Here is a 71,898-nt window from a genome sequence, read left to right as displayed (position 1 = left end):
AGTGTGTTTTAAATAAAATATCACCCGCAATCAGACATCTTCACCTGACTTTTTCTTACCTACTAGACCATCTAATGGCGGGGAATCCTGCGTGGGAGAAAGCAAGGAATGGAAAATTTGTAACTCGCAGGTTAGTTCGGAAAATCGCCCACAAATAAAAGAGGTTTAATTTGGAATAAGAGCGACTCTGCCTAAGTGATTGTAACGGTGACACCTTCGGATTGAGTACACGTAATTATTTATTGGAGAAGTATCCTCAACTTGAGTTTCATTTTTATGTTTGCTATTAAAAGGAATATATAAGATCATGACTCTGACGGCGTTTTGCAATTCCAAAGAGTTAACGTACCCTTTCGAAATTTGTATTCAAATGTTACTAAACTTTGAGCACGGATGCCGACATTTTGAATTTTGTGTATCACTATTGCCGGTTACCGTTGTCCCAGGGCAAGTCTCAAACCTCTTTTGATATCTGTGTAAACAGTTGGAAGTCACGCAAATAAGCATTCTTGACTCAAATTATAAGTAATGATTTTTATTTCTTCGATACCAGCGTGGCGCAGGAGGTCCTTTCGAACTGCGCGTTTTGGTTTTACGTTTGCGGCCGCGTAACTGAGTTGTTTTCAAAATGGTGCCATCCCTAGACGAAATTTTAGCACATTTAATGGTAAAGCGAATCTTGAGAATCTCAAACCTCGTAGGGAGTACATTTTCATACTTTAAATTAGCTGAGATAAAGTCTTGATTGGGTCAGAACCGTATTTCTTCTTTAATCAAGCAAGAGAGAAGACTGCTAGGCGAAGGAGTCTCCCAGACTGATACCGATACAATCCTTATACTGTTATTTTAAGACTCCACGTTAGTTAACAAAAAGAGAGGCCTTGAATGTGCTCTGTTCTGTTGTAAAGCACGCAGAAAGCGGCTAGAGTACGAAAGAAGTGTAGGGAGAAACAAGAGACGTAGTTTCTCACAACTTTGGTTTATAATTAAGAATCCGCTCAATTCCCCACGCACTAATCTATACTCCCTTTTAAAATGTTCCGAGAAATACACGCGCCGTGATTGGTCAGAACGAGTTCGAGGTACGAGCGCGCGCAATTCACGATACATTTTATAAAAGAAATAAAATATTTGTTCCTCGAGCATTCATCCATCCAAAAATCTCCGTGTGCTTATCTAAGTCAACAATGTACTCGGCGCGTTTTTTACTTCTTTAATAAAGCACGCAGCAATAAGCCAATCAGAATCCTTGTTAGAATGGTTCAAATAATCTGATTGGTTGAACAAGACTAAAGCTGTTAAACTACCTGCAGTAGTTTACAAACTGAAATAGTTCGGCAAGTCGAATTCAACACTTTGACTGAAGCCTTTTAGTCTCTAATACAGAATCTGAAAGTGAAATGTTCGGTGAAATCTGGCCGAATTGAAGCTCGGAAAAACACGCAGGTTTTTTAAAATAACAATCAGAAAATAAGATCTGTTTAAGGCGGATGTTTAATGAATGAACGATAACCGATTTGACAGGAAGATGAAGACTGCTCGGGATGACAGCGCCGTAAAACTCGGCCGCTGTGATGGATGTGACCCTCTTACTCAACGCATCGGAAAAGATGTCAGAGCAAGCGCCTATTTGTTCACTCTAGGAGTCCGATGTAAACTCTGAGGCTTGCTTCACTGCGATGAGCGGAGATTGCGATGATGAGCTAGATTAATATGGATTTTAACAGTTATGCCAGTTTGGCTATACTTTTCAACATTCCTGTTTTGGTCCGTTTTGTTTATGACCACGAAACTATATATACCAAACGAGTGTTAGCTGTGTTTGATTTTTCTTACCATACGAACTGTCCATTTCGTTTTCTCTTTGAGGATTTTCGTCTCTGCTCACGTTATAATAACGTCTGTACGGCGCTTGACAGGTTTATAAACCTTTGTTTGGTTCTTCTGTTGCTATTTGCGGACTCGTTTTTTCTGAAATTACGCTTTCAATTGACGAAAAAAACCTAGAGAGAAGTCTGAGAAATGGCCAGACATAGTACAATTTGGCAGTTGGCGTGACAGCTTTAGTTCTCTTGCCCTATGTTCTATTTAACTAGTAGATTCCAAGTTGCCATGCGTCTGTTCAGTAATAGGTCGCAAATGACGTCAAAATGTGGTAAGAACCAAAATGTGGCACATTGGTCACGTGTGAGGCGCAGCCGAGTGTGTCACTGATGTTCTTACCACGTTTTGACGTCCTCTGTGATCTATTACTGAATAGACACACGGCAACTTGGAATCTATTTGTTTTATATAATAGAGAATCAAAAAAGTTAAGTTAATGAAGCGGTTAGAGCACGAAAGAATTGTAGGGAGAAACACGAGACGTAGTCGAGTGTTTCCCCCCCCACTACTTGAGTGCTCTAGCCGCTTCCTAAGTACTTTACAACACATCAGAGCACAGTCAAGGCTCCTCTATTTGTTTTGTAATAAAGAATCCCTTAAATTCCCCGCGCATTACTTTCAATTTTCAAAAAAATTTTAATCCAAAGCGAACAACAGTGTCGTCAGCATGCTCTATACTCTCTTAAAGCACAATCGGAATCGTTGTTGTAATAGTTCAAATAATCTGATTGGCTGTACAAGACTAAAGCTGTCAAAAAAGTCAAATCATCAGAGTTCACATTCTGCGGCAATTGTTTACCAACTTAAATAGTTTGGCGGGTCTAATCTAACACTTCTGCCCAAAGTGTCTCATACAGAATGTGGAGGTGAAATGTTCAGTGAAATCCGGCCGAATTGTGGCTCACAAAAACACGCAAGTTTTTTCACAAATAGTACACAAACTGCTCAAGCCGAGTTTTACGAATGAACGACAGCCGAATTCACCGGAACATAAAGACTGCTCGGTTGCAGTGACTGATATGGCCCTCACCACTCAACGCATCGGGAAGGACATCAGAGCAAGCTCTTAGTTGTCCACTCGAAGGAAGGTCGATGTAATTCATGAGGCTTGCTTCACTGGTCATCTCCGAGCTAGCCACGTTGGACCTCAGCATGATCGCAGTCGCTCTGACACCGTCATCATTAGTATGAATTATAACAGTTACTTTTGCTATATTTTTTATCATTCCTGTTTTGTTCTGTTTTGTTTTTGAACTCGAACTTTATATACTATCCGAGTGTTAGCTGTGTTTGATTTTTATTACCATTGGTAAGCTTGCAATCTAACCAAGCGTGAAAACTTTCAAAACTCGGACTGTCCATTTCGTTTTCTCTTTGAGGATTTTCGTCTCTGCTCACGTTGTAATAACGTCAATTACGACGCCTAGAATGTTTATAAACCTTTGTTTGGTTGTTCTTGGCTACATGCCGGCTCGCTTGTTAGGAAATTTCACTTTATGTTAACGAAAAAAAGCTATAGAAAAGTCCCGGAAAAGGTCGGACATAGTCCAATTTGGCAGATGACGTGACAGCTTCAGCTCAGCTCTATGCCCTAGACTCTCAGAGAGCACGCTATTCCAACGAACGACAGCGCGCGTTACATCCGAACTTTATTATAATGGTCTTTCGGGAATAATGTTTCATGGACTGCTTTTGGTTGGCAACCGAGACTTGAATGTTTATAATGGATAATAGAAAGACGCTGCATGAGATGCCCAGATCAGGGAAAATTATAATAAAGGATCTTTTGCTTTTAGATTATCGGGTGGTTCTCGAAAAATTTAATGGGATTGACTACAGGATCATTATTTGATCCACTTTATCATTTTTCTTACAGGCCTGTCAAGAAGGAGCAAAAACGTTTAGAGAGGAGCAGTGTTTAAGAAAGCAATCTGGCTCAGTTCCCTACTTTGTTTCAAGTTGTATGTGTGTGACTTTGACTGTATTTCATTTATATATTATGTGCAATTCAAGGCCATATGTTTACGAAGCTTCACGTAAAGTTCGCTGACCAAAAATAATTACCTGTAATTTTCACCTAGAACTACAATTAGGAAGCTGGCAGCGTGTTTTCAATTATCGCATTTAAGGTTTTCCTTGCTAATTCGCAGAAAAACTTGCCTAATGAGTTAAAAATAACCAAACAAAATGTAATGGTAAGACAACTAAATACGATAATTTAACTAAGATACAACACTATTTTCGTTTTCAGGGAAGTTACATTTTTATTCATTTTTCATTTTCGTAATTCATTTATCTTATTTATTTTCTCAGCCCTTTGTGAATTATATTGTCGTGTCGGAAGCCTTGTGAGAGGCAAAGGTACCGTAGAAGACGGAACGCGTTGCAAAGCAGACAAAAACACTTATGATGTGTGTATCCAAGGAAAATGCCGAGTAAGTGACTTGAGATGATATTGCAAAAAATTACCTATATCTATTTCTTCTAGTTTGAAGATATCTGTTCACAAATTTATCTCAGCGATTTATGGATAGTTGGTGTGGCTACTATGGCTTTAAAAAAAGTGTTCTGATACCAACCTTACTTAGTCTTCAGAATTGTCAGAGAATGTTACAATTTTGCAACCCGCAAAACTGTTGTATCTTAAAGGATTACTAAGAATGGAGAATATTTTAAAAACCCTTTTAACTCCCATGGATGACCAAGACAGAATTTCTCTTTACAATATCAATACAATATCAAGCAGACGAGTGATGAGAATAAAAACAATTTTAACGAGAAGTAATTAGTTGATCCAGTACCAAATCTCCAAACCAAAATCACAAGAACTATATGGCAGACAGAATTACTATTAAGATCTTGGGAGCTAAAGGATTAAGTTGAATTGCGAATAAAGTTCTGAAATAAAACCTAACAAACAAACAAACAAACAAACAAACTTCAGCTCCAATAAATTATTTTCAAAGCAAACCATATTTCCCAGTCGATAGTTTTTCTCTCTTCTCGTTACCCTTTTTTTTATCGAAAACCTTTTGACATTTTGAAGAGAAAATCTTTGTGAGTCACTCCAGGAACTGAATAATCTAAGATATGTTGAAAATTTGAAATGTTTTTCACTCCGTCATGAAAATGCATTTAAGGATGTCGGGTAACTTTGGTTTTGAAATGTCACTTGAATAAATAGCCGGTTGGTTGTGATCACGTTCTGGACTCCAACGCAGTGGTGGATCGCTGTGGCAAATGTGGCGGCAATGGGGACCAATGCTTCGTTATTTCTGGAAGTTACACGGCCTCTCACACTGTAAAAGGTACAGTTCATAGCCCAGTAGGAGAGTTCTTGTTGATTACGTCAAAGTTATGCAAATAGAGGGACATTAAAGAGGACTTAGGCGCCTTACTTTGCTGTGAAAATAGAGATATAGCTAATATTAGGTATGTGGCTTTGACGCCCGATTCACTTTCACGGACTCCGCAGCAAACATCTTGTTAAAATTTTTAGGTGTGTTTTATTGGTGGAGTGGCTACCTGGTTTTATAGGTGGCCTTTTTTCAATTTTTTAGATAAAATATTATCGATAAGTCGGTTATTTGATTGTGTTAGTTTGATAAGTGCTAGATGTCTACTTCGGTAATATATGATTTCATTCGATTTCGTTTGATTCTCTGTTTCCTCGCTCTTTGTTTTATTATTCTCTTATGTCTCAGAGCTTTAACATTTAGAAGGCAAAGTTAAGATTTTTATCGCCTCTTTACTATTTGCCGAAAGTACACAAAAGTGCATAAGAAACCTCAGTAAAATTACGAATGACTAGCGAATAACACCTTTTTTCATTTTGTTTCTTTAATTCTAGGTCTTGAAAATGCAGATGTCGTTCAAAGACTTCTCATTGGTGCTTACGACGTTTCTTTCAAAATGAGGCAGTCATCACGTAATTACCTCGGTAAGAAATCGAGGGACTTTAAGTGAAACCAACGGTATAACTTAAAGAGGAAGTACGCTTCAGGAACCATATCGGTTGTTGCCGTCATTAACAAAAAAAATGTACTTGAAATTACGCAGTCAGTGTGAGAAATTCATGCCTGTATACTTTGTAATGGCCGATGGAGCCTACTTATCCTCTAAATTTGACCTGATGTGTGCTGCGCGTTAGAACCCATATCAATTGGATGATGTTAAAATAATTACGACCACTCAGGACAAAGGAAGGCATCATCAGGGGTCGGTGGAATCGAAAGGTGAAATCAATCGAACTGCCTGAAGCACGAGAAAATCAGTGTAGGAAAGTCACGAGTAACTTAAACTATAAAGTATCGAGTTTTCTGACCAATCACAGAGCAGAGCAAGCAAAACAGAAGAAAACACCATCTCCCTGAATTTTAACGATTTATCATATCAGCTGAGGTGCTGCGAAGTAACAATTTGTAACTAATCATCAGACTGTGAATATTGATGGCGAAAGCGCTTGATTACATTTCAGGGGTTCAAGCAGACAATGGAATATATTTAGTTGGCAACGTAAGTAAAAACGTGCAGGAAGTTTCTGTTGCTAACACAGTTATCCAGTATACCCGCAAGAAGTCAAAGTACAAAGTGATACTCACGATTCCAGGTCCTACAGATCAGATTCTTAAAGTAGTGGTAAGGAATTTTTCTATTAAGTATTGTTCGTAATAAACTTATATGTGACTTTATTTGTGTGTTTCCCTTAAAAGTTTATTAAATAGAGAATAATACATGGGCACGTGTGGATATGGAAATTCTCTTCGAGTGTTTACCTCAAAAGCTTCACGAGTAAGCGCTGCGAGCGAGTGAGATGTCGAGTTGAACACAAGAAGAGAAATTTCATATCCACGCGCGCCCATGTATTATTTTTTTTATCACATAAACACAAAAGTCCTTTGACGCAAGAAAAGTCAACTTCATTAGTGAATGAAAATATAAAGGATCGACAATCACCGAATAAAAGTCGTAAAGTCCGTCGGCGCTAATGCTCAGAAAGAAAAACTGCGTCGAAACACCACAAAAACAAACAATGGCCGTAATTTTCATCACACAAAACATCTCTGCTATTGACTCGGTCCTTACCGGTAGAAGAAGTCTTTCAGGTAAACGGCCAAAATCGGCCTGTGGCAAATCTTCCAGTTCTTGATTTTCGTTCTCAGCTGCGAGAAACCACTGAATACGTAACTTTCAGTTTTCTTCCCCCTCTAGGAACGATTGAACGTCATTGTCAGTAAACGATACGGATATTTAAGTGTTTTAGGAGCCATAATCCGAAAAAATTCCCACAAAAGACCTTGGATTGTAAATGGTGAAGGCTTTGCCGTTCATTTATCAACCTTTAAAGTGGCTAGCAATTTCAAACACACGTGAAAAATTACGATATTCTTCACATGTGCTGTTACGGCTTTTCTCAAGGCTGGAAATCCTTGTATAATACCGCAGTTTATATGATAAATCGAGAATAATAAATGACACGTAGATATGGAATTTCTCTTCGAGTGTTCAACTCGGTAGCTCACGAGTAAGCGCAGCCAAAATCGGCTTGTGGCAAATACGCTTGTTTTTACACATATCATTTCTACACCACCTTTTGGCACTTTATGTAAATTACGCCGCCTTTTTTAAATTATGCTCTACGTCCCTCAAAGCAATGCGTTTTATATTTGCGTGGATGTGCACCCTTTTCCTACGAGAGTTTCGTTTCTCGTATAATCCCTCACTATTTGGTAATTTTTTTGCCTCGTGGTATCATCACGTTTTATTTTTGCCTAATAATTTGTTGGTATTTTTTTATAAAATTCGTTTTTCCGTTCCTTACGAATTTTCTTCTTCTTCACGTGCGTATTAAAGATAAGTTAAGTTGAATACCGAGTAAATGTAATTGATTAAAGCGGGCCCATGCCTCTTCAATATTATATTTGTCTTGGGTAAATCAAAATAGCTGTGCATTTTTTAATACTTGGAACTGATAATATTGAGGGGGGGGGGGGGGGCAGAGGTTATTTGTGGGGCATTCCGGCAGGTTACTTTGTTACCTTATGATTTCAAACTGTCCTTCGTTCCTTTATTTTCAGTACGTTTATGTCCAAGGTGGAAATCCAGGAATAGACTTTGACTTTAAAAGGGTCGTGCAACCTTCCGACACACCGCCTGAGAATAAATTTGAATGGGTGACATACACGTGGTCCGCCTGTTCCACAACGTGTGGCCAAGGTACAAACTCTTGAACTAGACGCGAGAGATTAAGAACTGCACGCATGTGCGTTTCTGCTCTCTTGCGCACGTGTTTCTGTTGTTCTTACTAAGTCCAGGCAAACTAACTGTTTGACTTTTCATAATCAAGATATACATTGAAATAGCTGATAGTGCTCACTGCTTTTACGAGAAACTGAACGTTTAGCTGTAATTTTTTTAAGCTGTGAATTTAAGTGTGCTTACTTGAGCTCGCAACATAGCGATGATGGCGATACCCTCAACATAGAAGGTGTCACCGTGAATCCAGAAAATCTTACGACATACATTTGGAAGAACCTTTTTTCTAAATTCAGGAAGTGCCAGAGAATCTGGTCACCTCCCATCACAGGTGAAATTCGAGTTAAGTTTAAATTTTCTTTTTTTTTAACATTGGGCTGATGTGTTCTACGAAGTGAATTGAACAGGAACTATCAACATGTTGGAGAGGGTCAAGATACTTTACCCTCTCCAAGCAGATACTTGCCTTTTCGATCATCTACCCTCTCATATCCCACCCTTGCTGGTGGAGTAACTTGACGGTACTGGTTTGCGTTTTCGCTTGCAGGTGTTCGTACACGCTCAGCGAGATGTATTCGGTCAGATGACAAAACACCCGCCAGCGATGAAGCTTGTGGAGAGAAAATTACAAGTGAATCATGCCAGGTCAAGGACTGTCCCTCGGAGTAAGAGCAATGCATTTCTTTGACAATCGATTACTGAGTTAAATACAGAGCTTATGGTTTACTTCTCACTAACGTGAGTTTGGGTTGAGTCATTTTGGCTAACGCCTTCAGAAGCGTTCTTCAATGGATTAGAGAGGGTGCTGCTGCACTGAGTCTGCTCAGTGTTAAATCGATCAGAATCGATCAGAGATAGAAATTTTGAGTACGTAGAAGGTATTTTGGGAGTCTTCTCGGTATTAAATTGAACAGAATCGATTAGATATAGAAATTGTTAGTACGTAGATCTTACCGTTGCTGTGAATAGTCCATTGCGATAGATTAACCTGCAGTCGTTCGGCTTTTGACGTAGAAAAAGAGAAGCCTGAGCGCCACGGTCTTGTGTCTATATTAACTATATATGTAACACAAGAATTTTTGCTTTCAGATGGCACACCACTGATTGGTCAACATGCTCCAGATCATGTGGCAATGGGTTGCAGACACGCGATGTCATCTGCCGTAAGAAGATCAACCCTACAGAGTATGGACCAAGCACAAACTGTCCTGCTGATCAAAAACCCAGCATTTCTGAGAATGTTCGATATTGTAACAGCATCGATTGCTTGGCTGATTGGGACACTCAAGAGGGGCTACTGGTAAGTGCCTCCAATTTTTAGAGGATCTTTCAATCGATCATTTTCAATTTATGTATCAGGAAGTATGAGATATTATGACGTCAAGTTAAAAGTCATCCTGAAAATGAACGTTTATTTCTCTTAAGAATCACGAGAGTAGCTCTATGTGTTGAACTTCTTCTAACGTCGCCAGAACTCCCTTTCAGCATGATATGTCAATGGAGCGTTAAGTAGAAACGTGAACGATTTCCTATGGGGTTCCCAACCTCAGACTCGGAAAAATGTTTTGATTTTCTCTTCTTATTTTGCTTAAATTGTTTGAAAAATGTACAAAGTTTTAATGCAAGGACGTGCAGAGGTATTGCTTTTTAGATATTTGTATTCCGCTGCGTTCTCGTTTCACTGTTAGGGTTTTCTGAAAGTCTTGTAAAGACTCATTACGTTCTTCCTTCGGTATTGTCAGCTAGCAGGCAGTTGCTGCAAAATTGTGAATGAGGAGCAGTTTTTAACACTCGTTCATACATTTTGTGGGAAGTTTATTACCTGACAACGATTCTAGTCAATCCAGACTGATCGCATATGACTTAAGCGTACAACAGAGGGGGCTTTTCGTAATAGCCAGATGTCTTTGGTAGGTGTTAGTTTGAGGTCTCGGTGTCCGCCGGGCCGGGGTTGAGTTTGCCTCTCTTCTTTCTTCCCCTTTCATCGATTCACAGTTATTCTTATATTTTTCTCTGTTGGTCTGCCTTGTGCCCTCAGTGTAGGGTGAAGGCAATCCCAGAATCACTTGCTCCAGCCTCAGCCAGCCGGCTAAACCAGTTGTTTTGTTCTTCGTTTTGGTTAAATTTTCGTTAAGCTTCCATTTTCCACTTTAGCCGAATGGTTTCTCCCCTCGCTACAACACTCACTCTTACCAGAAGGCCTGTATCTTTCCTCTTCCTTTACAGAGAGACAAATGCGGGAAGCCAATTGATCCAGCGACGCTCTCTTGTTACCGATTAGATCAGTTTGGCCAAAAAGCCATGGTTCCGAATCTTTTATGTAGGTACAGAGCTAAGCCGACACGTCTCCCATGTACAACTACATCATATCGTTCACAATCATATCGACATCAATATGCAATATTTACCAGCGTATTGGTTCCTGTGCTTCAGATGTTGCTGGAGTATTATAATTTGGGATAGGTTGCATTTACTGACGTCTGTCCTTGAAGGAACTTTGATTTTAAATTGTTAGAGGTCCCTTTTGTTACATGTCAAATGGCTCTCTCTCCTTGGGAGTGGGAAAGGATGCTCTGTTACATATATAAATGATTTCAAGTGTGACAGTACAATCAAATCAGCTTCTTCTTAGAGTTCAATCATTGCGAATGTCCTTAATTATATTTTAACAAATTTGAATGGAAACTTTACCTTGGGTGTCTGCTAGCATCTCAGCTAAAATGAGATGCACAGAATAAAAAATAAAATAATCCGTCAGCAGAATTAAATAATCCGTCAGCAGTACCGTTTACTGGCATAAATCACGATATTTTGTAAAGAAATCTAACATGACACTCTTACCTTGCTTATTTATCACATTATTAGCTGTTTCGATGATCAAGTTATGCTCTACCACATTTTAGCCAGATTTAATTTGCAGTTTGTAAATCTTGCCCACATTATTATATTAGTCGCATGACAAGCGTGACACATAAATTCAAAGACGAATCAACCTCCGAATTACCAAGAGATGGGTTTTTTTCCCTCTTTTCATATCTGTAAAAACCTTCCAAGAACTACTGTATTCAGAAAAGTAAAACGTTCAGATCCATAAATGATTCCTTTGCCGGCAAAAGTCAAAGAATGTTTACAAAAGTCAATTCGATTGAAAAGGCACATACTGATTTAGCTAATTGATCTGTTGTATGAGCGTCTCATCTTACATGCTAACAAGGAGATTTGCTGTTCATTTAAATCGTTCGCTGGTGGGTCTTTTGGGTATAGTTATCAAGAAGACCGACGTTGCATATCTCAGGTCGTTCCCTTGCGTAGTTATAAAAAAGACATTTCAAGTTACTTGCGGAGATCCAAAAACTGAAGTTGATCTTATTTTGTCGCGAGCCGGCATCTTAGACACGCCAAAAGATATCGATGATTTTACAATTTGCCCCATTCATAGATCAAATCTAGGTAACAGTGTTGGGTGGATTCGTGGTTCCATTAGTAGATGTAGAGTGCATAAAGAAGTGTGCGGCCATAGTAAAGGTAGGGTTAAGTCGATTCCAAATGCCTATTGGGGAACTGGGAACTGGCAAGCGTGTACCACAGATAGCAAGCAAGACATCTGGAAAATTCATATAACCCGGCTACTTACCACCTTGTGCAAAATTACACGTCCCGTCAGACTTAGGCTTCGATTGGGAATTGGTCAATAGGCTACCAAAAATCCAGACAGAGGCGGAATTTTCTATACCAATGTCTGAGCACCTTGTAAGCTTCCCGCTGTCTGGCGGGACGCGTAATTAAGCACGCAGTGGTAAAGGGCCCTTCCGCAGTAGCTACAAGACGCTGACAAAACTTTTTTCTCTTCACTGAAAATCACATCAAAATTTGTCCTTGCTAAATTTCAAGTGTGCTGAACGTATCAGCACCCCCCGGGGAACCCCTATACATAAGAGGGCGAGGATGCGCGCCGGGAATTTTGTAAATGACCCCTATAAATTTATAAAAGGTACCTGAGTCTTATCCGTGTGGGAGTGGCAACAACTGATATCTACCCTTAAAAAGTACCAATTTAAACACAAAAAAATTGAAAAATCCCAAAAATAAGAACTTCTTTATCGATGTGCTCCAGAAGCTCAATTCAGGTCATTGAAATCGTCCTAGTAATGCTTATTTCAGGTATTTCATTGAGCGAAAAACGCCTTTGGTACTTCATCCGAGGTCCACGAGGTAAATCGCGATTTTATGGCATCCGAGCAACGATAATTGGATAGATTCTTTACTGCATCCTTGGTTCGACCCTCCAGGTGAGTGCGGAGATCTTCCATGGCTTCATTTTTTTTTTCTTCGATGCAACTCAAACGAGTGCGAAGAGTGGTAATCAATTTTAAGATTTCTTCCTGATCTCTCGTAGCATTTTTCACATGGGCCTTTGCGTGGTAAACTATTTGAGAAAGAAGTTCATATAGCCACCTAATGAAACAAACACAATACCAAGGATCAACAGAGTATTGTCGAGGCGATACAAATGTAGACAAAAACAGTTTTACTGACCCCTTGAAAGCTTTTATCTGTGGGGAAAAACCTTTGTTTAGACATTAGTTGAGACCATGTATTGCTATTTACCTATTTTTTAAATGTTTCATACAACTCCTTACCCTGTTCTCCAATTTTCCTCTACACTGCAAAAAGAAACACTTGTTGTGTTGTTCCCTTTCACCTTGCATTAACCGACGCATATGAGCATATGAGCATATGACCACATGAGCATACTAACAGTTAGGTGCTTACCTCCAATAAAATTCCAGCCTGGCTTTGACGCTTCTTAAAACCATAGATCTCATACAATTCATCAGAGAAAAAAATCTTTTGGTTATGATCCCGTAGTTTTGGGCGATCCTGGCATTCTTCGTTGACATTTGAACGATCTGTTTCTCCGGGACAATATGAGGATAAAACTTCTTTAACTTTTCGATGACATGATTCTCCGCTTTTTTTTCTTCTTTTGTTTCTTTCACTTGGTCCCACTTGTTACACACCAACAAGGCACAGGTGGATGTAAACTCTTCTTCCTTGCGTTTTTCTTTGACGCCCTCCAGCAACTTTCCCAACTGTAATTTACCATTTAAGGTTACGTTGTATTCTATTCAGGTAATCCTTTTATTTTGAATCACTATGATTTCGTATGTGTAGTCACTTTGATTTTTCATAAATCTATCATTCGTGATAATCAAATACAAATGCATCTTTCATGCGACTGCTGTCTAATGACTGATGAAATTTGGAAAAAAGTCAAATTTAACTTGTTTTGATCCTACATGAGAGATTTATTAATCAGAGTTGAGTACCTTTATCTCTTCTTTAAAGAGATCCTGCGAGCTTTGTTGCACGTTTTCTTAACTTACTTTGAGTCATGATCATGGCTTACTTCAGAATGTTCCACGCTGAGCACGGTGTGTTTTGGATACACCGATACAAGATGCTGATGAAAGAGTTTTTTAAAATTGTTAAAGAGTTATATCCTATTTAGACTTACTCTATCTTTCTGAACTCCTCCAGCGTTTGTGCAGTTGATGAAGTAAGTAAATGCAAAGGCCTCAGGCAGATACTCTGTAACTATTTCATCCATGATTTCAGAGTCGCCAACACCGGGACTGTCAATAATAACAACTCCATTCTGAAAGCGAACCAGTGATATTCTAAGGTTATTTTTTCCTACATAGCTGAAAGTGCCTAATTGTGATAACAATTACATACACTTGATTTCAAAAACGTTGACGCCTAAAAAGGCTTCGGAATGAACGACGAGACCCAACGGCTTAACGGGTATACATATGGATGATAACTGATGGTACCTTCAAAAGTTGGTGAGGCCAATAGAGTTCTACCTTCTTGTAAATCGAGCCTTTTTCCCGACCACTCTGGATAAATGGAGAGATCTGCTCAAGATAACTTTTTTGAGAAGTTTGAGGCTCGACCAGGTTGAAAGTTTTCGTGGGCAATGGCGTTGCCAGGTCTTTGTCTTTAAAGTGGGCAACAATTCTTCGTTCTTCTCCGTATTTCAACTCGCATATGGTGGACGTGTTGCTTAGAATAGAAAAGGGATTCTGGTATCTGACTGGGAATGATACCTAAAGGGTTCCAGGAGTAATGATTGTAATTCATAAAGGAACTGTACACGGCACGCATCATCGGATCAATCAATCCATTGTTCAAGTTTGTTTTATTACTCCAAAAACACCCGCAAAGATAATAAAAGCATTGGAAAGTAGAATTTATACAAGAAAATGTAGTCAAGCTATTAGCGAGCGCAAGAAAGAGGACTATTCATATACTAACGTCCCTCTGATAAAGTAATTTTTATTTTCTAAGCGAGACGATGGTTTGAATTGCAATCGAAAGGTTGCGCTATAGTCTGAATAATAATGAAGGAGCTAAAAGAAAGTCAAAATTTCTGTTTTTTTTTTTTTTGCTTCAGTTATGTAGTATTAATAACTTAAAAGAGTATTTCATTCGAAAGTTTCCTTAAGATCTTATCCACGTAGAGAAGAAAATCATTAGGTTAGAGTTCGAAACGATTCCGTTTGTTTACTGTCTGCGATATGAGTTTGCAATTTTAATTTTTACCAGCTTTTTATAGCTCTCACTTTTGACTGTATGGATGGGTCAGTAAAACCACTGATATAAATGGAAGAAATGGGAGAATTCAAATGAAAGGAAAGTACTGCATCGAGAGTAAAATTAATTGACGGCGATTGAGATTCTGCCCATAGCTCAGCATGTCGTTTTTTAATTTGCTCCTCTTCATCAGTCATAATACAGCGAAACCAGATTTTTTAAAGAATTTATTATGGACTTCATAAGAAGGGGAAATTTTAAATGAGTTGAATTTGCGCAAAGAACCGTTATACTGAAGAAGCTTTCAAAAAAACACTCACGAACCGGCAACTTTCGCGTTTTCGTCGTCCACTTTGAAGTAGTCAGTGTACCGTAACAGAATCAAGTTTTTGCTTCAATTTGCATTCGAAAAGCTTTCTTATGTTTTCGTTATGGTTTCGCTCTGGTTGTGGTGCTACCTTATTTACTAATTCAGTCGTTGTCGCTGTTGTTCCTTTTCTTGCCGTAACTATATGTTAATTTACTGATACTGGTTTCTAGTTTTCCATAACGGGTCTAATAAAAAATCAGCGACTAGATCACAGAATAGGTGATACGATTATTTTTCTCTTCATATGATAATTTCATATATGTAATAACACGTTTCCCTGAGAAAAAAGTAACTTGGGATGTTTAAAGAACACTCGAAAAGCATATCAACTGACTTGCCCGACGGCCAATGATTTACAGGCTTTTTTCGTGTTCTACCAATGTTCTTCTTGGATTACATCGTTATGAATTCCAATTTAAAATGTTCTGTCGCTTCGATAAGGCCTCCTTCCTAAGTCCCTTTTCACATGTTTCTTTTCGTGGCCCGACTAGCACTGCAAACCCTTGAAAAGCTATCCAAACTACTTTTGATTTTGCACTCCGTACCTCACAACCACGTGGACGGTTGTAGTAATTTCATATGATTAGTTAATGATGGTACAGTATTGTGCAAAAGTAATGCAAACACCTTTCGACGAAATTCCCGGCTTTTCGACGAATTCTTGACCGAAACGAAACTTCCACGACAATTTCCACGCGAATTTTCGAGGGATGTATTGTTTTGAACGGCTCGAACTTTCGGCGACATATTCCTTGATGGCGTTAATGCGACTCGAAATTTCGAGCGGAAATTCGTTCTATGCGGCGAATATTCGGGGCGGAAATTCGTTGCTATTGTCCATTCTTTCAAGAAGATTTGGTTGAATTTTTGGTTCGGTACTCTCTCTGTAAAACTCCCATGGAATTTCCCGCTACGATTGAGTCTCCGCGCGACCTATGTTGTTTGCAACCATGACAACACTCAGTGTATCAATTGTGTCGATGCGATTGGGATCATTTACGTACTCTACTTTTGTTAGTCATCGTGGCCAAAGTTTCAAATTATTCTACAAAAAAATTAAGATCCTCCACAAGCAAGGCCTCCACCCAGCTGAAATACTGAAAGTGTTGAAACGCGAAGGGTTACTAGTGAGCTTTTCCAGTACTACGCGCATTATTTGAAAGTTGCGTCTCATCGGTTCCGTGGCAAATTTACCTCGATCGGTAAGACCTCAAAAGCTGTCTATAGAAGCGAACACTGTGTGAGGGAACAGTGCAAAATAAGTATTGGCAAATCATGCCAAAATTTACGCAAAAATTTAGGACAATTTACATGTAGCCGATTTTCGTTGTCATCCACAGATCGAGCCTGGAATCGGACGTGATGACTTTTTGGTGTTTAGTGCTTTAGTCTTCTGTATTTAGTCTCAAATATTAAGTATCTCTGTCGTGGTGATTGAAAAAGGTTGGAAATATGTTTAGAAATATTTCGTGTTGCTTACATGAACAGTAAACAAACTTGATCACTCGCAGAAGGCTGTTGTCAGTTCGAAGTGAAATTTCGAACACAAATGATCGAGGAGACACTTTCCGCCACGAATTTTCGCTTCATAGCGAAAATTCAACTAAAAAGCGTCCTCTATTCAAACGAAATGTCGCTTCACAGGCCTCTTACTTTCGATCGAATTTTCGTTCGAACTTTCGACGAAAGATTGCCAGAACAATTAACGAAATTTGCCGAATTCCGTTTACATCACTTTTGCACGATACTGTAATACCAAGCGTAATGGATTGTTTCAATGGAACTTAAACTTTAGAAATGCAGGTACAAAAACAGTGGTGAGTTAAACAATGCGTTAAATTCATATCTGTTTATTGACAACGCAAAAAATACAACAACGCTGTTACCGTTTGACATCCTCAAAACAATTTGAGATAAGAAATAGCGCTCTAGAAAGTGATGAAGACTCTTTTTACCTTTATCTTACCTTTTATCTTATCTTTTTACCTTTTTACCTTTATCTTTATCTTCACCTTTTTATCTTTGCTTACCTCACCAGCAGTCCAACGGGAAATGCTAAGAAGCTGTCCAAATTCAGACTTTGCTCGACTTTTCATCTCGTCTAACTTCTGTAAATCTGGGTATGAAATTTCAAGGGCTTCCATCACATCAAACATTTCCTTCATATTATCAATTTCATCAATGGTTTTTGCTTTGCCTGTTGCCATATTGAATGATCCCAATGGTAACTAAAATGGAAGCAGGCACGTAAAGTAAACTACTAGATTGATCCTCCACCCCGGCATCGAGTCAGTTCACTGCGATAAATCTTTACCGAGTCACTCTTGTGAACACAAGGCATGACTGAATTATTCAGAGGAAACTTGCAAAGGAAGGGGGGGGAGGGAGGAATATTATCTGTTAGTCCATGAAGACTTAATTTTTTTTTCTTTAGGGCCCGGAACTTCTATTTTTCAGGCTGATTGCACGTTGCTCTGAAACTAGTGCATAGCAGAGGGTTAAGTTTAAATTTGAGTTCATGAGAGAAAATAGTATTCTATAAAAGCAGTAAAGATTATTCATGATTACTATTATTGTTTGGTCTATTCAAACTTTTGTCTACGGATTAGGTAGAAGGTACATACTAGGGCATAAAATAATGTCATCGTACTACGTCCTGGGCGTGAAACGAGAATCAGGGTCTAAAACGTAGTCTGAATGAATATTCAGTTTTGGACTGGCAATTCAGTGAGGACGTTATCAGGCATTCAATAATATTTTCCGGTAGAATAAACACCAAACGTCTGATTATTTAAAACAAAGTGTAGCCGTCGGTAAACAAAACCACGTCCTAAACAATTCTAAATTTAGCTGAACTCTTTATCTGATCATGTACTATTGTTAAGAGCGTCAAGAGGGTTGAAAGCTAACAGAAGAGGGACGTTTATCTAACCAAGTCAACCCTCTTACATACACATCCTGAGACCCACTCATTGCGTGAAACCATGGTTTGGATTAGACCTTGTGTAAATAACTGACCCGAAACGTTTTCTGTCCAAAAAAATCGCCTTCACTTTTTGTTCCTCTGAGACGTAACATGGAGAGAAGAGTCGAGTTTTTCATATCCTTATGAAGTAGCATTTTGTAGACAGCGATATTTCATAACAGACATACTTTTCCGATATGCAAGGGCAATTTGAATTAATTGTTCTCTAGACCATAATGTGACCCATTCAGTAGTCACATGAAAAACGCGTGACGGAGAACAAAGATCAATTTTTTCAATTATTATTCTATGCTGCAAGCCATTTGGATAGATCGTCGTACTCTGAAGGGTAGGAGATTTGTACATCCACGAACGGCAAATTGATAACTCGTCTTCCTAGTTATAAGGTGAGCTTTATCGGTTTGGTATCAATCCCACTTGTATGAAGTAAACTTGCGGGAGGTCCATTGGGGTTCCAACTCGAAAATGAGACGCTATTGTTTTCCGATTCCAGCCTTTGGAAAAGTGACAATGATTTGATAATCTTTTAGTGAAATGGGTCAAATTACTAGCAAATCCAATGTAATTAAAATGTAAACAAACGTGACTGATGAGAGTCTTCTCAGAGGCTACTGTACCCCTTGGCCCTAACTCCAAGGTAACTTTCACGAGCCCCCCTCCCCCCACCCCCTGGATTCCAGCGCCCAGTGCTGAAGTACACACAAACAACACAAGAAACTGTCTGTAGTGTGGGGAAGAAGTGAGGAACCCACAGTGTCACTTCTCTCTTTCAGATTTTAATTTTCCCTGCTGTCTCGCGTACGCAACGAAGCTATACCCATCACTCACAAAATTATACCCCACACTCACGAATTTTCTTTTGTACCGGGGGGGTTTATGGCGTTTTGAGGCGAAAGCGAGGCAAGTTCAAATGTTAAAATGGCAAATGCTAATTTGATTGTTGGTAGAAGTATTCATCAGGGTAATCGTAAATGTTCTTGTTCCTAATGAAACATACAAGCTTGAAAACCTTAAGTTGAAAGTTTGCATTCCCAAAGGTATCTCGACACCTCAGGAGATGAACAGTTGAAATGTAGCGAATTGGAACAATTCCAAAAAGCCATTGCATGAACCTGAGCAACTTATTGAGACACCTTCTTTAACTGGTATAGTATGTGATATGGTTTTATGTCAACATAATTCACCTTCCTGCAGCAAGACAGCATTTTTTATATGTAGTTTATCTCCTTGACATTCAATTAATAAAGTTTCGTTATGTTTAATTACTTGCTGTATTTTCTTCCTGTTAAGGATAACACTTCAACGGTAGGACTATGAAAACTAATAACCATCGATTGGTACTATTCTAACTGCATCACTTCAGTACTACAATTGCAAGGTGCTATGGTTTCCAAGGTTTTGCAAGAAAATTTGAGAATATGCTACTGGACCATGACTCAAAACACCCTACTAAGAATATTGCAAGTGAAGTGACAAACATACATATTAAGTCATCTCTTCTTACCTTTTCTGTATGAACAACAGCATATGATACAAAATTAATCATTCATCAAATGTACAAACTGGATGAGAAATAAAAAAATAATAATTTTCTCAAGAAATAATTAACCATTATTTTTGGCTCAAGGCCTATTATTGAACTGTTAAACCTGTTAGTTTGCAATCTTATTATTGGTAAGTGTTACATATTACTTTTCAAAAAGGTTAAAGGGTTGTCTATGCATGTGTGTATGTTGTATCAGGTGGTGGTGGGGTAGCCATATTATCTGCTAGGCTTTCTACTAAAGCGAAAGAGGGAGGGGTGAAGGAAACCATTGAGTATCTATGGGAGTAAAAGAAACCAAAATTTTGAAAGTGAAAGACCCATACCCTTCTCCAAAAATTAAATACATCTTTTAAAAATAATGTGTTACTGAAATATTTACACTTTATGTTTGTACTTTTGTATATTTTTTGCTATTCCATTATTTTTACAAAGCATTATATTCTGACTAAACCTCCCTTGCTTCCTTTCCTTAATTAATATGCCATACTTTACAGGCTCAAAGTGCATCGAGTTAACCTCGCGGCACTTCACTTTCTATGAGAAACTGCTCGTTTAAAACTTTATTAAATTTCACACATGGGAATTTTTTTTTACAAGATCACGCAGTGAGGACTTTCCATTCGTCTTCTTAAAACTCCTCTTGCCACTGGATCTGTCGTCCGTCTGTTCTGTTGCTCGCACTTTGTACGCGAAGCCTTTTACCTTAGCTATGTGGTTAACAGTTCCAATTCTGGTGGAGTTCAGGCGAACAGGGTGAGCTCTCATTGCTTTCTTAGTTTTTTGCCTAAACGTAGACCATGAATTAATAATTAAGACAGTAGTGTATTTCCAAACAACCGGACTATCGTTGGAGAAAATACTGTGGCTTGAGCTGTATTTTTCCCACAATATCATATAATATTATTTCATTGCTTTGGATAGCATGGCATTACGGTTATCCGTCTCTCTTTTTATTAAACCTAAATTTTTAGTTTAAATGTTTCTTTATTGAGTCTCAGTTCCTTTCTTGCTGCTGCTTCTCTTGAGGTATGATAAAACACCCGGAATCTGTTTTCTAGAGAATATACTTGTTGGAGCCGACTCGCGGCCGAATGAACGAACTGATATTGATTAGTTCCACTTCGAGACAACACAAAGTGGTGGAAATGTCTGTAATTTGAAAGTCGTTCATAATCACGAGTTCAGTTGACCTGGATTAAAGCGTTGTGTTCACAGCTTCGTGTCAAAAAAGCTCTCGGCGAATTGTCCCCGACACGTCCAGCTATTCTAGGTGGAACAGTCGCAAAGTATGTCGTAATTTCTCTTGCGTTAATATGCATTTTTGCTTTGGGTAGCTCAGCGAACGTAAAAAATCATTTTGATTTTCTTTTCATTATCCTAAAACAGCTTCTTTTTATTTTATCCAGCGAAGCCAATAGTCTACAGAAGTATAAAAAAATGAACGAAAAGTTATTTACCCAGTGTGCATCATTTGTCTTGAACAAGTGGGATCAAATTCCTGCAAACAATGCCGAACAAGTGAAGCAAAAGTAAATTTAACTTACTGAAAGGTTTTGAGACCTCAATCTTGTGAAGCAGAGCTCTATCGCTCCTCCAGTAGAGCTCAGTGTGCACATATGTATAGCGTCTCACAGAGGTATTTGATTAGCTTTCACGTGGATTAAGTAATCTTGTTTGCAGAGCAGTCTTCAGTTCAAAATAACCAAAATTTTTCATAGTTTTAGCTGACAGTGTTCCATATACTGGCAAAGAATACTCTTTCAACTTATCATTATGAGCTCCATTGAGACTTTATGATGATAAAATCATTCCTTAAAGCTTACCTGTTGTTAAAATGGAAGACACGATGAACTAGAACGTGACATGTTTAGGTCAGTATCTTAGCCTACTTGAGTATGAAAAGCAAAGCCTATTAATTAGGGGGGAAAATAATCGAAATTGATATATTTAAGAATTGTTTAAATTAAAAATGTATTATAATCCTTACACTTCATTAGCTAAACTTGAGCAATTTTGACCTCATTTACAATCCAAAGAAAGAATAACTGAGCGATCTCGTTAGATTCAGTTTGCAAGGAATTGATTGCGAAATGATTCTTCAGTTACTACTGTTGCTTAGTTTCGTCGTCATTCATGTCTGATGAAACAGAAAACCCACGCGGGCATAATTTTTGTTGGCCTCAAGGAGGGATTTTCCTCGTACTTTCGATCCAAAAGTAAAATGTGAAAAATGTAAGCGTTTCGCATCTTTATAAAATTTCTTTGATTTTTCGTAGCTCCTTTTGTGTTACTTCAATTGTTTTCCTCAATCAGTGAGGTGCAAAATCAGCGAAAATCTCAGCGACTAAGAGTGTTCGGTCAAAACAAATCTTTGTTATCTATTTCGCTTCCTCTCGTTTTCCTCTTCTTCTTCTTCTTTTTCCTCTTCCTTTCCATTTTGTAATATGAACGTAGTATACTGGAAGATTATTGACTGGTGCTAATTGCTGCCCATTCATTTTTCACCCACGAATCTGTTAACGGTAACGCCTACCATCATGCAAAGTCACGCATCACCTTCAAAGTGTTGGGTCATAAACGTTCGTGACACCTGAAACCGATGGGTCGAAACAAAGGTTTATCACGCGCACGTAAGCTAAATTGTTAATCGATGAAGTCGGCTTTTATTTCACTTTCCTCTTTTGTAATATGAACGTAGTATACTGGAAAATTATTGACTGGTGCTATTAATACTACAACAATTGCTAATTGCTGCCCATTCATTTTTTACCCACTCATCTATTAACGGTAACGCCTACCATCATGCAAAGTCACGCATCACCTTCAAAGTGTTGGGTCATAAACGTTCGTGACACCTGAAACCGATGGGTCGAAACAAAGGTTTATCACGCGCACGTAAGCTAAATTGTTAATCGATGAAGTCGGCTTTTATTTCACTTTCCTCTTTTGTAATATGAACGTAGTATACTGGAAAATTATTGACTGGTGCTATTAATACTACAACAATTGCTAATTGCTGCCCATTCATTTTTCACCCACTCATCTATTAACGGTAACGCCTACCATCATGCAAAGTCACGCATCACCTTCAAAGTGTTGGGTCATAAACGTTCGTGACACTTGAAACCGATGGGTCGTAACAAGGTTTGTCACGCGCACGTAGGCTAAATTGTTAATCGATGAAGTCGGCTTTTATTTCACTGTACTGCGGCAAGAAAAAAACTGAGAAGCACTAACTGTAGCCAGAGTTTTTACCAGTGTTGGCAATCGCTACGGAGCTCGCTAGTACTTAAGTGGAAAAAGCTACAAGGTAAATCAAAACGATTTGTGATATTGTTTTCCGTGTTGTGACATGACCGTGTTCAAATGTCAATGTGTTGGTGTTGCGATTCTTTGTTGCTTTTAATATAGGCTACCACTGATTCCAACAGTGCTATAGAATACTTAGGTTTATTGCATAACTTTGTATCGCTTGGATACCACACCACGACTATTTTAGTTACATTTCAATTCGTTTGCCTGCTGGGGACAATTTCGTATTCAGGAATGAAGACGAAATTTGCAAATGCATTTACAGTTGCAGCCAGTTGCAACCGTTTCAAAACTTACGGAACCTTGCTAGATTTCAATTCTGCCACATTGACTTACTCTACAGTAGCAGAGAATAAAACTTAGATGCATGTATTCGTCAATGCAACTGGAGTATTTCCGGTGAACTTGGATGAATACTACAGATCATTACAGACAGTGATGTTTTGAGTCACTGCACCCAGTGTATGATGATTGATGTCGATAAAAATTTAACCTACCGTGAAGAAAAAAGCCCAGATGGAAATTTGAAGTCTCTGGGTAATATAGTACAATGTTACCTATGTTTAGAAAATGTAGTTTAATTCGAGGGAGATGCAATTTTGATTTTCTCCAGCTGGATTAAAACGAAACATTTTCATGTTTCATCTTAGAGTTTATGCTAACCATTCTTCTCATGTGACAAAATCGAGACTCACTCAAAAAGGGAAGGCTTACGATTGTGACGTGAGGTTTAATATAGGAAATCGACTCACGCACGAAGGGTTTCATCTTTTGTTATTCTTTATAAACCACAAAATTCCTTCATGTAAAGGGAAAACTAGCCTTTATTAAATAAAGAATAAATTAAATAAATTTGCAATGCTTTTGAGCCTGATCTGTTTTGAAAACTTTATTTCTTGTATGTTTTTATCTCAAACAACAACGTTGTTAATTATAATTTAATTCTTCTCTGTCTTTCGACACGGTTCAAGCTCATTGCACCGTCTTATAAACGTTCGATCCTTTCCAACAGGAACAGTATAGATAATTCTCACAAAGATTTTAGAATTTACACGAGCTTCTTTTGTTTGTTTTCTATTTGACTACGCTATTATGGGGCTTAAGATATGAAGCTGGTGTTTGCATAAGGTGTGCTCAGCAAAATAACCTGTAATTAAACTGAGTCGGTAACTATGCAAATGTTAACTTTGCTGTAGGATACACAAATGTAAATTTTTCAAGGATTTTTTTCCTGCTCCTAAATTTTCGCATTTCATCTCTGTTGAAGAAAATGAGAAAACACAAGGGGATCAAAGAAAATCGGTATATGAAACTTCTCGTGCTTTCCAATACCTTTTTCTAAGCTTTTCCGCCAGCAAAAGTGCTCTGAAACCGCAGCCAGTCAATCAAGTTAAATTTTCCATTTAATTTAACTCTTAAGAGTCTTTAAGAAAATTGACGAATTTCGATTACCCATTGGCGCCTTTTAACAGTTAAATTGAGAATCGTCACGAAACATTCTCAGCAGCTCACGAACACTGTGATATCAGGATTCTGGAGAATGCAGTCAGCTGTATTGATATCTACTCCATGGAAACTAATCAAAATAAAAGTAAGACAGAAGTCTGTTTTAAAAATGCGTGGCTAAATTCCTCTTGTTAGTGAGATTCCGTTCCTTGCCCTTAAGTCCAATTCAGGGTATTGGTGTCCCAACTTCCTTCCATCCAACAAACCATTGTGGGGAAACTGAGTTATCTATAAGACAGGCGCTTTCCCTTGGTGTAATGTTTGTTTCAACTTAGTTTCGTCTTTGTTAAGTTCTTAGACAAACAATTTACATTCGAATACAGCACCCTGCCGGTCTCTTTAGAAGATCGTGTTTTTGTTCACAATGGGTTGTCCTCAAGGTCTTCCTATTTCCACTTTATTCTATACCTGGAATTCCTTCGCGAAATCAAATATCTTTCGAGTAAATAATATGCGCAAGACAGTATTGTTCGGACAAGCCACGAAAGCAAGGCAAGCTCTTTTAACTGGCTTTGCTATTAACAGGTGTTACTCTGTTGTCATTCTTCGTAATCACCTAAAACCCGACGGATTTAAAAGTTATATTATTAATGAAAGATTAACTATATGGAATTCTGGATGCGTTACATCACGATCCTTGATAAAAATTCAAAATTATTGTCTGTTTTGACCTCAAAGAGAGCTGAAGCGGAAGATTTAGCAAGATTTACGGTGCCTATCATTAGTATTAAAATGTTTCCCAACAGGAGGCTTACAAATTATGGGAACCAAGAACATGTTGACTTTGCAAAAACTTGCTGTGTCTGCTTTGTCTCTAGATTATTAATTCTGAGGCTTAAGTTTTGAAAGTGGTATTTCAACAAGGTTTGAAAGGACCATGATTAATTAAGGAAAAATAATTGGACTAACCAGACACTTGTGCAAATATTGACTTGGTCAAATTACAAAAGCAAAATTATATAAGGCTAGGGTAACATCACCACTGTCCATATTTCAATAGCAATCCGTTTATGAAGTAACTAGGAACGGAATAAGAGATTTTACGCAATCTGTCTCCTTCCCCCCTTCCTACCACCCTTATCTTGCTATAAATTTATCATGCAGATTGCAGACAAAGTGCGCCCTGTCAGTCAAATTGAAGTCCATTTCGTATCAGCTGTTTAAACTCTTGTGAGAAGTGACGCTAATTGACAAATTCCGAACACCCATCACCGCAAGACGTAAGAATTCTTGAGCATTTCTATATGCCAAATCACCGTGGACAGTTATTATGTAGCAGATTCAGCAAAAGCAATGTATTAGTCCCTGGTACAAACACAAATTCAAATTACACAAGTTGGTCAGCTGCATTATTTACTACTCCTTTTTCATCTTTAACCGTCTCAGAACTTGAAGTATGGAAAAAATCGTTGTAACGTAAAGGTAAAGGATAATTATGTCCGAGTCGGACGCATGCTTTTAGTAAAGTCATTAACTTAAACGTTATCTTTTGTTTCAGTAAAAATGTTTTTTAGTGTTTATCTAAAACTGTTGACAAAAGCCCCAGGTGGGAAAAAAAATAAACTAAATAATAATCTGCATCAAAATTGCACCCTGCTTATTTATGTAGACGGACGTGTTTGCCACCGGCTAGCCTTTTATTCCTTGTGTGGCATTTTCCAAGAGCTTATGTCCTGTGCTGTTTACTGAGCTAAACTGCAATCGAACCGACGTACCCGCCTGTCCTTTTCATTGTGCTTAAATTGTACTTTTTATGTAGTCGAAGGCAAGCTGATATGCAAAAGCTCTCTTTTAGACTTTGGCTGCATTTACTGACAAACTTTAACACTAGGTTTTAAGAGTAATAGTAGATTTGACATTTATCAAGCATTTGTTACTTTCCTCCGTTTATCGTAGCGTAAAGTTTCAATTTGAATGAAGCCAGTTCAGTCTTTTTTTAGTTCAATTTGACTACTTGGGAGGTTTTAAATCTCTCCAGGAGCTGGTTGAATGGTATTTCCCTTTGATACCAGAAATAAAAATACTACTGCCTTTTTTTAGGCCTGCGACATGTAGTTATGTCGTAGCCTTGAGGAATAATTAAAAATTTAGTTTGCCTGATCAAAATAATATGGCGATAAACAAAAGAGCGAACAGGAACAGAGGAGGAAGAGTCCTTTCTAAAATGTTTCGATGTTCTTTGGTGTTCAACCATTTTCGGTATTGCGTGAGACGTGCTAATAGTCGGCAATTTTTATTAGCCAAATTGCCTCAGGGGTTAATCAGCGAAAGGTGTTTACAACAGACGAGACATAATTCGGTAGAGTCTCCAGGATATTTCTGCAACCGGAAAGAAGATACATGCTCAGAAACCATTTAAGTTGTTGACGCACGTTTGAGCATTTCGTGTGCTTTTTTCTCTTTGTGCCGATTCTAATCTGAGGACCAGCTGGCAACAGTCTATATTTACAGATCATTCGTGGTATCAAGGCCAGGTAATATCTTTGAAAGTGCCTCCATGATTGACAATTATAGTTCTTGAAAATGGAAGGATGCTGGAATCTTGGCATACCCTTGTGATTCCCAACGCGGTGTCAATTCTTGCCCAACGCCTTGGCTGAAATTCATAACTTACCTACATATTGTACACACTTTATCCTTCACATTAAGAATCTTATTGACTTTTTATATCCTATAAGCCGAACAGTTCAAGATTTGTAGGAATGAAAATTTAGCCACAGCGGTTTTTTTTTGTTTGTTTGTTTTTTTGACTCCGTTAAGGCATGTCCGCGCAAAATTCCCTGCAATATCTTAAGGAAGACTTTGCAGCAAAGAGAGTCACTAGACAGCATAAGCCAACTTTGAAACAAAGACGGTGGAAGCGCTCGTTTTCCTCCGCTTTGGCCTGGATTCGATTCCCTAAACCGTTGATGCATTGATGCGAGTGTGTTGAATTTTTTGGTTGTTCTCCACATTGTTTCAAGGGTTTCCTTACCTCCTCAAAAACCATCGATTCAACCTGGAAAACAGAGTACGAAAACCCATCCCGTGCAAATTCCAAAGTAAAACTTTGATTTGTTTATTTCATGTAATATGTAAATTTTCCTTTGATGTATACGCTCGCCCTTGAGTATTCTTCTCCTTCGTGCCCTTGTCACTTCGATTCCTGTGCATCGAAACCTTTTTGGCTAATGTTGTTTCAGACCATGATTTATTCAAAATGGCTACCGCGTCAGTGAAAAGATTTCATACCACAATTATGCATGTTATATTCGAAAGCCCGCAGAGATATTTTTATAAATCTTTAACCACGTAACTTGAGATTTTCATTCATATTAACAAGCTAAAGGATAAGAAATGACATTATTTTCCTATTTGTCAAGTTGTGATTTTGACTGATGGATTCGCCTCAAGTGTTTTCTACTGATATCATCTATATTATCGCTTTTGCATGTCCTTTAGTAGAACTTGTGAGTTGTAGCGGTTAAATCTTCTATTATATTTCTATTTTGGAAGATAGTATTGGCAAATTAACATAAGTTGTCTTTTATTAATTTTAATTCTGTCTGAAAACAGGATTTTTTGAATTGATAAACTCTAGTTAAGATCAGAAGCTTTCACTGTAAAGAATCCGAAGAAAAGAACAGCAAAATATGCCCCGAAAGAGAAGTATTTCCTTTTGTCCGAAAAGTATTTCAGTTTGACGCTAGCGCTGTTCAGGCCAATCATATTCCAAATAACGTGGAAAACGCTGGCATTTAAATTTCTTCGTGCGCGAAAATGAGAATGTCTGATTCCATTGCCATGTCAGAAAGGTAGGAGATTTGAGCCCATACTAATCTTTCACCAAAAATATTTTTATAAATGTATCACGAGTCAAGCCTCAGTACCAGTGAATAGTAGTATTTCAGTATTGTTCTAAATATTTTCTACTTATGATATACTGTCAATATTACTTCAGTAGACTCAAAGTCTCCACGAAATGTAGTTGTGGGAAATAGGTAAAACATCGTTCTTGATAATACAAGTGCATCGCTAAAGCTGTTGCTACTATGGTGGTTTGTCATGAACATAGATAGTAAGTTCGAGTTACTCGTTGAAGTTAAAATTACCTTCAGTTAAAGTTGTATCAAGGTCATTTCGCACGAGCTAGTTGTGATCTCCTTAGTCATGTCAGGTAGTTAAATTTGCTTCTTTTCGGGTACCTCGACCGAATATTTTGTTGCTAAAATTGATCCAGAGTGCAACAGCAGTTGCACAGCAATACCAGCTTATGTTTCGAAAGACCTAAAGTAACCTGTAACCAAGTAACTCTAACCAAGTTAAAAATTTACTTGAATTTAGCGGCTTCTATTTCCTTCGAGTGAGCAGGCTTATTCAACAATTTGACTGATCATAAGTTTGCTGAACAATGTGTTGTTATTATAATATATTCTTATTAATCAGATCAGGGAGATTAACGGTTGAATAGCAGCGCCCAATTTTCACTCAGCTCTGTCTTACCCCAACTGTCATATCTGTTGTTGTTCATTTTGTATTTTTTTAATTATCATCTTGTATCATCATTTTGTGGCATGTTCTTGTGGCAGGTCCTTTGCTATGAATTCTCAAGAAAAGTTAAACAGTGAGCAAAAGGTTTTCTCTCGAGTTCCTTGTTGCAATCCTGAACGAAATACGACAAAAATTAGCATAACGTTGCTTATTGTGATTAAGAAATGAGATTCAGTCTTTTTACTAATGAATATTTTTTCTAATGAACCCTCAAAAATGTGGTGAACTGCAAGCGATATTTAGACAATATTGCGTGTGTTACATTTTAAGGTCAGGATTAAAGCCAACCTTAGACAAACCGCGCTGCTGACCGTCAAGTTTTGATAGACATCTTGACCTGAAATTTCTTCAGACACGGACAACAATACGAAGCGAAATTATCTCACAGAGAACATAACTCGGCCTCCTTTTGAATTCTCACCGCGCCAGGATACGTCTGGATATCGTCTTGTTTCAAGCCACCGTTATACTTTTTGAACCAAAACATTCACGTTTAATAGTGCCCCCTGGAAAAACGTTATGTGGCAAAAGATAAACAGATGCAGTGAACTCAATTCAAGGATAACGGAGAAAGTTTGACTGCCTCAGACGAGCGTTCCATATCATCGTCATGATTGTTATGGTTACGGTAACCTTAAATTTAATTACCGCTGTCAGAGAATAGAACTTTATGGTCAGAGAATAGAACTTTATGGTTAAATTCAAATTTTTGAATTTAATCCAGCTTTCGACGTGCTGAAGGGTATTTAGACGAACGTTCTTGAGCTCAACATGTTAGGTGATGTGTTATCTTATCGAGTTCTAGTCTGCACAAATATTGCGCAATGAGGCTTGAACATGAAACATATTACGAAGGATACAAAAAATATATATTTGATGGTTGATACGAGCAAATTAAGTAAAGGAAAATGAAATTATTAAAATGCTGGCCTTGAAATTATTGTGGTAAATTAGGTTCCTTTGATAGTGGGTCTGCGTTTTCATCGGTGTCCACATTTGTCTGAATACTGGTGTGGCAAGATGCCAAAGTTTTTCTTTGTTAGGCAGGTTAAGCGCCCAGGATATAGAAAGACTGAGGGCCTCGCTGGCTGAAAATACTAACGGAATGGTACAGTTTTTACCATTTTCAGTACCTTCAGATATGCATTCACAGTTAAAAAAGTTAGCATTTATTTTCCTGTAGACTTGTCTTTTTGCGTAGTCATTGGTGCATAACAATACTGCTTCACAACAAATGGCAGCGCATAATTAATTTCTCTCAGATCATTATTTCCTATCTTCGTAGGAATGATGAACAATGCAAAGTGCAGCCTAATTCGAAAAACTTGAACTTCATGCTCATCTATCCTCTTAAAACTCGGAGTTGGTCAATGTTCATTAATGCAAGCTAAACGATCTGATAATTTTGGTAGAAATGAGTTATTCATGAAAAGCAATGCAGTGGGAGGAAGTGGCCTGTAATATTTGGCAACTCAAAAGTCTCCCAAACTTCGCCCTTTGTATTTTTTTCGCAGTTTTCTTTACAATGAACCTTCCAAAGGTACTATTTCAAATTAAATAAAGCAAATGTATCCGGACTAAATGCGACGAAACAAGTAATTCGCACTTCGTTGAACACGTAACCAAAAGAAGAAAATTTAATTATGGCTTTCATTGTTCTAGTATGTTGTGGGAATTTGCAAGTCTCAGCCTGATCAGTTTTCTGGTATTTCATCATCATTTTTTAATTCAGAGAGAAAAGCACGAAATTCAAAAAAAAAACCTAGAAAATGCGTGGTGAAAAGGATCTAAATTACACTCGACTATTTTAAGTTTTGCTCATGATAGCTTCGGTGACGCAATGCGACAGTTGACAAGATTAACAAATCCAAATCAAAGTGGTCAGCATTTTAGCATTTCCCTTCCTTAGAAGTTTATTGCGCAGTCACCCATTTCTGATATTTGACATTTCCGTTGGGCCATCATTGACACATCTTACGAGCTAGTAATGGATAATTTATTTGTACACTGCACAAGTTGCCTGTGTATGTAAAAGTATGTGAGTTTAGCTCACTTGTATTTGCTATCCTTTCTATTTGCCTTCTTAGAATGTACAGAATGCGCTGTCCATCGTCCAATTGGCTTTTCCTGGTTTTTTCGTTGCTTCTATCCATTGGTAAGGCACTTCTACAGCACCTTCTTTAAATGCACCTCGTATTTTATTGAAAAAGGAACGATACTTTATGCCCTGCATTCAACGCCTTTACTTTGCTTTCAGTGTAGAGTAAGAAAAACCTTTCTAAGCTCACGATAGGACACACTGTAGAATCAAAATAAAATCGAGAGGATAAATCAACAACAAGTTTTAGTTTCTGTAATACCCTGGGTGTAAGAACATTTTTGTAACAAAACTCGTTATCTCCGAAATCAGCAGGCCTTTGACTGTCACTCTTTCCAAATGGAAGCTACCCGAAGAATTTACCAGACAAAGACGTTTGGTAAGATTTCAAACAAAGTCGTGGCATACGTTTGCAAAACAATTCGCAGTTTCAAATAAAAATAAGAGAGTAATTCAAGGGTTTACGCTCTGGATAAGACATTTTGACTAAGGATTAATATAGGTTATTTATAAACTCATTAATTGGTATAGCTTCTTTGTAGAATGGTTGATTTACTTGATTTTGTTTACCAATCTTTCTTACTTAGACGCTGTCCTAGCAAGGAAATCTGAACAAGTAAGTCGTATTTTTCCTCGGAAAAATGTTTCAATGGTAGTTGACTTTCAATGCTCATACCTTGGTTGGAAAAAAAAATTTCCAAACTACTTGTTCAAATTTGCGAGGGGTTCGTATTTTTCAATGATTACTTGATGTTGCTTATGTTTTGTATGTAAGATGCGTTACGGAAATCGATTTCACTTTGGTTGTGCGATGAAGATATGATAGTGATAATTGATTGAGACTGTCACAAATATAGTGCAACTCACTTCAATCGAAATAAAAAGTTTTGCGAGACATCAATTTATTCGAGTTGTACAAAGGGGGTGCATCTCATGATCGGCTTGAAGCGTTTGTGTATTTATCTTCCTTGATTCTTTCCTTAGAATGTCCACCTTCACATGACCAAGAGAGAAATAGAGCATTACTTTGGTGTCAAGGATCATACAAAAAGTAAGACAAAAAAGTTCCTTTTTGCATTTTTGATAACTTTGAGCTATTTTTGCGATATTTTGAGCTGTGAAAAGAAGGTTAGTGCAGTTGTAAGCCCATTTAAGGTGTTGCTCATGGAGATCGCAACTGACAGCGCCCCCGAAGGTGGAGAGAGAAATAAAGCTTCTTTCCTAAAAACGTAATTAACTAAAGCCAGCCGAGTTTTGAACACGGACATTTCGACCTGGAGCCCAACGTACTACCTGTTAAGGCAACGCGTCTTCCACATTCCAACTGACACTGGGTAAGCCCCGAAAGGCCTAGACCTCTAAGAACGTAAGTTTTTACCATCCTTTCACAGTTCCCGAATACGATATTAGCTCGCCACATCATACAGACGTTAATGGAAGGACTACGTCTCCCTTTCGCATCAGGAGAGATGTGGGTCATTCAGATATTTTACATTACGACGTGCATGCATTTGGTTCCAAATTACGGCTTAGATTGAAGCGAAATGGTAATCTCATGGCACCGAACTTAGTTATTGAGAGACATCACGGAGAGGGTATGGTAACGACTCAATCTGCACCCAAAAACAAATACTACTTGGGACAAGTTTTGTCCGATCCAGATTCCTTGGTGGCCTTGCGAGGTGACAGAAGCTTGGTAAGAGTTTTGTTACTTTTGATGGTATCTTGAGTTTTTCTCTAAACGTTTTTGCCAAGCGATAGAGAAAGAAACATGGTAAGTTTGACTTATGTAAAGTGTCTGAAAATGGTGCTCTCGCTCAGACACGCCTGTGTTTGCTACCGTGTTAATGATGTGCATGAAAAATGACGCGCTTCTAATTGGCTGAAAATTGGTGCATTCTCTTGTAACTCGAGTGCAAATAACAAATAACACGCGCACACTTTCAAAATTTCGTCTGTCTTGCCTTTCTAATATGTTTTTTTTTCATGTAAATTATTAATAAAAAAAACATGATTTCTCCTGCAATTTGGTGTAAACAGCACTTGTAAATTTTTCAAAGACTATAAATTGTACTCACCCTATGGGCTTGTGCAATTTTGCTCTCTTTGAAAAATTTACTCGTGCTTATTTACACCGAATTGCACTCAAAATCATCTCATTACGCATACAAATTTCTTGCTGGTCCTTACATTATGTTAATTTTTTATCATTAGATGGGTATGATCAGGACTTCTCGAGAAACACTATTTATACAGCCGCTCTCGCCACACTTGGCCAGGAGAGTAAGGAGAAATGCGTACTCTACGCCGCACTTGATTTACAGAATTCCAACACAAGAAGCGGTTTCCTGTGAAATGCAGTCAACAGGTTCGTTCGTTTTGTAAAACGAGCAAATATTGGAATTAGTGATGCCACAGTAATGGCGCAGGAGTAATTTGTTTTAGCTCCATTCGCGATATCCCATGTTGGTTGGTTCCCGCCCTATGGTTCTTTTGTTTTCGGCCTTCCTCCACGATGATAAGCACTGCCAAGTTTAACTCGACTTGGGTACAAGACGCGAGAATCAATCTATGATAAATTCAGTTTACTTTTCAATATTTTTTCTCTCTGGCATTTCCACTGGCAATTCTTTGCGTGATTTTGAAAGCACTAAACCTGCTTTCGGTAAAGTGCATTTGCAATGCTCCCTTTAGGCGTTTGTTGTCTTTCAGCAGCCATTCACTAGTAAGATGGCAAGGAGGTAGCTATGTATCAGGTTTTATCTCCAGAAAATCAGGGCATTTGGGGTTGTGAGGGCATAACCCATACTGGTCGATTATCTTGATTTGTGCCTATGGTCATTGTGTCCGTACTGACCACGAGAGGGTGACTCTCGTGATACTTAGCCAGGATTGTTGTCTGTATATCGCATTGTGTTTAGATGTACTTATTTGGCCTTTTCCCACAGAACACTAGATTTTTCATCAGTACTGAGACCTTTTCTTTACTTCTATTTTTCTTATTTTTCAGGAAAAGATCGTATCAAGAGATCTACACTTAATAGGAAGACTCGTGAAGTAAAAACAAATGGCTATAAGTTTCTTGAAGGAGCGTTAATTGTTCCTAAAAGCTACGAAGAGAAGTATGGAACAGATAAATTTGCCACAGTACTCCTCGCTATTGCCAACATGGTATGTGTGCTTGGGCATATTTACGACGAAACAATATTGATTTTGTCTTAATCAACGAGTTCTAAAATGGCTGGAAGCCAGACAAATATTCGCCGTATCAGCAGCTTTAGGAAAATGCCCGAAGGTTCTTTTTTTACATCAGGGAACAATTTTTTTTTCATTCTAAAGGTGTCCTCTTTGATATGCAGAGGTTCACTTCAGTAGGAGTTTCGCTTAAACGAAAGGGTGGTTATTTACTATCCTGAAAATTTGCGATGAAAGATAAATTTATACTTATCTTACACCTTTTAAAAGGAAATTCCATCTTTATCAGAATTACATTTTTTCATCTGATAGGTTGCTGGTATGTATCAAGATCCCAGTATAGGAAAAATCAAGGTCTATTACGTGGTTACCAGGATTGTTGTTATGGAGTCAACAGTAAAGCTGGTAAGAAATACCATTAAGAACCAAGTTTGCTAAAGATACTGTAGTTTAGATTGGTCTGGTGAAAACGAACCAGAAGCCATTGATATTGAAAAAGATGATAAAAGTGAAAGGTCGGAGCAAATGCACGTGATTGGAGCCAAGAGTGCGTGTGTAAACGTTGGAGACCAAGGCATACTGTTTCTTGTTTAAAAAGCTTCGGACGTGAGCCGGGAAAAGTGGTTCTGGCAAACGTGTCAGCGAAAGAGAAAGAAAGAAAAATAAAAGTCTTTCACTTTTGAACTCTTGTTTCTGAGAAGTCCTATCGTGCTGCATCGAGTCAGAATTTTTTAAAGAAAGGGAAAACCAATTGAAACAAGTTTAATTGCAGCTAAAAACTTTGTTTTCTTTTGCTATGTAGGCTAATTTCACCAAGGTCGACAGCAATAGCAAGAAGCTGTCACAGATGTTGAAATGGGCGGGACCTTCAACACTAAGAAGTAATAACGACCCGGATCACTATGACGTGTTCAGTTACGTGTCAAAGTACGTATTATCTTTAGATCCCCGGATGAATATCAAAATAATTTTCATTCGACGTCGCGCACAGCATTGGGTGGATAACCGAGAAAATAATACTTGGTCCGAAATCAAAGTGAGCTCACATAATGTTTCTTCTTATTACTGCTGAAATTATGACGTGAGCTTTTCCAGCTTGGGCTCTGTTTTGTTTCCAAAGGTTGCTACACGAACAAACATGCTCTTCCAGCTTGATTTCGAACGAAAATATATGATGTTACATCCGGGACTGTAACCCTTAAGATCTGAATAATGGTCCCCTTTCTAGTTGCTATACTTTTTCACCTAGGTAAACAAAAGATGAAAAGCACCCTCGAGCCGATGTATTTGTCCAATCCCATCGCCCCACTTTTTCCTGAATGATGTAAAGAGGGGAAGTTGCATTTGAAAAACCTTGATAGTGGTATTTTAAGTCTCTCGTGGGGTGTCAGACTCATCGGGAAAGGAGCAAACAGCATCGTATCCCCTTAAGGGTGAAAAATACTTATGGTTGTTTTACGAGGCATTACGTAAACGTTTCAAAAAGGCACGGGGGAAAGTTTGCTTAGAGAGAAACAGATACCAGGCTACAATATTAGAAAAACTCTACAATTAACTCCTTTTTGCACAGAAGATCAGACAGATAAACAGAGTACAGACAGACAGACTGTTTGAACAGTTTTTTATTCGTCACCAAAAGGACTCTATTATGGAGTGTCTAATTCCGGTAGAGAATTATATTGTTTTATGTAACTAAGCAATTGTCTCCCTAGACTTGTGATGAAATTTTGTGAATTGACCATCTTACCACTTTCTTCCCTTTTTGCAGTGAAATAAAAAGCGGAGGTAAGATGCTCTTTGCTGACTTGTGTAATCAGCTGAAAGATGCCAAGCTAGATGAGAGTCGTCGTTTTAGAAATTTTCAAATGTTTTTGGGTCATAAAGGTTCCAAGGAAGGTAAGAAGAATAAAGGGTCATTAAATATATCCTTATATGTATATTTTTAGGTCTCGCCATTGCTAACCAGATCTGCTCCAAGGCAGGCGCAGGGAATGGTAACATCAACGCTGATGTTGGTCTTCAAACTGCACTTCACGTCGCACACGAGATAGGTCACAAGTAAGTGACGACGTTGCGTTGTTTGCATTACGTGCGATCCTATATCAGATTTGTTTGTCGCAAATTGGCCTGGGAAAAATAACCACCCGGATCAAATTTTAGATTGGAATATTTTAATAATATCGCGACGAGGTTTGTCGGAAGTTTCGTGTGTCGTAACTTGAAGTTAAGGTAGCACAATTAGCTGATGTATGGACAGTTTTGTCGTTGCATGTTTGTTTGAATGAGGTAAGAAATGCTTGTACCTTACCATCACATGAGAATTAAAGGCTTACCTTTCTCTGTTGTCGCAGCCTTTACCTTGATCATGATGGCGATGTAGGGTGTCCGCAGCATCAATACATTATGGAAGCTGTTTTACCGAGTGGTATCTATGCAGCAACCTGGTCAAATTGTTCGCGGAGGGTCCTTCAGAAATTTTTAGGGTGAGTGCCTTCTTGTGGAAAATCAGTTAGCGTTTCCTAAACTTATGAAACAACTGAATATTCTCAATCGTATCTTGATTAAAATGATCTACATACTTTAGTAAATGCTGCTCAAAATTTATTTTCCAATATAACCTGGAAAACGATTACCACTTATGACTTTTATGCCTTTTTACACGTACCATAGAAATACTTTTTAGATTGATTTTAAATAGCATTTTACGTTATTACACTATATAATTATACCTTTTGTGATGTTAACACTCTAACGATAAGCTAGGAAACATTATGCGGTAGATGGGCTTTGTTTACTTTTACAGATCCAAATGATGAAAGTGTGGCATCTGTGAACTGCTTGCTAACATCTCCTAGGGTAATATCTTACCACTTTGTTCTTACTGTATTAACAGAGGCAGCAAGTCTTGGTGTTTAGATAACACACCCCTCGGCGATCTTCCAACCCTTAAACCTGAGTATCACGGCAAACTTCCCGGGGAAATCTTCGATGGAGACGCTCAGTGTGTCATGCAGTACGGCGCTGATTACGTATTGTCACCTCATCAAAAGGTGAGCTATGACTGAGAAAGGAAGTACCACAATGAATAGGTTCGGCGCGCAGCAAGCTATGGTTTACCTTATGCAGCTTTATCTTTGAACCAATGGGGAGCAAGTTGTTCTTGGATTTGAAATCGTTATGGCTACACTTAAATTATTGGATGGCGGATTTGGGAAATCAGTCATTCGTTTCACACAAGTCAGCCAAAGTATTTTCCACCATAGTGAGATTAGTTAAGCACCCAAGAAGAGATGGAAACTTTGAGATTACTGGTCCGCGGGGCCTACGCGTCTTAAGTTAAGGAGAGCCCTTGCGAAATATGCAGTGAAGATGTCAGGCCATCAGACCTTCTCCTAAACAGATTAACATTTCACTCGATTTAAACTCATCGCCCTTTCTTTCAAAATAATTTCTACTTTAAATTTTTTTTTCAGGGAGTATGCGATAAGTTATATTGCTTTAATCCCAAAAGTGGAGTGCAATTGAGTCGACTAGCACCGATAGCTGATGGGGCACCCTGTGCAGAACGCAAGGTAAGAGCAAGGATGGTTATCCTGCGATAATCTTATGAGCGCCCGTAGGCGTTTATTATGGCTATTTTCTTCTGCTACGAGCGAAACTTCCATGAATACCGTCACGAAAACACACCACGTACTTGTTATTAACATGTTTAAACGCTTAAGCACTTTCCGCTGTTAACTTTAGAAAGAACTCCGTGAGAGTTTTGATTTAAACAGAGGCAGTGAAACAAATTGCCGCGAGTATACAAAATAGCTAAACGGCATGAGTATACTTGCAATTATGCTGTTCATGTCGTGAGTTAGGTCCTCAAACTTGAAATAAATTTTACCAACTAAAACCCTAAAACTGACCTTTATTGCGATGAAAAAGCTCCGAAAAAAATTTTAAATGTTTCCTAGGCATGGAAACTTCAGAAACTTTCTGTCCAGCTTATACGTTTACAGTGGTGAAGGAGAGGTAGAGGAATACTGGCTAGAGACTTCACGTTTTTCCCGTCCAAATTGAAGTATTCTTCAAAAGCACTTTTATAGTTAGTGCCTTCTAACTTAGTGTGATCTTGCACATCACTATTTTACATAAGTTTTCTCTACAATTTCTGCTCAGGTTTTCAGTGCCATTACGTTCATACAGCGGGAAATTAATTTGCCTTTGCTCTTCTGACCAGCGTTTCATTCGGCTCCCAGCGCTTTATTGATTTCTCGCGATTTTTTTTCATGGTTTTCATGAGAATCAGCGACTTTATCGCAAATTAAGAGCTAAGAATAAGTTTATCTTTATCTCTGACAAACTTCGCTCAGAATTATGTCATGGAGGCGACAAACAACACTCTCTATTATTTCCCCGGCGTAACAAGCCACGCGGGATGTTGGAAGAACACGACAAAAGTTTGTTACTGGAGGTTCCTGCAATCTGATTGACTCTCAGCAGTACGATTTAATCTCAAATCGTACTCTTTTCATTTTTTGTTGAATAAGACATTTTGAAGGACAAAAATTTGAGCAATTCAATTGTAACATTTCAAAATTAGATGTTGTTATAGAAGCGGAAATTGGACTACATGTTCGGCCATTTTCATGCGCGTTTATTCGATTTTGAAATCGAGCGTACAATTCCAGACCAGATTAAACTTCTTGCAGCTCAGTTACCGTAAAAAAAAACAAACCCTCTAAATCTCTAATGATTATTTCACTTTACCGGTCTTACTAAAGATTTTCTGTTACAATTGCAGTGGTGCATAAGCGGGAAATGTGTAGACAATGGCAAACCAAGAATTAATGGAGGTTGGAGCGCGTGGTCTCGTTACCACTCACCATGTACACGGCCATGTAACGGCGGAGTCACGTTCAGAACTCGAACTTGTACAAATCCTGAGTAAGTTTGAATAATAACAAATCTAAAACCGTATTTCCTGCAGCATTTGGGCCTTAAGATTATAAAAGGCGTGTTCGTAATGAATTTTTTCTATCGTTATTTTTGTTTGTTTCTTTTGGTTGAGTGTGTGTGTGTGTCTGTCAGTCTAGTTTTTTGTAGCTTTAAGTTGTTGTCGTTGTCGTTCGTTTTTTGCATTTTTTGTTACAACTAGCGATTTTTAAGTTTCTTATATTTGCTTTAATCGTCTTCGTCATTAGCCATCCTTGTTCCTTCCTGGTGTATGATTTGTTTCTTTTTTATTTTTCTATCGCACTGAACTAATCTTTTGTGGTCTTCTTCAACTTTAAGGTAGCTATACACAGTGCAAAAACAGACACTTAAAATTCTATGACGAAGCGTCTTCGGCGGGTCTCTTCTGTGTACTCTTCGCTATACATTTCCTTTGGTATTGACCAGGGGAATTTTTTGACAATCAAAGCTTCTTGGCCACCATTTCCTTTATTCTCGTGATCTTCATGAATCATTCAGCAGTATAACTATAAAAAGAAATTAGTGGCTCATATCCAACAAGCGCAAGTGGAATAATTGTTTTAATTAAAACCCCCCCCAAAATATAGAAAATGTGGATAAATCTTCCGAATTTACTTTATTGTTTCCTCAGAGATAATTGCTTAGCTGCGATTTAATTTTGAGCATGGCGTATTGGCTCATAACCCATGAGCGCTAAGCATTATCTAATATATTTTCAACAAAATATCACCTGCAATCAGACATCTTCAACCGACTTTTTCTTACCTACTAGACCATCTAATGGCGGGGAATCCTGCGTTGGAGAAAGCAAGGAGTGGAAAATTTGTAACTCGCAGGTTAGTCCGGAAAATCGCCCACAAAAATACAATTTAATTTAGAATAATAGTGTCTCTGCTTAAGTGTTGTAACAGTGATACCTTCGGATTATTTACTGGAGAAGTATCCTCAACTTGAGTTTAATTTTTATGTTTTGCTATTAAAAGGAATATATAAGATCATAACATTGATTGCGTTTTGCGATTCTAAAGAATTGGAATACAAAAATTGTATTCAAATATTAAAAAACTTTGAGCACGGATGCCGACATTTTGAATTTTGTTTATCACTCTTGCAGGTTACCGTTGTCGTGGGCAAGTCTCAAACCTCTTTTGATATCTGTTTAAACAGTTTCAATTCACACAAATAAGCATTCTTGACTCAAGTTATAAGTAATAATTTTTATTTCTTCGATACCAGCGTAACGTAGCAGGTCCTTTTGAACTGCGCGTTTTTTTTTACGTTTGCTGCCGGGTTACTGAGTTGTTTTCAAAATGGTGGCATCCCTAGACGAAATTTTAGCACATTTGCAGACAATTTTCGAATGAACGGTTAAGCGAATCTTATGATCTCAAACCGCGTAAGGAGTATATGTTCAAACTTTATATTAGCTGAGATAAATTTTTGATTGGGTCAGAACCATGTTTCTTCTTTAATCAAGCGAGAGAGAAGTATGCTAGGCGAAGGAGTCTCCCAGACTGATACAGATCCAATCTCTATCATGTTATTTTAAGACTTTAAGAGGTTAACAAAAAGATAAGCCTTGAATGCGCTCTGTTCTTTTGTAAAGCTCGCAGGAATCGGCTGAAGCACGAAAGAAGTGTGGGGAGAAACAAGAGACGTAGTTTCTCACTTCTTTGTTTTAAAAGAAAGAATCCGCTTACTTCCCCACGCATTACTCTATACTCTCTTATAAAATGTTCAGAGCAACGTGCCTGCCGTGATTGGTCAGAACGAGTTCATTATATTTCAATTAAGCACGCGCCTTAAGTCACACGAGTGCACTGTTGAGATATAATGCACGCAGTCTACGTCATCGGTACAAGCACGCGCAATTCACGATACATTTTATATAAGAAATAAAAAAAAATTGTTCCTCCAGCATTGTTGAGTTATATAAGCACTTGAGAATTTTTAAGAACACTCGAGAAGTGCGAGAAGCACGAGCCGAAGGTGAGTGCTTCTCCGCACTTCTCTCGAGTTCTTAAAAATTCCCGTGTGCTTATATAACTCAACGATGCACTCGGCGCGTTTTTTATTTCTATAATAAAGCACGTGACAATAAGCCAACTAGAATCCTTGTTAGAATGGTTCAAATGATCTGATTGGTTGAACAAAATTAAAGCTGTCAAAAATTTTAAACTTTCAAAGTTCACTATCTGCAGTAGGTTACAAACTGAAATAGTTCGGCACGTCGAATTCAACACTGCCTGAAGCCTTTAAGTCTCTAATACAGAATCTGAGAGTGAAATGTTCGGTGAAGTCTGGCCGAACTGAAGCTCGGAAAAAACACGCACGTTTTTTTAGCATGACAATTAGAAAATAAAATTTTTTTAAGAGGGGTGTTTTATGAATGAACGAAGACCGAATTTACAGGAATATGAAGACTGCTCGGGATGGCAGCGCCTTAAAACTCGGCTGCTGTGATTGACGTGACCCTCTAACTCAACGCATCGGAAAAGATATAAGAGCAAGCTCTTATTTGTTCACTCTAGGGGCAGCCGATGTAAATTCTGAGGCTTGCTTCACTGCGATGACCGGAGATTGCGATGATGAGCTAGCCCCATGGACTCAGCATGATCGCAGTCGCTCTGACACCGGCATGATTAATATGAATTTTAACAGTTATGCCAGTTTAGTTATACTTTTCATTATTCCTGTTTTGCTCTATTTTGTTTTTGACCACGAAACTATGTATACTACACGAGTGTTAACTTGTTTGATTTTTCTTACCGTACGTAAGATTGAAGAAAGCCTTGAAAACTCGGACTGTCCATTTCATTTTTTGGGGGGATTTTCGTCTCTGCTCACGTTACAATAACATCAATTACGGCGCTTGACAGGTTTATAAACCTTTGTTTGGTTCTTCTGTTGCTATTTGCGGACTCGCTTGTTCCGAAATTACACTTTCAATTAACGAAAAAAACTTAGAGAGAAGTCCAGGAAATGGTCAGACATAGTATAATTTGGCAGATGGCGTGACAGCTTTAGCTCTCTCGCTCTATGTTCTATTTAACAAATAGATTCCAAGTTGCCGTGTGTCTGTTCAGTAATAGATCACAGAGGACGTCAAAATGTGGTAAGAACATCAGTGACATCAGCCACTTTTTTGTTCTTACCACATTTTGACGTCATCTGTGATCTATTACTGAACAGACGCACGGCAACTTGGAATCTGTTTGTTTTATATAATAAAGAATTTAAAAAAAAGTTTTAATGGTGACGTCATCTATACGTCTGTCCTCCAATAGATCATAAGTGAGAACCAATCAAAACGCGTGCATAACTGAGTTTATTATATAAACTCTGATAGAGCACGCTGATTTAACCAATAGCAGCGCGCGTGATATCCGAACTTTATTATAGCGGTCTTTCGGAAATAATGTTTCATGGACTGCTTCTGGTTGGCAACCAAGGCTTGAATGTTTATAGCGGATAACAGAAAGACGCTGTATGAGATGTCCAGATGAGGGAAAACTGTGATAAAGGATCTTTTGCTTTTAAATCATCGGGTGGTTCTTGAAAAATTTAATAGGATTGACTACGGGATCAGTAATTGATCCACTTTATCATTTTTCTTACAGGCCTGTCAAGAAGGAGCAAAAACATTTAGAGAGGAGCAGTGTTTAAGAAAGCAATCTGGCTCAGTTCCCTACTTTGTTTCAAGTTGTATGTGTGTGACTTTGACTGTATTTCATTTATATATTATGTGCAATTCAAGACCATATGTTTACGAAGCTTCAAGTAAAGTTCGCTTACCATAAATTGTTACCTGTAATTTTCACCGAGAACTACGATTAGGAAGCTGGCAGCATGTTTTCAATTATCGCATCGAAGGTTTCCCTTGCTTATTCGAAGAATAACTTGCCTAATGAGTTAAAAATCATCAAACAAAATGTAATGGTAAGACAACTAAATACGATAATTTAACTAAGATACAACACTATTTTCGTTTTCAGGGAAGTTACATTTTTATTCATTTTTCATCTTCGTAATTTATTTATCTTATTTATTTTCTCAGCCCTTTGTGGATTGTACTGTCGTGTCGGAAACCTTGTGAGAGGCAAAGGTACCGTAGAAGACGGAACGCGTTGCAAGGCAGACAAAAACACTTATGATGTGTGTATCCAAGGAAAATGCCGAGTAAGTGACTTAAAATAATATTGCAAAAAAATTACCTGTATCTATATCTACAAATTTATCTGAGCGATTTATAGAAAGTTTGCGTAGCTACTATGGCTTACGAAAAAGTATTCTGATACCAACCTTACTTCGTCTTCAGAATTCTCAGAGAATATTACAATTTGCAACCCGCAAAACTGTTTTATCTTTATGGATTGCTAAGAATGGAGAACATTTTAAAAATCCTTAAACTCCCATGAGTGACCGAGACAGAATTTCTCCTTACAATATCAATACAATATCAAGCAGACAAGTGATGAGAATAAAAACAATTTTAACGAAGGGTAATTAGTGGATCCAGTACCAAATTCTCCAAATTAAAATCACAAGAACTATATGGCAGACAGTAAGGGGAATTAGTATTACGATCTTGGGAACTAAAGGGTTAAGTTGAATTATGAATAAAGTTCTAAAAAAAAGCTAACAAACAAACAAACAAACTTCAGCTCCAAGGAATTATTTTCAAAGCAAACCATATTTCCCAGTCGATAGTTTTCCTCTCTTCTCGTTACCCTTTCTTTTTATCGAAAACCTTTTGGCATTTTGAGGAGAGAATCTTTGTGAGTCACTCCTGGAAGTGAATAATCTAAGATATGTTGAAAATTTGTAATATTTTTCACTCCGTCATGAATATGCATTTAAGGATGTCGGGTAATTATGGTTTTGAAATGTCACTTGACTAAATAGCCGGTTGGCTGTGATCACGTTCTGGACTCCAACGCAATGGTAGATCGCTGTGGCAAATGTGGCGGCGATGGGGACCAATGCTTCGTTATTTCTGGAAGTTATACGGCCTCTCACACTGTAAAAGGTACATTTCATAGCCCAGTAGGACAGTTCTTGTCGTTTACGTCATAGTTATGCAAATAAAGGGACACTAAAGAGGAGTTAGGCGCCTTACTTTGCTGTGAAAGAGATGTGACTAATATTAGGTATGTGGCTTTGACGCCCGATTCACTTGCACGGATTCCGCTGCAAGCATCTCGTTCAAATTTTTAGGTGTGTTTTATAGGTGGAGTGGTTACCTGGTTTTATTGGTGGCCTTTTTCAATTTTGTTAGATAAAATATTATGCATAAGACGGTTATTTGACTGTACTAGTTTGATAAGTGTTGTATGTCTGCTTCGGTAATCTATGATTTCAATCGAGTTTGTTTGATTCTCTTTTTCCTTGCTCTTTGTTTTATTATTATTCTCTTATGTCTCAGAGCTTTAATATTTACGAGGCAAAGTTAAGATTTTTATCGCCTCTTTACCATTTGCCGAGAGTACACAACAGTGCATAAGAAACCTCAGTAAAATTACGAATGATTAGCGAGTAACACCTTTTTTCATTTTGTTTATTTCTAGGTCTTGAAAATGCAGATGTCGTTCAAAGACTTCTCATTGGTGCTTACGACGTTTCTTTCAAAATGAGGCAGTCATCACGTAATTACCTCGGTAAGAAATCGAGGGACTTAAAGTGAAACCAACGGTATAACTTAAGGAGGAAGTACGCTTCAGGAACCATATTTGTTGCTGTCATTAACAAAAAAAATGTACTTGAAATTACGCAGTCAGTGTGAGAAATTCATGCCTTTGTAATGGCCGATGGAGCCTACTCGGCTTATCCTCTAAGTTTTACCTGATGTGTGCTGAGCGTTAGAACCCATATCGATTGGGTGTTGTTAAAGTAATTACGACCAATCAGGACAAAGGTAGACATCATCAGGGGCTGTTGGAATCGAAAGGTGAATCAATCGAACTGCCTGAAACACGAGAAAATCAGTGTAAGCAAGTCACGATTGGTATCGGAATTGCATATGTTTCGCTAAGATAGTGTTACGAGTTTTCTGACCAATCACAAAGCAGAGCAAGCAAAACAGAAGAACACACCCTCTCCCTGAATTTTAACGATTTATCATATCAGGTGTTGCGAAGTAACAATTTGTAACTAATCATCAGGCTGTGAATACTGGTGGTGAAAGCGCTCGATTGCATTTCAGGGGTTCAAGCGGACAATGGAACATATTTAGTGGGCAACGTAAGTAAAAACGTCCAGGAAGTTTCTGTTGCTAACACAGTTATCCAGTATACCCGCAAGAAGTCAAAGTACAAAGTGATACTCACGATTCCAGGTCCTACAGATCAGATTCTTAAAGTAGTGGTAAGCATTTTTCTATTAGGTATTGTTCATAGTAAACTTATTAGTGACTTTATTTGTGCGTTTCCCGTAAAAGTTTATTAAATAGAGAATAATACATGGGCACGTGTGGATATGGAAATTCTCTTCGAGTGTTTATCTCAGTAGCTCACGAGTGTGCGCTGTGAGAGAATGAGATGTCGAGTTGAACACAAGAAGAGAAATTTCGTATCCACGCGCGCCCATGTATTATTTTGTTTATCATATAAACACAAAAGTCCTTTGAGGCAAGAAAAGTCAACTTTATTAATGAATGAAAATAAAAAGGATCGACAATCACCGAGTAAAAATCGTAAAGTCCGTCGGCGCTAATGCTCAAAAAGAAAAACTGCATTGAAACACCACAAAAACAAACAATGGCCGTAATTTTCATTACACAAAATATCTCGGCTATTGACTCGGTCCTTACCGATAGAAGAATTCTTTCAGGTAAACGGCCAAAATCGGCTTGTGGCAAATCTTCCAGTTCTTGATTTTCGTTTTCAGCCGCGAGAAACCACTAAATACGTAACTTTCAGTTTTTCTTTCGGTATTTTGGTTTTCTTCCCCCTCTAGGAAAGATTGAACGTCACTGTTAGTAAAAGATACGGATTTTTAAGTGTTTAGGAGCCATAATCCGAAAAAATTCCGACAAAAGACCTTGGATTGTGAATGGTGAAGGCTTTTCCGTTCATTTATCAACCTGACCAAGTGGCGCGAAAGGCGAGTGACGAGTCAGCAGCTGATTGGCGATATCAAACACACGTGAAAAACTACGACATTTTTCACGTGTGCTGTTACGGCTTTTCTCAGGCTGGTAATCCTTGTATAATACCGCAGTTTATATGATAAATAGAGAATAATAAATGGCGCGCGTAGATATGGAATTTTTCTTCGAGTGTTCAACTTGGTAGCTCACGAGTAAGTGCAGCCAAAATCGGTTTGTGGCATATGCAGGCTTGTCTTTACACATATCATTTCTACGCCATTATTTCCCACTTTAAATCATGTTTCACGTCCCTCAAAGCAATGTGGTTTTTTTTTGCATGGATGTGCACCCTTTTCCTACGAGCGTTTCGTGTCTCGTATATTCCCTCAGCATTTGGCAATTTTTTTGCCTCGTGTTATCTTCGCGTTTTAATTTTTGCCGTCTTATTTGTTGGTATTTTTTTACCAAATTCGTTTTCCTCTTCCTTATGAATTTCCCTCTTCTTCACATGCGTATTAAAGATAAGTTAAATTGAACGCCGAATAAACGTAATTGATTAAAGCGGGCCCATGCCTCTTCAATAGTATATTTGTCCTGTGTAAATCAAAATGGCTGTGCATATTTTAATACTTGTAACAGATAGTATGGGGGGGGGAGGGGGAGAGTGGTTATTTGTCGGACATTCCGACAGGTTACTTTGTCAACTTATGATTTCAAACTGTCCTTCGTTCCTTTATTTTCAGTATGTTTATGTCCAAGGTGGAAATCCAGGAGTAGACTTTGACTTTAAAAGGGTCGTTCAACCTTCCGACACACCGCCTGAGAATAAATTTGAATGGGTGACATCCACGTGGTCCGCCTGTTCCACAACGTGTGGCCAAGGTACAAACTCTTGAACTAGACGCATGCCCGTTTCTTCTCTCTTACGCACATGTTTCTGTTGGTCTTACTAAGGCCGGGCAAACCGTTTGATTTTTCATAATCAAGGTATACATTGAAATAGCCGAAAGTACTTACTGCTATTACGAGTAACTGAACGTTTAGCTGTAATTTTTTTAAGATGTGAATTTAAGTGTGCTTATTTGAGCTCGGCAACATAGAAGGCGATATTGATAATTTAGCTGATGGCGATACCCTCAACATAGAAGGTATTACCATGAATCCAGAAAATCTTACGACGTACATTTGAAAGAGCCTTTTTTCTAAATTCAGGTAATGCCAGAGAATCTGGTCACCCCCCATCACCGGGTAAATTCGACTTTAAGTTTAAATTTTCTTTTTTTTTTAACACTGGGCTGGTGTGTTCTAAGAAGTGAATTGAACAGGAACTATCAACATGTTGGAGAGGGTCAATGTAAAATATGGTGAAACCCACAGGCAGATACTTACCTTTTCGATTATCTACCTTCTCATATCCCGCCCTTGCTGGTGGAGTCATGACGGTATTGGTTTGCGTTTTCACTCGCAGGTGTTCGTACACGCTCAGCGAGATGTATTCGGTCAGATGACAAAACACCCGCCAGCGATGAAGCCTGTGGAGCAAAAATTACAAGTGAATCATGCCAGGTCAAGGACTGTCCCTCGGAGTAAGAGCAATGCATTTCTTTGACAATCGATTACTGAGTTAAATACATAGCTTATGGTCTACTTCTCACTAACGTGAGTTTGGGTTGAGTCTAACTTTTGGCTAACGCTTTCAGAGGCGTTCTTCGATGGATGAGAGAGGGTGCTGTTGCACGGCATCTATACATTTTCTGGGTAGAAGGTATTTTGGGAGTCTGCTCAGTATTACATCGATCAGAATCGATCAGAGATATAAATTTTGAATACGTAGATCGTTCCGTTGCCGTGAATAATCCATTGCGATAGATTAACCTGCAGTCGTTCGGCTTTTGACGTAGAAAGAGAAGTCTGAGCGCCGCGGTCTTGTGTTTTTATTGACAATATAAGTAACTCGAGAATTTTTGCTTTCAGATGGCACACCACTGATTGGTCAACATGTTCCAGATCATGTGGCAATGGGTTGCAGACACGCGATGTCATCTGCCGTAAGAAGATCAACCCTACAGATTATGGACCAAGCACAAACTGTCCCGCTGACCAAAAACCCAGCATTTCTGAGAAGGTTCAATATTGTAACAGCATCGATTGCCTGGCTGATTGGGACACTCAAGAGGGGCTACTGGTAAGTACCCCCTATTTTTAGAGGGTCTTTCAATCGATGATTTTCAATTTTGTGCATCAGGAAGTGAGTTATTATGACGGTGACGTCAAGTTAAAAGGCATCCTGAAAATGAACGTTTATTTCTCCTAAGAGTAACAAGAGTAGCTCTATGTGTTGAACTTCTCTTACGTCACCAGAACTCCCTTTCAGCATAATATGTCAATGGAACGTCAAGTAGAAACGTGAACGATTTTCCTTAGGGGTTCCTAACCTCAGACTCGGAAAAATTTTGTGATTTTCTCTTCTTATTTTGCTCAAATTGTTTGAAAGTGTACAAAGTTTTAATGCAAGGACGTGGAGAGCTATTGCTTTTTAGATATTTGTATTCCGCTGCGTTCTCGTTTCACTTTTAGGGTGTTCTGAAAGTCTTGTAAAGATCCATTACTGTCTTGCTTCAATACTGTCAGCTAGCAGTCAGTTGCTGCAAAATTATGAATGAGGAGCAGTTTGTAACATTCCTTCATACATTTTGTGAGAAGTTTATTTCCTGACAACAATTCTAGTCAATCCAAATTGATCGCATATGACTTAAGCGTACAACAGTGTGGGCTTTTCATAATAGTTAGATGTCTTTGGAAGGTGTTAGTTTGAGGTCTCAGCGTCCGCTGGACCAGGGTTGAGTTTGCCTCTTCTTTCTTCCCCTTTCATCGATTCACGTTACTCTCATGTTTTTTTCTGTTGGTCTGCCTTGTGTCCTTAGTGTAGGGTGAAGGCAATCCCAGAATCACTTGCTCCAGCCTCAACCGGCCGGCTACACCAGTTTGTTTGTTCTTCGCTTTGGTTAAATTTTCGTTAAGCTTCCATTTTCCACTTTAGCCGAATGGTTTCTCCCCTCGCTACAACACTCACTCTTACCAAACGGCCTCTATCTTTCCTCTAACTTTACAGAAAGACAAATGCGGGGAGCCAATTGATCCAGCGACGCTCTCTTGTTACCGATTGGATCACTTTGGCCAAAAAGCTATGGTTCCGAATCTTTTATGTAGGTACAGAGCCAAGCCGACACGTCTCCCATGTACAACTACATCAAGCCCCACGGAACAAGGCAAGGAACATACCGCAGCCCCCACAGACCCCACAGCCTCCGTCGACAAAAACGGTTCACAATCATATCGACATCAAAATGCAATATTTACCAGCGTATTGGTTCCTGTGCTTCAGATTTTGCTGGAGTATTATAATTTGGGATAAGTGACATTTAGTGACGTCTGTCCTTGTAGGAACTTTGATTTTACATTGTTAGAGGTCCCTTTTGTTATATGCCAAATGGCTCTCTCTTCTCGGGAGTGGGAAAGGATGCCCTGGTACATATGAAATGATTTAAAGTGCGACAATACGACCAAATCAGCTTCTTCTTAGTGTTCAATCAATGCGAATGTCCTCAAATATATTTTAACAAATTTGCATGGAAACTTTACCTTGGGTGTCTACTAGCATCTCAGCTAAAATGAACAGTCTACAACAAAATTATTTCCTGAAATGATCTTTAAAATAAAGGTTTTGCCGGGATAATAAAGCTACTAGGTCTCAACGAGAGTTAAACTAAGTTTCAGTATAACAACTTTTAGTAAAAAAACCGTTTTAGTATGATAACTTTTATCTAGTTTTTAAAGCAGGACGACTGATGTCAAGGGACAACCCTCTCTGATTCGGATTGAGGAAAAATAATGGCTTATTATTTAGGGTGTGTATGACTGACTTTCACTATTTGATAGTTGATGCAAACTGCGATAGGACGATTATTTCAAAATGAAGTATGCTGAAATATAATTAACCTAGAGGTCATTTTAAAAACCATGTTTATTATAAAATACAATGACCACACAAGTTTTTATTTGATCGCAATAATATTCTTTAATTATAAAAAAATGTAATTTAGATTATTTTGTATAAGCAATGTTAGAATAGATAGGATGCGAATTGAAATAAAGACAGTCGTTGGCTAGAAATCATGTTTATGTCCTTGATTTCCATCATAATGATCTGAGCCAGGCCTAACTTATGCTGAGTTCAATAATGAGCAGAGACGTCACCGAGAAAGTCGCAATGAAAGTACAACCTTTCTACACTTTTCCAAGACACTCAGTCGTTGTTTAAACTCCGAGTTTTGAGAAGAAAGTACCGGAATGGCGTGTGGTGCAATTAGCGCGCGCGCGCTAAGACATTTAAGAGCTAATGTCAGCATGCATCAGACAAACAGCGGCAAGTCGCTCAAATTCGTTTTCTCTCCTATTTTCATATTTTGTAGTCCAATATGTCCTAATAATTTTGGTGTGGTTTTTTTGTAAAAATATATTTTAGTTTTCGAGAAATGAGTTTTTTCGTTCGACCGCTCAAATATGAAAATTTTCACCCTTATTATTACCCGAGTTGTGTGTCCTCATGTAACGAATTTACTTGACCTCCGGTATTTCTATCGGCATAATCCTTTGTTTTATCATCTAAACTTAATCCCCTGTCGATATTGAAGCTGCCAAAGATACATTTATTTTTTGGTCAGTATTTTTGTCCGATATACTTTTTCTATGTCGAAAAGTAGCTTCAAAACAAAGACAATTTTAACAATGACCGATATGACAGAATCTACTGAGCTTCTAGCTTTTAAAAGACAAAAGGATGGTTATAAAGTTACTGTAAAAAGTTCTTTGGGTATATTTGTTGTTCTATCGTGAGACGAACTCAAAGTCCGCCAACATTTACTTTCTAATGACTATGAAATATACATCGTGTGCCTACTTGTCGCCACCGTTTACTGGCATAAATCACTACATTTTGTAAAGAAATCTAACATGACACTCTTACCTTGTTTATTTATCACGTTATTAGCTGTTTCGATGATCAAGTTATGCTCTACCGCATTTTAGCCAGATTTAATTTGCAGTTTGTAAATCTTGCCCACATTATTATATTAGTTGCATGACAAACGTGACACATATAAATTCAAAGAGGAATCAACCTCCGAATTACCAAGAGATGGGTTTTTTCCCCCTCTTTTCGTATCTATAAAAACCTTCCAAGAATTACTGTATTCAGAAAACTAAAACGTTCAGATCCATCAATGATTCCTTTGCCGGAGGAAGTCAGAGAATGTTTACAAAAGTCAATGCGATTGACAAGCTACATACTGATTTAGTTAATTGATCTGTTGTATAAGCGTCTCATCTTACATGCTAACTAGACCCTGTGAGCAGGGTAACTGGGATACCTGGATGGTACTGGATCCTTGGAATCAAGTGTAGGGATAGTATCGGACTAGTATACTGAAATAGTGCGCTCAAGTCTGGCCAAGGGCATAGACCTATTTCAAAACATAGGCATGCTATGCATGCGAGAGTTACTCTTTTGTAGGGTGGGTGGATTACTTGAAACATTGTGAGTGATGTCTACATTCTTACAAAAGGAGAGAATATTAATGTGGGAAAGAACGAAAATGTCGAATTACCTCACTCACAGGTATTTTGTGGCAGATTATGTGTGTTTTGCGAATAAATGTAACCAAAAATAAACTGTATTGGTGCCACGGATACCTGTTAGTACAAAATGCAGACAGCAGACTGCAGACCGGATACAAAATATAGACTGCAGACTGCAGAGTGGGTACAAAATGCAGACTAAGAATCTGAAGAGTTTTTACGTCTGGTATATAATAACATGTCATGTTACAGCTTACCGAGCGTCACGCAATCGCTTTTCTGCGATCCGCCTTCACGATTATTTGCACTATTGTGGAATATTCCTGGCCCATTTCTTGATGAAAATCGATCGCAATATTATTTCAAGCCTTCAATATAGTCTTCTTACTTTGCGCGCGAGTTGGTTGGTGTGATGTCTGTACAGATTTTACCAACGTAATAAAAGTAGATGACGTGAATAATAGTGATGGTAAAGCAAGCTTAAAACGGCAGAAATCGCCAGAAAATACAACGGATACACAGGGTATGAGTAAGTTTTATTGATTTTACGCGAAAAATGTTCATATTTCGAAATATGTATCGTTGTAAATCGACCATACTTCGTTCCCTGTACTATTCCTTATAACGTGCAGTTCCTCTCGTAACTTAACACCGAGTCACACAACGCGTGACGCGTTCATTGGCTTTTTCTCGAGACGTGAGCTTGGGCCGCCTGTGACAAGACAATTGCGTAAACAATATTTAACATAATAACATTTTACACAAAAAAAAAACACAGGGTTTTGGATCACGTATTTATTAAAAAAGAATATCCATACAACTACAATGAAAACAAACATAAGATTCACCTTTCTGATCGTGAAATTAATACCATTCGTACTGTTATCGTAGCTACGTTCCTTGCCATCAAGTGAATCCAACATGTCGTCTTTCTTCACAAGCAGTTTGCATCCATTATAGTTATGTTCTTCAGTCTCACGGTAGTAGCGTTGTTCAATAGATTGCATAGAGTATATGCAGTTTTGTTTCAGATTTCCGATTTTGCTTTTTACAACAAGTGAACGTTTTTCAACTAAGACATTGGCATACTTAGCATACAAGGCATTCATGGCTTTCAATCCGTTCCAAAATTACCGCTCAATAACATCTTTCAGTGTGGATTAGCCGCGATTAATACGACTTGTATATGCGTCTGTAAGTATTTTGCGCGTTTGCGCCATAATGCTCCAGGAGATCGCAATCCAAATACGTTGAAATACAAAACAACTGACCAAAGAGTTTTATAAGCAAAATCTCGTGATTCGTCATGTGACCGGGCCCTGTCTGTGCATGACAACGTCAATCATCATCAAGATAACACGCGTGATCAGCATGTGAACACCTCATTGGATCACAGTTAGTTGTCATGGTGTTGAGGGCCCAATGACCTCTGGGTACTATTGCGCAATTTTTCCATTTTGTGGCGGAGGGAAAAAAAAAAAAAAAAAAGACGACAAAAAAACAAATGCATTTTATGACTGGGCTACCACAGGTATCCCAGTAACAAGGAGATTTGCTGTTCATTTAAATCTTTCGCTGGTGGGACTTTTGGGTATAGTTATCGAGAAGACCGACGTTGCATATCTCAGGTCCTTCCCTTGCGTAGTTGTAAAAAAGACACTTCAAGTTACTTGCGGAGATCCAGAAACTGAAGTTGATCTTATTTTGTCGCGAGCCTGCATCTTCGAGACGCCAAAAGATATCGATGATTTTACAATTTGCCCTACTCATAGATCAAATCTAGGTAACAGTGTTGGGTGGATTCGTGGTTCCATTAGTAGATGTACAGTGCCTAAAGAAGTGTGCGGCCATAGTAAAGGTAGGGTTAAGTCGATTCCAAATGCCTATTGGGGAATTGGCAAGCGTGTACCACAGATAGCAAGCAAGACGTCTGGAAAATTCATATAACCTGGCTACTTACCACCTTGTGCAAAATTGCGCGTCCCGTCAGACTTAGGCCTCGATTGGGAATTGGTTAATGGGCTACCAAAAATCCAGAGGCGGAGTTTTCTACACTAATGTCTGAGCACCTTGTAGGCTTCCCGCCGTCTGGCGGAAGGCGTAATTAAGCACACAGTGGTAAAGGGCCCTTACGCAGTAGCTACAAGACGCTGACAAAATTTTTTCTCTTCATCGAAAATCACATCAAAATTTGTCCTTGCTAAATTTCAAGTGTGCTGAACATATCAGCACCCCCCGGGGAACCCCTATACATAAGAGGGCGAGGATGGTACCTGAGTCTTATCCGTGTGGGAGTGGTAACAACTGATATCGACCCCTAAAAAGTACCAATTTAAACACACAAAAAATTGAAAAATCCCAAAAATAAAAACTCTTTTATCGATGTGCTCCAGAAGCTCAAGTAAGGTCATTAAAAATCGTCCTAGTAATGCTTATTTCAGGTATTTCACTGAGCGAAAAACTGAACACCTTAAAAGGTACCAGCTGAGTCTCTGGTAGTCCACTCCGTAAAAGGTACGACAAGCATCCTCACTCATTTCCGATCGCCTCCTTCCCCACCAACCCTGTCAGCACCTAAAAACAATACATGTGATTTGCCAAATACGAGCTGTCAGTCTCACCTCGTAAAATTCACGTGAACTGGTTATTTACTTATAAAAACTTTTAGGCACTGATCTTTCAGATTTTTATGCTGACAAAATCTGTCCTGCTTCGGGGCAGGACGGCTGTACTTTTTTTTGTTTTGTTCGTCATGACATAATTTGGTAGGGATTAAAATAACTGTACGTCTGCATTTGTTAAACAGACTATTCAAGCGCATCCAGAGCTCGATGTGTGCACTTCTAGTCCATTAAGTATTCTTATCCAACACAGCCAAAGATCTTGCGATGTCAACTGTTCAAGCTTTTTTTTAATTTTCAAAGAGACATCAGAATTATTTTCATGTAAAATTTGCTGTAAACTGCTTGCCTGTCATCCCTTGTTTTCAAGGTGTCCGACCAAGTATGACTGAAAATGACCTGATAGCATATTAGGGACGGACCATTAAACTTTTGATGCAGGGGGGGGGGGGGGTGTTGGGGTGTTGGGGTGTTGGGTATTGGGTGTTGGGTGTTGGGTGTTGGGTGTTGGGTGTTGGGTGTTGGGTGTTGGGCAATAACCCCCGAAAAAATCGAGCACAGGCTTAATGGAAGAAAATACATAATGCAATCATGTAAAATTTACTGTAAACTGCTTGCTACAAGCAAAACTGTTTTATCTTTAAGGATTGCTAAGAATGGAGAACATTTTAAAAACCCTTTAACTCCCGTGATTGACCGAGACAGAATTTCTCCTTACAATATCAATACAATATCAAGCAGACAAGTGATGAGAATAAAAACAATTTTAACGAAGGGTAATTAGTTGAGCCAGTACCAAAATTCTCCAAACTAACATCACAAGAACTATATGGCAGACAGTAAGGAGAATTACTATCAAGATCTTGGGAGCTAAAGGGTTAAGTTGAATTATGAATAAAGTTAAAAAAAAAACCTAACATACAAACAAACAAACTTCAGCTCCAATAAATTATTTTCAAATCAAACCATATTTCCCAGTCGATAGTTTTTCTCTCTTCTCGTTACCCTTTCTTTTTATCGAAAACCTTTGGCATTTTGAGGAGAAAAACTTTGTGAGTCACTCCAGGAAGTGAATAATCTAAGATATGTTGAAAATTTGTAATGTTTTTCACTCCGTCATGAAAATGCATTAAAGGATGTCGGGTAATTATGGTTTTGAAATGTCACTTGAATAAATAGCCGGTTGGCTGTGATCACGTTCTGGACTCCAACGCAATGGTGGATCGCTGTGGCAAATGTGGCGGCGATGGGGACCAATGCTTCGTTATTTCTGGAAGTTACTGTAAAAGGTACAGTTCATAGCCCAGTAGGACAGTTCTAGTTATGCAAATAAAGGGACACTAAAGAGGAGTTAGGCGCCTTACTTTGCAGTGAAAATAGAGATATGACTAATATTAGGTATGTGGCTTTGACGCGCGATTCACTCGCACGTTTTTTAGATAAAATATTATGGATAAGACGGTTATTTGACTGTACTAGTTTGATAAGTGTTGTATGTCTGCTTCAGTAATCTATGATTTCACTCGAGTTTGTTTGATTCTCTTTATCCTTGCTCTTTGTTTTACCATTATTCTCTTATGTCTCAGAGCTCTAACATTTACAAGGCAAAGTTGAGATTTTTATCGCCTCTTCATAATTTGCCGAGAGTGCACAACAGTGCATAAGAAACCTCAGTAAAATTACGAATGATTAGCGAATAACACTTTTTTTCATTTTGTTTCTTTAATTCTAGGTCTTGAAAATGCAGATGTCGTTCAAAGACTTCTCATTGGTGCTTACGACGTTTCTTTCAAAATGAGGCAGTCATCACGTAATTACCTCGCTAAGAAATCGAGGGATTTAAAGTGAAACCAACAGTATAACTTAAAGAGGAAATGTACTTGAAATTACGCATTCAGTGTGAGAAATTCATGCTTGTATACTTTGTAATGGTTGATGGAGCCTACTCGGCTTATCCTCTAAGTTTAACCTGATGTGTGCTGAGCGTTAGAACCCATATCGATTGAGTGTTGTTAAAGTAATTACGAACAATCAGGACAAAGGTGGACATCATCAGGAGCCGGTGGAATCGAAAGGTGAAATCAATCGAACTGCCTGAAGCACGTGAAAATCAGTGTAGGCAAGTCACGATTGGTATCGGAGTGGCATCTGTTTCGCTTAGATGGTGGTATGAGTTTTCTGACCAATCACAAAGCTGAGCAAGCAAAACAGAAGAACACACCCTCTCCCTGAATTTTTAACGGTTTATCATATCAGGTGTTGCGAAGTAACAATTTCTAACTAATCATCAGACTGTGAATACTGGTGGTGAAAGCGCTTGGTTACATTTCAGGGGTTCAAGCAGACAATGGAACATATTTAGTGGGCAACGTAAGTGAAAACGTGCAGGAAGTTTCTGCTGCTAACACAGTTATCCAGTATACCCGCAAGAAGTCAAAGTACAAAGTCATACTCACGATTCCAGGTCCTACAGATCAGATTCTTAAAGTAGTGGTAAGCATTTTTCTATTAGGTATTGTTCATAGTAAACTAATTAGTGACTTTATTTGTGCGTTTCCCGTAAAAAGTTTATTAAATAGAGAGTAATACATGGGCACGTGTGGATATGGAAATTCTCTTCGAGTGTTTATCTCAATAGCTCACGAGTGTGCGCTGTGAGAGAGTGAGATGTCGAGTTGAACACAAGAAGAGAAATTTCATATCCACGCGCGCCCATGTATTATTTTGTTTATCATATAAACGCAATACTCCTGGGACATGAAAAGTCAACTTTATTAACGAATGAAAATAAAAAGGATCAACAATTACCCAGTAAAAATCATAAAGTCCGTCGGCGCTAGTGCTCAAAAAGAAAAACTGCGTTGAAACACCACAAAAACAAACAATGGCCGTAATTTTCATTACACAAAACATATCGGTTATTGACTCGGTCCTTACCGATAGAAGAAGTCTTTCAGGTAAACGGCCAAAATCGGCCTGTGGCAAATCTTCCAGTTCTTGATTTTCGTTCTCAGCCGCGAGAAACCACTGAATACGCAACTTTCAGTTTTTCTTTCGGTATTTCCCCCTCTAGGAAAGATTGAACTTCATTGTCAGTAAACGATACGGATTTTTAAGTGTTTTAGGAGCCATAATCCGAAAAAATTCCGACAAAAGACCTTGGATTGTAAATGGTGAAGGCTTTGCCGTTCATTTATCAACCTGACCAAGTGGCGCAAAAGGCGAGTGACGTGTCAGCAGCTGATTGGCGATATCAAACACACGTGAAAAATTATGATATTTTTCATGTGTGCTGTTACGGCTTTTTCAAGGCTGGAAATCCTTGTATAATTATAAGATAAATAGAGAATAATAAATGGTACGCGTAGATTTGGAATTTCTCTTCGAGTGCTCAACTCGGTAGCTCACGAGTAAGCGCAGCCAAAATCGGCTTGTGGCATATACAGGCTTGTTTTAAACATATCATTTATACGCCGCCCTTTGTAAGTCATGTTTCACGTCCCTCAAAGCAATGTGTTTTATTTTTGCGTGGATGTGCACCATGTGCCTCGTGATATCTTCGCGTTTTATTTTTGCGGTCTTATTTGTTAGTATTTCCTTCTTCTTCACATGCGTATTAAAGGTAAGTTAAGTTGAATGCCGAGTAAACGTAATTGACTAGAGCGGGCCCATGCCTCTTCAATATTATATTCGTCTTTTGTAAACCAAAATATCTGTGCATTTTTTAATACTTGGACGTGATAGTCTGGGGAGGGGGGGGAAATGGTTATTTGTCGGACATTCCAGCAGGTTACTTTGTTACCTTATGATTTCAAACTGTCCTTCGTTCCTTTATTTTCAGTATGTTTATGTCCACGGTGGAAATCCAGGAGTAGACTTTGACTTTAAAAGGGTTGTTCAACCTTCCGACACACCGCCTGAGAATAAATTTGAATGGGTGATATCCACGTGGCCCGCCTGTTCCACAACGTGTGGCCAAGGTACAAACTCTTGAACTAGACGCAAGAGATTAAGAACTGCACGCGTGCGCGTTTCTGCTCTCGTGCGCACGTGTTTCTGTTGTTCTTACTAAGTCCGGGCAAACCAACTGTTTGATTTTTCATAATCAGGGTATACATTGAAATAGCTGATAGTGCTCACTGCTATTACGAGAAACTGAACGTTTAGCTGTAATTTTTTTTAAGCTGTGAATTTAAGTTTGCTTACTTGAGCTCGGCAACATAAAAGGCGATATTTATTATTTTGCTGATTGCGATGCGATCACCATGAATCCAGAAAATCTTACAAGGAACATTTGAAAGAGCCTTTTTCTAAGTTAAAGTATTGCCAGAGAATCTGGTCACTTCCCTTTACAGGGTAAAGTCGACGTAAGTTTAAATTATGTCTTTTTTTGAACATTGGGCTGGTGTGTTCTACGAAGTGAATTGAACAAGATCTATCAACACGTTGGAGAGGATCAATGTAAAATATGGTGAAACCCACAAGCAGATGTTTGCCTTTTCGATTATCTACCATCTCATATCCCACCCTTGCTGGTGGAGTAACTTGACGGTACTGGTTTGCATTTTCACTCGCAGGTGTTCGCACACGCTCAGCGAGATGTATTCAGTCAGATGAGAAAACACCCGCCAGCGATGAAGCCTGTGGAGCAAAAATTACAAGTGAATCATGCCAGGCCAAGGACTGTCCCTCGGAGTAAGAGCAATGCATTTCTTTGACAATCGATTACTGAGTTAAATACAAAGCTAATGGTCTACTTCTCACTAACGTGAGTTTGGGTTGATTCATTTTGGCTAACGCCTTCAGAGGCGTTCTTCCATGGATTAGAGAGGGTGCTGTTGCACGGCATCTATACATTTTCTAGGTAGAAGGTATTTTGGGAGTCTGCTCAGTATTAAATCGATCAGAATCGATCAGAGATAGAAATTTTGAGTACGTAGAAGGTATTTTGGGAGTCTGCTCAGCATTAAATCGATCAGAATCGATCAGAGATAGAAATTTTGAGTACGTAGATGTTATCGTTGCTGTGAATAATCCATTGCGATAGATTAACCTGCAGTCGTTTGGCTTTTGACGCCACGGTGTTGTGTTTTTATCAACAATATAAGTAACTCAAGAATTTTTGTTTTCAGATGGCACACCACTGATTGGTCAACATGCTCCAGATCATGTGGCAATGGGTTGCAGACACGCGATGTCATCTGCCGTAAGAAGATCAACCCTACAGATTATGGACCAAGAGGGGCTACTGGTAAGTACCTCCTATTTTTAGAGGATCTTTCAATCGATCATTTTCAATTTTGTGTATCAGGAAGTATGAGATATTATGACGGTGACGTCAAGTTAAAAGGCATCCTGAAAATGAACGTTTATTTATCTTAAGAATCACAAGAGTAGCTCTATGTGTTGAACTTTCTCTAACGTCGCCACAACTCCCTTTAAGCATAATATGTCAATGGAACGTCAACTAGAAATGTGAACGGTTTTCCTTAGGGGTTCCCAACCACAGACTCGGAAAAATTTTGTGATTTCCCCTTTCTTATTTGCTCAAATTGTTTGAAAAATGTACAAATTTTTAATACAAGGACGTGCAGAGCTTTTGCTTTTAGATATTTGTATTCCGCTCCGTTCTCGTTTCACTGTTAGGGTTTTCTGAAAGTCTTGTAAAGACCCAATATTGTCTTGCTTCAATACTGTCAGCTAGTAGTCAGTTGCTGCAAAATTATGAATGAGGAGCAGTTTGTAATACTCCTTCAAACATTTTGTGAGAAGTTTATTTCCTGACAACAATTCTAGTCAATCCAAATTGGTCGCATATGGCTTAAGCGTACAACAGTGGGGGCTTTTCGTAATAGCTAGATGTCGGTAGTAGGTGTTAGTTTGAGGTCTCAGTGTCCGCCGGGCCAGGGTTGAGTTTGCCTCTTCTTTCTTCCCCTTCCATCGATTCACGGTTACTCTCATGTTTTTTCTGTCGGTCTGCCTTGTGCCTTCAGTGTACGGTGAAAGTGATCCAGAATCACTTGCTCTAGCCTCAGCCGGCCGGCTACACCAGTTGTTTTGTTCTTCGCTTTGGTTAAATCTCGTTAAGCTTCCATTCTTCACTTTGGCCGAGTGGTTTCTCCCCTCGCTACAACACTCACTCTTACCAAACGGCCTGTATCTTTCCTCTTACTTTACAGAGAGACAAATGCAGGGAGCCAATTGATCCAGCGACGCTCTCTTGTTACCGATTGGATCACTTTGGCCAAAACGCCATGGTTCCGAATCTTTTATGTAGGTACAGAGCCAAGCCGACGTGTCTCCCATGTACAACTACATCAAGCCCCACGGAACAAGGCAAGGAACATACTGCAGCCCCCACAGACCCCACAGACCCCACAGACCCCACAGACCCCACAGACCCCACAGCCTCCGTCGACAAAAACGGTTCACAATCATATCGACATCAATATGCAATATTTACCAGCGTTTTGGTTCCTGTGCTTCAGATCTTGCAGGAGTATTATAATTTGGGATAAGCGACATTTACTGACGTCTGTCCTTGAAGGAACTTTGATTTTAAATTGTTAGAGGTCCCTTTTGTTACATGTCAAATGGCTCTCTCTTCTCGGGAGTGGGAAAGGATTCTCTGGTACATATTAAATGATTTTAAGTGTGACAGTACGACCAAATCAGCTTCTTCTTAGTGTTCAATCATTGCGAATGTCCTCAAATATATTTAACAAACTTGAATGGAAACTGTACCTTGGGTGTCTACTAGCATCTCAGCTAAAATGAACAGCATACAACAAAACTATTTTCTGAAATGATCTTTATGTTTCCTGAAGTAGTCCGTCAGCAGGTTTTGCCGGGACAAACGAACAATTATTCGTATGGATGGTCTTCATTGTCATGCAATCGAAAAGAACTGCAAACCGTCGAGACAAATCAACACGTCACTACACTGATCCCCCATTTATTCTGAATTCGTTTCCAACTTCTCTCTACTGGTTCCAAAACACACAAAACCCCATTGAATTAAGCAAGTCTTGTACTCGAAACCTTTTACTTTGAATGACCCTCCGTGATCAAAACTGTCAGAACATATTTGCAGCAAAATTAACGTTATTCCGTTATCTGAAATACAGGGTAGTCTCTCATATACCAGGCTCTAAAATAGCTAACAATTAAAACACAGATGTAGCAGATGGGTAAGGTGAGTGTCTACCAGTGGAACAGTGATTTACTACCACACATTCATTTCGAAAACAACTTTCTGCTGGCAACCAAAGTGCTTTGAGAGTGAGAAAAGAGAAAATTAATAATTTATTAATCAGCTTGATTTTCTTAAAAATACTTTGCTTGAAAACAACGCCCAGCCGAAAACAAATTTAATTATGAAGAATGGCAGCGAAGCTAAGGCTGTTACCGGTGACTCACGAAAGCGTTACCGTGCCCGTGGGTAGAGATAAGAAAAAACGGACCGCGCTGAGCACCAATCAGATTGCAAGATTCGTTACCGCGCCTCTGAGAAAAAAAATATATTTAGATCAAGTCACTTTTACTAAGTTACTTCTGAAAGACAGGGGATGTGTTCAACGTTTTTCAATCGACACTGATATTAATCATTTTATTTTACAGTTGTTTTGTAGAGGAAGTCAAGAAAATATACCGACTCATTTTCACGTAGATTGTTTCTCCTGGTTAAACCCTTTGTCTCACGACTTAAGGGCTTTATATCCGTTGACACGATGCAATTCTTGAATTTTTTGTATTACAAGCTCTCGGTTTCCTGCTTAAAACCTGTTGAGCCTTTCTTTTCGCGTGTGCGTCTCATTAGGCGTATACTGAAAAATTTTACCGCTTTTTCGTCTTTGTTTCCCTGCAGATACAGCAACTCAATCAACCGGATTGTGTTTCTTCGCTGCGATGGAGCGCAAAGTGCGCACGGAAGAGCGAACGCGCAGAGAGGGGGAAAAGTCAAATCCGTTATGGAAGATGACTTTACAGAAGACTGAAAAAGACTGCTTACAAACTAAACATTTTCAGCAGAACCTCTCAGCCACGCTCGCATTATTTTCCCTTTGTTTGGCGACTCGTAAGCATAAACTCTTATGATTCAAAACGCGCGGGCTGGAGCAGAAAGCAAAGTCACGAAAGTATTTCTTCAACTTAGATCTTAATCTCAATATAAACAGGAATTTCAAAGAGCAAAGTCACCGTTTGCGCGTCTAAAACTAATTTACAGTGATTTAGCACAGACATTTCTAGTTATTCATTTCCAGTTCGTTTCTATATCCCCTATATCCATGTTCCATCTTGCTCCACTGGCTCCTGAGTGTTTTTCAATCATTTGCAATCCGTATCAGTCTTCTCCATCCTTACTCATCCTTTTCCCCTCTGCATGGTTACTTGTTACCTCTTTTAATGGTTTTCTATCTTACTGAACTTATATTCTGTAGTCATTTGTAGTCTTCTCCAATCTTGGTTATCCATCTTCCCTTCTTGGCTTATCGTTACTTCTATTAAATCCAACTATTATCCTGAATTCATTTACAGTCCTTGTCAATCTTCTTCTTTAATCCAATAATTTTAATAATTTAAATGTTGCCCGCCAGGCACAAGCTAATGACTTATCAAGTGTGGAAGCTTTTATAGTTTGCTAGGCGATTGTTGATATGCGCGTGTTGATGATTGAACTTTTTAATCCATTTGCACAATTTTACTAAAAATGGTGATATTACAAAACTAGATCCAAAGTTACTCCATCTTGCCAATTTACAGCAGTTGACAACTGAGAACAGGATCAAATCTTAACGGCTTCTTTCATTTGATGTGACTAAAAAAAATCTCTAAACAGTGGTATGATTCGTGAAGGATGCCTGTGCATACATTACACGCACATGTCCTGGCCTCAATTTGAATAACAACAGTTTAAGCAAATTAATCGATTCACACGATCTTGTCTCAGCTCGGTCGTTACTGTGGTATGTGCATTAAAGTATTTTTACTCGGTAGTTTTTTTTTCTCTTTGTTTTCGTTGTATGCGCGAACTACCAAGCGCTACGTCACGAGGGACTCTTACACACTAAAACATCCTCATTATGCACATTTTGTACCTTGCACCTTTAGTTTTAGTTCAGTTAGCGTCCAAGTTCAAGTTGTGCCGTTTCTTGTATATGAAAAACGCCGATAAAGTTTGTATGTTTTGCTTCTAAATTTTGTACCTTTGGCTTTTGTATTCTATTGTGTCTGCAACATTTATTCTTTCTTTTAACCATAGAACCGACTCTTGAAGAAACGACATTTTTTTTTTAAACTTGATCAAGACGGAGTGTATCGTCGGTGGGCTGATCAAGATTAGCGTGAAATTGGTGTGCGGATCTAATCTCAGCTTAGGTATTTTTCTGAACAGTTTCCCATTGCACATAATAAGGAGAGAGAACAGTGAGTTTCCTTGTTTCACATCGTTTTCCGTAAATTTCCCAAAGGAAGGCCAGAGAGCAAAGAGAGAAAAGTACTTAATTGTACGCGCACACTGCCGCTGAGGAAGACTTTCGAGAAAGGAACAGAAAAATGAAAATTATCAACAGTTGCTGAGTTTACCATGGTGTGATATATTCCGCAAAGAACGATATACTGAAACGGCTTTGGAATAACTCACAAAATCTTAAAATCACACCCTCACGAGGTAAGACACAGAAATTAACTATTTCCGATTTTTTGGCATTTAGCATTTCAACATTCAGTCACCGCATGAACGCTCCGCAAGATTTTTTTCAATCACAGCTAACGGAAAGGTCTGTTTTTGTGGTTGAGTGGGAGTAATATACAATCTTTTGACTGTCGGACACTTATTGATAATCTACGCAGGTTTCTCTTTTCTGTTCTCTATTAAATGGCAGGAAATTCACTGAAAGTAAATCTAAATGAGAGTTAAAATATTTAAAAAGTTGTGATGATTGAAATGTTCGTTCCCTTCAATGGTGCCTGAAAATTTTTCACACATTTTCAATCGCACATCATGCTGAATTTTTCTATCAAATTACGCATCACGGGTATTTTTTTTAACCAATCACGCGCACGTAAAAAGGAGTAGGTACACTTAGCTAACACTGTAAGATTTCAACCATAGGATGTATTGTTGAAAATTATATTGCATCCAACGATTATATCCTGGAATGAATTGCGTTTCACTTTTCATGTTGCTTTTTGTCAGACAAATGAAGACTATTTACTTGTTGAAACTAGACAACCAGGCGGTCGACAAAAGAACACTGAAGATAGTCCTTGTGCAAATGTTAACTACATTAACTTGTGCATATTGTGTTACGATTGTTTGGATCTACCAGGAAGACCAAAGACATCAAAAGTCAGGCGAAGGTGGGCAAAGGACGGAAATGACCAGAAAACAGCGTGACGGCTGCCACGATTTACTGATCTTTGTCAAGACTCTATTTACTTTGAATGATTGGTTTCCTCTTGGTCAAAGAGCGCTCACTATCACGGAAATCTAATTAGTAAGTCTTGTAGGTCACGCGTCACGCACTTGTATAATAGAAAATCACGCATCAAGTGGTGATGTCCGATCCCGCGTCACGCGGATAATTTGGGTTCAGTCACGCGTCACCCTGCAAATTTTGGGGCCATCACACGTCACGCAAAAACCCTTTGCCACCCTCATCTAATATGGCGGAATGTCTGAGCCGACCTGGATTCCATGGTATTCGGTTATCCTTTCGCTTCCTTCCAACTTTGAATGTGTTTGAAAATTAACGCCATAGTTTCATTTAGTATGGGACAAGTGCACTGGATCTTTTTAAAGTTCTGTTACCGAGCAACTCAACGATCGAACGAAACAATTGACGGACTTATAGCAGACCTGGCACATTGTCGATGTGATGGGAAAGACGGAGTTATATGCAACCAGGCCCAAGGTTGTAACAGAGCCATCTCAGTGACATGTATGTAGCATGCATTTAAATTTTGGTTAATGGCAATTGAAAAGATATTTTAATTTAATGTTTACTTCTACTTGACGTAGTTGTTAACTTGTTATAGCTGGCATTTGTGCTGGGTTTGAGTCCAATTGGTGATTGAGCATTACCTCTTGCAGGGCTGTCAAAGTAGCAGGGAAATTAAAAAAGTGGCTGGGGTTTTAAGAATCTGCTTGGGAAAGAAGTGGGAGGGGTAGGAATGGAAATTTAGGGAACAAAACACCCCGTTGTAGATAGGCACGACAAAACTTTGAAAAGGCTTTGACAATCAATCATAATTTTATTCAGACAAAACAGTTTAAGCTGATATTGACAACACTCTCATGTTGTTCATTGTGGGATTCAGAACAATTTCATCCACTCTCTCAAAAAGGGCTTGCGTGACTTGTGACTGACTGATAATGGTTAATGGTGTGACCCATGACTGCATATAGGCAACATTGAATGAGGGAAGGGGAGGAGGGGAAGCTTGTCGATGATTTTGAGTGTGGTTGAGACAGGAATGTTCCACTCATTAATAGGACTCTTCCATTATGTTTCAGCTCTTCTTGATGCTGATTGTAGTGTGGATTTGCATTCACTCTCTCTGGTATCAAACATTTATCTTGGTGGTATTCTCCAGCCTATGGAGAAATTAAGGCTTATCAAAAGAATGCAAGAGATGAAAAGACACCGTAAGCAGTTTGTCAAAAGGGATATATTTGTAGGCCAAACTCCACCTGTATTACCAACAAATAGGCACTTCTAGCCAACAGACCCACATATCCCAGGCATCTATGAAGATGTGGTCTAAAGTTGACCAGGAAAACCTTGAAAAGAAATACAGCTTGAGTGCTAGGAACATCCTCAAGTTCTATTTCAGACCATGTGCCCTATCATCATCAACAACAAGTTCTACTGTTCAAGGAGGAAGTGATGAAACAACAGAAGCTGAAACTGTGTTTTTTGCACACAAAACAAAGTGGCAGAAGTCGCTGTGAAATCAATTTGGAGACAAGATTACATTTCTTGACACCACTTACAAGACCATTAGATATGACTTTTCGCTACTCTTTCTGGTTGTTAAAACCAAAGTAAACTGTATAGGGGTGGGCCCTTTCATCATCATTCAAAGTTAAACAACAGCTGCAATACAAGAACTATCAGCAATCTCCCATGATTAGATTGCCACATTAGGGTATGTATCTTACACCAATCATATTACAGCATTTGGATATCATGCACCAATAACAGCATTTGGGTATTGTTTTTTTGTAAAATAATGATGTCACAGAAACGGGGTTGTGCACAAATAATAACATTCACCAGAAATTTGGGCTCATTTGATAAGAGTTATGATTTTTGCCTTTGCAAGAGCCTTGTTGATTAAAGTCGAGATTATGGGGATAGGAAAGGTGCGCATTTATTTTTTAATGTATCATTGTTAAGTGAAAATGTGTTTTTCCTCATTTCTTCCTACAACACACATGCCAAACAGCTTATGTTGTATCAACATAAAACTTTTTTTTGTTGCGTTTGGCAACATTAGGAACATGAAGTGTCCCATCTCAACCTACCCTGCAAAAAAATAAGTCTTGCATGCTCTGCATGCCTGTTTTTTATTATCAGTAAAGTGACTTTATGTTCCTTGTGTTACTAGTTTTTTATGAAAGTGACAATGAGTGGGAAGATCAGCCTGGCTGAAGCTATGACAAAACACAGAAAAATGATGATGAACAAGTGTCCAGAACAGACCTTGCAAGTAGAGATTCAGTCTTACTTATAGATGAGATCATCCCTGGCAACAATGATGTGGAATGTAAGTTACTAAGTAAGTAACTTTATTTCAACTTGGGTTAATGAGGCCGATTAGGCCCCCAGCAGTGCATGTTAGGGACCTGAGTAAAGTAAAAGTAAACAATAAAAGTAGAGTAATAAAAGTAATAACAGAACAGTAAGTGAAGCAAGACATTACATAGAAGTTGTAGAGGCACATTTTCAAGGAAATGGATGGTATGTTCTTTAGCCTGCTAAAACCATCTACCGGTAAATGTGTTTATGAAAATATAGCTGTCTATGATTGAAACCTGCACATCATTTATGCTAAAGGAAAGATCTCTAGGATAGCTTTTTCGAAGAATAATGCATTTACATTTCTCAGGATTGAGCACTAGCTAATTATCATCAAACCAATGACTTGTGACAGGGGGATCACAATTGATTACAGACTTTACCACTTCAGGTTTGTGATCACTTTAAAAAAATTCGGTTATCATCAGCATAGTTCGACAAATTAGCACGATTAAGAAAATAGAATAGATCGTTAAGAAAAATATTAAAAAGGAGTGGCCCTAAAATTATGTTGCAGTTTGATTTTTATCTTTGTCATGATATAACTGGACTTAACCTTAAACCAGTAGATCTTTTCACACCACAACTCAATGAGCTCCATGGACAACGTGACGACAATATCCCACACGTTTTGTGTTTCCTTCACAGAAATTCTGGATTATGTTGAAAGAGCTCTTTTCTCTATGGGTAAACCAACTGGTTCTATGGCGGTATTATAAATCAAAGGGATTGGACCTTCACCATCATTTCTTCACCCAGCTGTTATTCAATATTTAAGTCATGGGAGGCTATCATCATTTCATCATGAGAGCACTCTAAAAAGAGCAGCATTGAAGGTAAATAAATAAAAATTGATTTTGCCATTGTTTTTAGAGGGGTATCAAATAATATTATTTATCAGCCATGATTCATTTCATAATTCTTTGCATACTTTCCAAAATGAAATGCATGAAAAAGTCATTATTCATGGCCAATTATTATTGAGTAGGGTTATTTGAGTAATATCCCTTATCAAGTTATATGGACCATATATGGCCCAAGCATGGTAACAGTATGGTATGACCTATGGCCCTGCTATGGGTAATATATGGATTTTGTATGGGTTATTGCTTTCTATATCAAACCCATAGATGGCAGTGTCTCCCGAGGATTTTAATTCTAATGTCTTTAATATGGGATTGCTATGTATTTGGTGCTGCCCATACATTCCCCATAGTATTTAGTATGGGAATGATATGGTTTCACACCATAGCAAAACCATGGGAATGCTGTGTATATTGCACCATCCCATACCATTTCCATATCATCCAAGCAAAGGGCGATCTGATATGGGAATGTTCTCACCCTGTTACACCATTCCCATATCATTTCATTGGCATACTACTGCTGGTATGGGAATGTTATGGGTGGTGATAAAGCACCATACCATTCCCACATTATCCAAGTATACTCCCACTGATGTGGGATTACTATGGGTGGTAAAACACCACCATCAAGACGTAAAAATGGCATATGATATTGAAATGATATGGATATTTTGGATTCCTGCTCCATGGTCTGTATATGGCTAAAACTGCAGTTTAAGTGTGCAGTGTTTGTATTTTTCACCCCCACTATCTAGAAAAAGCAAAGGTCTTTGGTCAAAATTTTCTCATTCTTTGCAATTTCTTTAATAAATATATTACTCTTATGATCAAATTATTCTAAGTTCCCATTAATTTACAACTGATGAATCCATGTCAAAACTGATAGGCCATTTAAAAAAACTGTGAAAGAAAAATGGTTGTGCTGTGAACTTTATAATACTGTATTATATATGTTGATGTATTATTATCCTAGAAACTTTGAAAATGGAAAATAAAATGTAAAAAAAGAATTCCTAAAAATAAGAAACAGTTGTGTTCTCATGAATAGGATGCAAAGTTGAATTTTCCCACAAAAATATAAAACGTGAACTATGGTACAGTGGAACTGTTACATTTAGAATAAAAATAGTGGTAAGTTTGTCCTAGAATTATTAATAAATTTTTGTTCGTTGTGGTATGACAGCTTCTTGGTGGCCTTCTTACCTCCACACACTTCATATTTATTTTCTGGACAACTTGGCTTGGTGTTGGTTCTTCTTTTGAGAACTTAAAACAAACTTTGCCAGGAAAAATTTGCAATAATATTGTTAAAAAAATGCACTTTAGACCACTTCAGAAATTGGAAGAGTGGTATATATGTTTGGAGAGAAGCACCTAATGTTAATAAGGTTTGCCAGTGTTTTTGGTCACTTATGTCCAGGATTGAATGCAGGTATTGTTCAATTACTACTGCATATTTGACTGGGTTATTTGCAATTTTTATATTACTTCATATTTGACACAGCATTATGTGTGTTTTAGTGAACTTTTATCAGTGAGGACACTTTGTGGTGCTTATCATAAAGAGCTTGCATCTCATTAGTGGTCAATCCTGGATATATCTCTGTCAACTGTACATGTTTAATACTGTTATTAAACATTTCTACTTGACAATCTTGTTATTGTCAATAACTGTTAAGCCTTCTGTGGAGTTTCTCTAATCGTTTTCTTAATGCCTCATGTTAAAGGTTCTGTTCTCTGCAACAATTGCCACAAGATCCACCTTGATCAGTCACACTTCTTGTGCAATCTTCATCTGATTCCTCAGAAACTTCATCCTCGCTGATATACCTCTGAGACCAATGCTTACATGTATGAACACCTTTGCACATGATTTGTCTGCGTATCTAGCTAACATCGTGTCTTCCCTAACAAGTTACTTAGATTTTATGTTGTTCAACTTTGTCCACTTTTATCTGCCATAAGTGGTGAAATGATTCAAGAAAGCAAGATCATTGAGCTCTTTGATTCAGAATTGTTTTCTACGAACATTCTGATTGACATAGCTTCACAAGCCAGCTTGGCAGAAAGTGGAGAATGATCTAAGCCTACCCAACAGCATAACACAAACACCTATAGTCAAATCAAGGACCTCCTGAACTTTTGAGGAGATCTGCACACCTCCAGGACAATGAATCAACAATGGGAGAAGGGGCAGCAATGGGGAGTCCCCTTTCTGCTGTTGTGGCTAACCTCTGCATGGAGAGTTTTGAAGAACAAGTGGTAACATCATCACCCTTAAAACCTACATGTAGGATCTGTATCCAGTTTCAAGTGTGAGTCTAGCCAAACCCCAAGATTCTTTGCAGTACTTACTGGGATAATCTTAGAATCACCAACTGACAGCTCACCAATATACACTTTACCAAGCTGATTTGCGTCCCAATAACCACAAATTTAGTTTTATCCTCATTTAGTTTCAGTTTGTTTGTTAACATCCATATTCTGATGTTGTTACTGCATCTCTCCATTGTTTTCATAGCATCTTGTTCCATTCTGAATAATTAAGCTACCATTATTACAGATGTTATCACAGATAACTTTAATTCAATAAATGATAAAGCAATCGTTAACCTCCTAGCTGCTTTATTTACAACAATGTGATGATAATTTGAGATTACGCAAAAGTGTTGCAAATCAGTTCTAATTGGAAGATTAATTTTCCTTGAAACTCACCACTACGAATTTCATACCACATGAATTGTGATCAAACACTTTACAGGATAGGGATTAAATATAAGTTTCGGGATAGCTAAATTCATGGGCAATGAGTACTCAGTGAAATCTTTACAATGGTATGCTAAAGCCCAGGAATTTAATGAGATGATAAATTCAAGGTGTCTTAAAAATAAGATCATATTCATGACCCATGGAAATGACTTGTTACAAATGCGTCTACTTGTGTGTGCAGCATCTAATAATCCACATGAATAATCAACAAGAAAGGTAAAAAAAATGACATCTCCTTCAGCAAATTACAATTGTAACTAGAGCTTTGAAACTGTTTTTATTGTAAGAAGGGTATGGCTGCAAATAGCCAGAATCAAAATGAATCAACATTTCAAATTAAAGTTAAATTTATCGAGAATATTTGAATTGTAATAATAAACATTGATATAGCTTTTAAAACTATGCACATATTCAAAAGTGCACTGCATTACTTCAAGTATTATAAACTAGCAGTGAATGCTTTCCTAAAAAGAAACTTAGAGATATTTCTTAAAAGTAGCTAGGCCTCTACCGGATCTGATTGGTAATGGCATTTACCAAAAAAAAAATTAATGTATAACGAAAATTAAAATGATGTACAAATACATTGTTTGTAATATTTTATTTCAGGTTACTTTTTTCTGTTACTTTTGTTAGAAACAATAATGTCTCTGGTAATTAACATTAGGGAAATTGGATGACAATCTGCAGTATGTAGACAAAGCAGTTACGTAGTCATGTAAATCTATATGAATATTGGAGCTTCTCATCCCAGAATATTCCTAATCAGCTCTTGCTGCGGGAAATGGAGTTAAACACTGGTCTGATCAGCCATATTTCTGGTAAACAGACTTACTCTTACCTATACCACCGTAATATTCATGTGTTA

At 38.3% G+C, this 71,898-nt stretch overlaps 3 protein-coding genes across 11 annotated transcripts in view; all 3 read left to right on the top strand.

Annotated features, from left to right (window-relative positions):
* LOC131775123 (A disintegrin and metalloproteinase with thrombospondin motifs 16-like) overlaps positions 1-12,108 on the top strand; it is a 28,154-nt gene extending 16,046 nt beyond the window's left edge. For both annotated transcript variants that reach the window (XM_059091211.2, XM_066167996.1), the window contains 10 exons: positions 67-130; positions 3,761-3,845; positions 4,198-4,319; positions 5,069-5,192; positions 5,735-5,824; positions 6,362-6,522; positions 7,962-8,100; positions 8,687-8,804; positions 9,229-9,439; positions 10,366-12,108. In XM_059091211.2, coding sequence (XP_058947194.2) covers positions 67-130; positions 3,761-3,845; positions 4,198-4,319; positions 5,069-5,192; positions 5,735-5,824; positions 6,362-6,522; positions 7,962-8,100; positions 8,687-8,804; positions 9,229-9,439; positions 10,366-10,602 — 1,351 coding nt within the window. In that variant the 3' untranslated portion in view covers positions 10,603-12,108. The remainder of the gene's footprint in view (positions 1-66; positions 131-3,760; positions 3,846-4,197; positions 4,320-5,068; positions 5,193-5,734; positions 5,825-6,361; positions 6,523-7,961; positions 8,101-8,686; positions 8,805-9,228; positions 9,440-10,365) is intronic.
* Positions 12,109-22,792: 10,684 nt separating this feature from the next.
* Positions 22,793-50,497, top strand: LOC131775121 (A disintegrin and metalloproteinase with thrombospondin motifs 12). 8 transcript variants are annotated; one of them, XM_066167993.1, is made up of 26 exons: positions 29,308-29,617; positions 30,037-30,097; positions 31,077-31,144; positions 31,675-31,703; positions 32,072-32,138; positions 32,479-32,783; positions 33,302-33,455; positions 34,098-34,258; positions 34,595-34,687; positions 35,085-35,209; positions 36,051-36,067; positions 36,229-36,340; positions 36,634-36,765; positions 37,176-37,332; positions 37,756-37,854; positions 39,072-39,214; positions 40,017-40,080; positions 42,865-42,949; positions 43,302-43,423; positions 44,150-44,273; positions 44,812-44,901; positions 45,447-45,607; positions 47,075-47,213; positions 47,800-47,917; positions 48,306-48,516; positions 49,444-50,497. In XM_066167993.1, the coding sequence occupies exons 3-26, from the start codon at positions 31,078-31,080 to the stop codon at positions 49,744-49,746; spliced, it is 3,078 nt and encodes a 1,025-aa protein (XP_066024090.1). In that variant the 5' UTR covers positions 29,308-29,617; positions 30,037-30,097; position 31,077; the 3' UTR covers positions 49,747-50,497. The 8 variants fall into 8 exon arrangements, with proteins under 8 accessions (XP_058947191.2, XP_066024092.1, XP_058947192.2 ...); XM_066167991.1 differs by having other exon boundaries at positions 30,033-30,097; XM_059091208.2 differs by lacking the exons at positions 29,308-29,617; positions 30,037-30,097 and adding an exon at positions 22,793-22,951.
* An 8,674-nt stretch (positions 50,498-59,171) lies between these two features.
* LOC136281921 (uncharacterized) lies at positions 59,172-62,586 on the top strand. Its single transcript, XM_066168957.1, has 4 exons — positions 59,172-59,284; positions 59,722-59,840; positions 60,769-61,088; positions 62,457-62,586. Exons 1-4 carry the CDS (start codon positions 59,203-59,205, stop codon positions 62,584-62,586), a joined length of 651 nt encoding a protein of 216 aa, XP_066025054.1. The 5' UTR covers positions 59,172-59,202.
* The last annotated feature ends 9,312 nt before the right edge of the window (positions 62,587-71,898 follow it).

Source organism: Pocillopora verrucosa, chromosome 6 (assembly GCF_036669915.1).
Source record: "Pocillopora verrucosa isolate sample1 chromosome 6, ASM3666991v2, whole genome shotgun sequence".
Classification (NCBI taxonomy): domain Eukaryota; kingdom Metazoa; phylum Cnidaria; class Anthozoa; order Scleractinia; family Pocilloporidae; genus Pocillopora; species Pocillopora verrucosa.
The sequence above is the reverse complement of the archived record's forward strand: the minus strand, read 5'-3'. Positions and strand labels throughout refer to the sequence as shown.

What these genes read in the sequence shown, in the direction of transcription:
- LOC131775121 (XM_066167990.1), top strand. Translation starts at nt 28,219, where the DNA reads ATGAGAATGTCTGATTCCATTGCCATGTCAGAAAG. An exon ending in TTCGTTGCTTCTATCCATTG is followed by an intron (nt 31,145 to 31,674) that starts GTAAGGCACTTC and finishes TTTCTTACTTAG; the next exon opens with ACGCTGTCCTAGCAAGGAAA. An exon ending in TGTCAAGGATCATACAAAAA is followed by an intron (nt 32,139 to 32,478) that starts GTAAGACAAAAA and finishes ATCCTTTCACAG; the next exon opens with TTCCCGAATACGATATTAGC.
- LOC136281921 (XM_066168957.1), top strand. Translation starts at nt 59,203, where the DNA reads ATGAGAAAACACCCGCCAGCGATGAAGCCTGTGGAGCAAAAATTACAA. An exon ending in GCCAAGGACTGTCCCTCGGA is followed by an intron (nt 59,285 to 59,721) that starts GTAAGAGCAATG and finishes TTTTGTTTTCAG; the next exon opens with ATGGCACACCACTGATTGGT. An exon ending in TGGACCAAGAGGGGCTACTG is followed by an intron (nt 59,841 to 60,768) that starts GTAAGTACCTCC and finishes CTTACTTTACAG; the next exon opens with AGAGACAAATGCAGGGAGCC.